Here is a 55378-nt window from a genome sequence, read left to right as displayed (position 1 = left end):
GGGGGGGGGGGGGGGGCCCTGTCTCCTGCTGCTGACCCACCCTCTCCACCCCTTTTCCTTTATGTCCTAGCCACCAAAGCCCTCTGCCTGGCCCAGGAGTGGGGCTTTGAGAAGAGGGGCCCAGTGTGAGTTTTTCCCCACCCCCTGGTGCCTGGCACACTGCAGCAGAGCTGGGCAGCCCTGGCTGGCAGTGCAGCACAGGAAGTGCTGAGTGATGCCTGCTCCCAGGGGGAGAGAACCTGGGGGTGTTTCTTGGGGGTGGGGCAGCTCTGCTAGGGGAACAGCCCCTGACCCCTCAGTGTGCTGCAGGGGTAGGTGTGGGGTGTTGTGGAGGAGGGGGACTGTAAGTAGCAATTTGGGTATGGGGGAGAGGTTGGTGCGGGCAGGGTTGGTGTGGGGATGGGGAGGGGAGGGGTCAGCACAGGTGGGGGTGGTGTGGTGGGAGGAAGCAGGCTGGGGAGGGATTGGTGTGGGTGGGGTTGGCGTCTCCGGCCTGGCCTGCCCCCTCTGCCCGATGCAGGCTCACTGGGTGACCTCAGGAAAGTCCCTAGGACTGACCCATAGCCGCCTGACTCCCATGGAAAGACCCCAGTGACCCTGCACAGGGCCCTCATGCCCAGCCCCCACTGGGCTGCCAGAAGAGGTGATGTCAGGGTGGGGGCAGGGAAGCCCCACGCCCCAGCTGAGCTGGTGCAATGGAGCCGGAGCAGCAGCACCCCAAGGCTCGGGGTGGGGGGGGGGAGGGTGTCCTAGCACCTGCTGGAGGGGCTGAGCTCATCTGGCTTGAGCTTGCTCCTCTGCCCGGGCTGGAAGGCGACAATTACACAGGAGCTGCTCTGCTGGCGGGAGCACACATGCTGGGTGACAAGGCACCAGCACAGCCCCAGCAGCTCCCTACATGCGTTAATGCCCTGGGCCCAACTCTCCCAGGTCCGCAGAGGGGGTTACTCTGCAAGGAAAGGGAGCCAGACATCCAGCTCCCACAGCAGGCTGCCCGGGACGGGCCTCTCCACAGGGCTGGACGCTGCTTGCCAGGGCCCTGCTCAGTTCTCTCCCCAGCCCAGCCGCTGCCTTGCGTGAAAGCAACCAGCAGCCACCAGCTTTGTTTAAAAATAGAGTGTATTAAAGAGAGAGAGTCAGGTACAGAGCCGAGCCCTCCTGCAAGCATTAGTGTTTCAATGCCCATAAACAGAGTAAAATAGCTCCTCTTTTAACAACGCTTGTGCCAGGTAGCTGGGGCCAGCTGCCCCGGGGGGCTCACTTCACAGCATTTCAGTGCCACACCAGCACCAGTGTTTGCAGACCCACCTGAAGCATGGGGGAGATTTTCCGAACAGCTGGGAACCTGCAGCCCCTCTGAAGATCGGGCCCCTCAGGTGGCTCCAGGTGGCTCCCACGAACATGGGCCCCAGATCAGCTGAGCCACTTTCGGCTCGGATACTACCTCCAGGGGCCTCTCTGAGGCTCAGGCCCCAGTTACAGAGCCTGGGATGAAGTGTTTCTAATTTCCAAAGAAATTTTCCAGTTTTTGTTGAGAAACTCACCCCAAAACTAAGTATTTTGATTCTGAAATGCAGTCGTGGTGCCTCATGCACCTGTTGTCCTCTATTGCCTGGGCTCCCTGGCAAGGCTAAGACCATAAGAATGGCCCTACTGGGTCAGACCAAAGGTCCATCTAGCCCAGTATCCCGTCTTCCGACAGTGGCCCATGCCAGGTGTCCCAGAGGGAATGAACAGAACAGGGAATCATCAAGTGATCCATCCCATCACCCATTTCCAGCATCTGGCAAACAGAGGCTAGGGCCACCATCCCTGCCCATCCAGGCTAATAGCCATTGATGGACCTATCCTCCATGAATTTATCTAGTTCTTTTTTGAACCCTGTTATCGTCTTGGCCTTCACAACATCGTCTGGCTAGGAGTTCCACAGGTTGACTGTGCGTTGTGTGAAGAAATGTTTCCTTTTGTTTGTTTTAAACCTGCTGCCTATTAATTTCATTGGGTGACCCCTAGTTCTTATTTTATGAGGAGTAAATAACACTTCCTCATTTACTTTTTCCACACCAGTCATGATTTTATAGACCTCTATCATATCCTCCCTTCATCGTCTCTTTTCCAAGCTGAACAGTCCCAGACTTTTTAATCTCTCAGATGGAAGCTGTTCCATGCCCCTACTCATTTTTGTTGCCCTTTTCTGTACCTTTTCCAACTGTAATATAGTTTTGAGACATTTCCCATCATGTCCCATGGTCTCTCCTCTTGGTGAGAGGAGGCCATGCATGATGGCAAATGCCAGGCCAGAACAAGTAATGGAGGCAGAATCCAATCAGGGAGCCTGGCACACACAGATTGGGAGTGTGAGGCACCCAAACTACAATTCTCATGAGGCACTGCTTCCCCTTTCCATGGTGCACCATGGGAGATGTAGTCTGACCAGGGCGCTTAACCTTTAGAGAACAATGGGGCACAAGACACCTGAACTACAACTCCCACAAGGCACTGCGGCAGCATTTCAGAATCAAACTATTTTGGATTTTGATTTTCCAGGGAAGCCCCGTTTCCTGGCCCGCTCCATCTATAACCACTAAACACGTAGGGAGGCAGCTGCCATATGAGATCAGGCGAGGCCAGCATGGTCCACACGCACAGAACAAGCTCAGTATTTCCCACTAATCCATCTAAAAAGCAAAGTAAAACTAACCAGGACCCTGCAAAGCGCCTTCACTCCAGAGGCTCAAAACTGGGGAGTTCAGGCTGCCAGCCTAGCAGGTGGCGGTCCTGAGTTCTCCTGTGTCCTCCAAGCTGGCATGTGCTGCTGATGGATGCCCGGGCACAGCAAGACAATGCCCCGCAGGCAGGTGAAGGGTCAGTCTGGTTCTGCCAGCATGAGGAGGATCGGGGTCTCGGTGGTGTCTGGTCCCAAACCGTTTTATCGCAGTCCAGTGTCAGGGCAGGAAGCCGAGTGAGGCAGGCCAGATGGACTTGGGGGTGTCAGACATCCATCAATGGGCGCAGATGGCCAGGGGGGAGGAAGATTAAAGACCAAAGCCCATGTGCTGGGACGACATGGATCCAGGTTTTCTAGAGAGCTCAACACCCACCATGCAGAGCCCTTCTGCAAACCTGGCTCAACTGGGGGTGCTGGGCCCTTAGCGCTGGGGGATCCTGGGCCAAAGCGATTTCTCAGGGAGCAGCCCCAGGCCTGCGGGGAGGACAAATGGCTGTAGGGTTAATCAACAAGACAGCCACTGACGGGCTGCAGAACACACAGGGCGAGACGGACAGCTTCTGCCACAGGAATCTTGCAGCGAGGTGGGTGCAACCTAGGCCTGGCCACAGGCAAGGACTCTGCTCTCACTGACGGGCAGCTTTGCTCCTGAAGTGTCCATGCAGTTATGTAGGAAGCCTGCAGGTGGCGCCAGCCCTGGGGCAAACCGCTCTCAGGAATTGCTCTGATCTGCAGCTCTGCTCTTGTACGGCTCACACCCCACACAGTGGGAGAGCTTTACCTCAGAGAGCTGGGCAAGGTCACCTTCCGGGGTGGCTGCAGCCTGCTGCCTGGAGGGGCTGCCCGCTGGGGGCCAGGGCCTGCGGGCAAAGGAAAAAGTCAGCAGGAAGCGCAGCCCAGCCCAGCTGGAACGTCTGACCCTCTAGGGCACAAGGATACAGGATGCTGCTGAGATCTCTCTCCAGCACCAGATGGCCCGGGCCACTGGGGCTCCTGGCCAGCAGCTCGGGGGCCTGGGCTAGGCTGGGGAATCGGTTCTGGCAAACCTGGCAGTAACCTGGGCAGCATCACTGCTTGGAGATGGAGATCCAGCTCCAGGTGCCACCAAGTGGCACCCTATAGGCATCAGGACATGAGCCGACCGCTTAGACCATTGTAACAATGCAGAGACACTTTCATGCTCCTGGGGGGAGGGTCAGCCCAGCTAGAGCTTGTGTGCCCACAAAGCTCCAGCCTGGGGCAGGATCCCAGGGGGCGGGGCGGGCCACACCCCGTTTACACTCTGCAAGCGGCTCCAGCTCTCAGCAGGACTAGGGGCCGTGGGGCTGCTCTGGGGGGCTGGGCGGGGCTGGCATGGGCACAGCCAGGCTGGCTCAGGGGTGGCGTCTATGGGGGAGGCACTAATTGCCCAGGGAAGGGCTGCCTTGGCCCCCTGCTAACGCAGAGTCTTGCCCCAGTCCTAGCCCAGCGCGAGCAGGACACGGGAGCTCCCCGCGGGTCTGCCCCAGCCCCCAATCCTGGGGCGAGTGACGTGCTCTGCTTGCCCCCCCCGGGGCTCTCACCTCTCTGTCCGGCTGCGCTCGGCAGCACCCTCCTGCCAGCTGAGCCATGGCCCATGGGCTGTGGTTGGCTGGGCCTCCCGGACACAGCAGCCCTGCTCAGGACGACACTGCGACTGGCTGGCTTGGGGATGCCGCTGGGCATCAGGCGGCGACTCGTGGGCACAGGGGCGGCCGTGCTCGTGGCCTGGGTCTGGTGGGCGTGTGCACTGTGGGTAGGCCCGGCGCTGGCTGGGAGCTGGGGAGCATCATCCCTGGAGGCCTTAGCCCGACCTGATGGGGCAGAAAGGAAAGCAGGAGCCATTAAGTCTGAATTCAGGCAGGTCCCAAGAGAGCCCCCCCATGCCCCCCTTTCCTTGGTTGGGGGGCACCCTTACTCCCACCCCCACTCGCAGTCCCTTGGGGGCTCTGCCATCCCCTCAACCCCCAGTCACTGGAGGGCCCTGCTGCTACCCACCACAGGAGCTCCACCATTACCCCTCCCCACCCTGCTCGCAGTCCCTTGGGGCTGACAATAGCCCCCCATCACCCAAGGCGCCACAGTTACTGCCCCTGCTCGCAGTCCCGGATGCCGACTGGCTTTTAAAGCCCGAGCCTGGCCCTGGACTCCCCCCACAGCCCCTGATCACTGAGTGTAGATCGCTGACCAAGGGGCCAGGGCTTGAACATGTTTGTCCTGATTCCGCGGCTGCGATCCCCATCTTCCCCTGCCCTCCCTCAGCTCCCACTTCAGGCAGCAGCCGATCTCGCCAGTGGCTGTAGGTGACAGTGACTGAGATCCAATTCTGCACCCCCTTTCCCTTCTGCAGCCACAGCACTTCGAGGCCTGGCGCCCGACAGATCCTCACACCAGGCTGTCTCAGAGCCACGAAATGTGGCTGCCAACAACTGCCGGCACAAAGCACAGTGGCTAACTCAAGACCTGGGTGACATCCGGGGCTGACTCTTTGGGCTACTGGAGGGACCTGATTTGATGGCTGGTTCTTGGGAAGCATGGGCTTGTCCCTGGCCCCGATGGCTCAGCAGAATGGGCTAGCAGCACTTCTCTGGAGCTGGTCCATGCTGGAGGCCAGCCCAGTCCCAGCCAGCCGATCCTGCTTGGCACATGACAATTATTTTCCAGGCATAAAAACCCATTTTGTTTTCTTCTCCCCACTGGAAGGAGGCCCCTCCCAGAGCAGGGCACTAGGGGGCGCTGGCTCCCTGCTGGATGAGAAGGGCGTGCGAGGGTGGGAGTGGATTCCCAGGGACCTCATGCGAGACACCCTGAGGCCGGCTCTGGCAGGGGCAGCAATAGGGACCTGCAAACACACGGCCATTCGGGGACACATCCTGCCTGCGACGTCTATACCCTGGGATCCCGAATCCTCCCCACAAAGGCAGAGGGGCAGCGCAGCCGATCTGCTACTGATGAACCTGGGAGGCATCAGCCTCTCCCCCTCTGCATAGGCCCATGCTGCCCCCAGTGCCCACTACGTGCTAGACGGTGCAGGGCCCGGTTCGGTGGCACACAGGGGTGCAGACCCCCCAATCCCATGCTGCCGCTGCACGGCATGCCCCGCACAGAGGGCAAAGCGAGCAGGAGCAGCCCCCCACCCCCGTGCTCAGCAGTCTGCTCGGAAGCCTAGTTACCTGCACTTGCTTCCTGAAGTGGTTGTGCTCTCCTGCGGGGCGGCGAGGGCTCCTGTGCAGGGCGGGGCCGGGCGGGGGACGACCTGGGGCTCATCAGTTCTCTCCGCCCCGCTGTGGGCGACGCACGGCTGTGGGGCGGGTCCTGGAGGCTCAGCTAATGCGGCAAGAGGGATAAAGCGAGGTGAAGCGGTGATCAGACACCTGCCTCTCCCTAGCGACCGGAACCCCAAAGCACACTGCAGTCTTCAAACTGACATAGCAATAACCTCGGGGGTCAGGCAGTCACCTCTGGGGGGCGGGACAAGGCTCCACAGCAGCAGCAGAGGATTGGGTGGGTGGGGGTGGTGGGGGGGAGAGATACTGTCTCCAGCTGTAGCTCTGTGGGAGTTCAGGAGGCAGAACATGCTGGAGGTCGCACTCCTGTTGCCAGGGCATCTTTAAGACCCACAAGTGGCCAGGGCCTTGGTTTTAGATTCCATCTGAACGACTGCCCCGGGTAGCAGCACAGGGCCCCCCTTAGAGCCGCACTGGGGCATAGGAGACAGCAACCCCCACTGGGCCCCCACCCCTCCCTGCAGCCCCTCGGTGCTCCTGAGAGGTCCCCCACCCCTGTGCTGACCTGGCCCAGCTCCACTCAACTTGGGAATCCCGACAGCCCAGCAGCAATGTGAGCTCAGGGACTGGGCACCCTTAAGTTACATGAGAGAGCCCACACCCGATGCCCCACACGGGTTCCTACACGTTAGCACCTGCTGCCTGCACACCCGCAGGCTCGGTTCATTCAAAAACAGTTCTCCCAGAGGCACTGCCACAAGCCCAGCTCCTGCTCTGGCTGCCACATGGGATGCCCCAGTTCAGCTCACTGCCCTGGTTTTTCAGCCCCAGGGCCAGCAGGAGGCATCCCAATCTCCTGAGGACACCAAGAGGTGAATGTTTCATGCCAAGGGACTGGCTCCACTTTACAGGAGGGAAAACTGATAAATACTTTGCTCTTGGACAGCACTTTGCATGGCGGGAAAGTCATGGCTTGCTATGGACAAACAGGAGGCCTCCGTCAGGGAAGGGCTGGATCAAAGCCAGTTGTTTAGGCAGAATTTAAAGTTTTCGCTTGTTGAACTAGAGTTCCTTGATTGTATGCTTGGGAGGCCAAACCTCCCTCACTTGACCTGGGTGCAGCGCTGCCTGCCTGAGTCTGCAGACAGACTGGGCCGGTGCCGCTGGTGCTGCTCAAAGCTCTTCGCAGGTGCCTGCAGTTTGAAAGTAGACACCTGTGGTCAGTTTCATGGCTGCTACTGGGAACTGTGGGCAGTAGAGAAATTTACAAGCATTGGGTCCTGGCATGAGCGTTGTGCAGCGCCAGGAAGGCACCGGGACTCAGACACGGAGCAGCAGATCAGGAGGTTCGCGGTGGATGGGAGAGAACGCTCCTTCACCCTTCTGGCAGGAAGGGGGGGGAGGGGGGTTGAGTTCCAGACTAACCCCTCACCTGCCAGAGCTGGCCATGAAGGACAGAGCCCCGCGCAGGCCCCCAGCACCTCCCCCTCTCAGCAGCCCATCTACCTTCTTGCTGCTCTGAGGTCTCTTTGTGGGCGACAGAGCAGGGCCCTTGCTGGAGGTGGATTTCTTACGGAGCCGTTCGCTGCCAGCGGAGCAGCTGCCCAGTTTGTGTCGGAGGCGGGGGGGAGTCAGCGCTGCTCTAGCACATGGCGAGGGGCTTTTCCCCATGGGGAGGGGCGTTCCTGGCTCCACGGTGGGCAGCAGCGCCCTGACAGGGCTGTTCTTCACCACGAAGGTCTCGCGCCGGGGGCTCCGGGGGCTTGCCCGCTCCTTGTGCAGGAGCCGCGCGGGCATAAGGGGCTCCCCGGCTGGACCCAGCGCCCCGGAGCTGGCGTTCTCCTTCTCCTGCAGGCTGCATCTCTCCAGCTGCACGGCCAGCCGGTTGGCCTCTTTCACGATCTCCTCCAGCTTCTCGGGACTCAGCGGGCTCCATCGGGCCAGGCACTCTCTGGCGCCCTCCCTCTGCTGCACGTTCAGGTCGAGCCTTTGTGCCACACCCCTGTCAACGTGCCGGAGCTCCTCCTCCTCGACACGCTCCTCCTCCTGGCTGTGGGGGCAAAGCCACGGTTACCAGAGCCCGGATGGAGCAGAGACTACCCAGCTCCGCATGGCTCAGGCTATAGCCGGAGGCAGGGAAGTATTTCCTCTTTCCAGCTGCACCTTGGTTACTAACTGGAACCAGTCAGAACCTGGCTGACCCGCCTGGGTGGGACTTGCCCTGCCCTTCATATGTGTCTGACTTGGCAGCTTTACGGCTTTGCAGCGGCTGATCAGATTTATCACTCGAGGGCCTTACCCTGCGCGTGCATCAGTAACTGTCCGCCCACGACTGGTCCCAGCAAAGGCAGGAGGTCTGCTTCCATGTTGCTAGGGTCAGACCCCAGGAGAGCAGCTGGCCCAGAGGGATGCTTGTGGCTGAATCCCACCATGTTTGTCAAGGATACGAGGGGCCAGGCATAGCTTTTTTGTCAAGTTAAGGCCGAAGCACCGCAAGCCCAGTTTTCTTACTCCTCCTGTGGCAGGTTCCCAGAGCCACAAGGCCCGACATCCTGCCAGCGTGGAGTGAGGCGGGAGGGACATGGACAGAGCTCTGCCCTCCTAGCAGGCTTTCTACTCAGCGCCATCGGCGTGATCAGAAACCTGGGAGGGCCCTTCAGTGCACAGAGACACAAAATGTTAAGGGGAATGGATAGTAGTAATTACTGGTGTAATTCAGCTGTTGGCTTCACTGACAGATTGACTGACACCAGCCGAGGTTCTGGCCCTTCAATCTTACCTGTCTGAAGGAGAAGACAGACCAAAGTCAAACTTCTCATCGGTGATAAATTTTATATCTGGAGAGAAATATTGATCCATTGTTAATTGGTTGAAACTACAGCAAAGAGCTGAATTATCAGACACAGAGATGAACACAATATGTTGGGGGGTGGAGGGGGGAAAGAGTCAACGTGGCTTTTGTAAAGGGAAATCATGCCTCACCAATGTACTAAATTCTTTGAGAGGGTCAAACAAACATGTGGACAAGGGGGATCCAGTGGATATAGGGTACTTGGATTTTCAGAAAGCCTTTGACAAGATCCCTCACCAAAGGCTCTTACACAAAGTAAGCTGTCAGGGGATAAGAGGGAAGGTTCTCTCATGGATTGGTAACTGGTTAAAAGATAGGAAACAAAGGGTAGGAATAAATGGTCAGTTTTCAGAATGGAGAGAGGTAAATAGTGGTGTCCCCCAGGCAGGGGTCTGTACTGGGACCAGCCCTATTCAACATATTCATAAATGATCTGGAAAAAGGGGCAAACAGTGAGGTGGCAAAATTTGCAGATGATACAAAATTGCTAGTTTAAAGCTGACTGGGAAGAGTTACAAAGGGTTCTCACCAGTGTTCCCTCTAATTTTTCCCCACACATCACTGCCATATTGGTGCACATAACAAAATTCATGTGGCAGGGGTGGGGCCAAGGGGTTCAGAGTGTGGGAGGGGGCTCAGGGCTCGGGCAGAGGGTTGGGGTGCAGGGGGAGGAGGGCTCCAGCTGGGGATGAGGGTTCTGGGGTGGGACCAGGGATGAGGGGCTCAGGGCTGGGGTGCAGGGAGATGAGGGCTCTGGCTGGGGGTGCAGGGTTTGGGGTGCAGGCTGTCCTGGGGCTACGGCAGGGAGAGAGGACTCCCACCCCACTCTCTCTCCCAGTGGCAGCACCTGGGCTGGGGGGGGAGAGGCGCCTCTTCCTGCGGCAGTAGCTCCAGGGCTGGGGCTGCAGGATAGGCGCCTCTCACCCCGCCGCTGCAGGTCCGGGCCGGGGTTGGGCTGGGAGAGGGGCGCCTCTCACCCGGCTGCCGCAGGTCTGGGCCGGGCTGGGTTGGGGCATCTCTCCCTGCTGCAGCCTGAGCTGCGCTTAATAGGCTGCTACGGAGCTGCGCAGCTTAGAGCAGGGGTTCTCAAACTGGGAGTCGGGACCCCTCAGGGGGTCGTAAGGTTATTACCTGGGGGGTCGTGAGCTGTCAGCCTCCACCCCAAACCCCGCTTTGCCTCCACAATTGATAATGGTGTTAAATATATTAAAAAAGTGTTTTTAATTTATTAGGGGTGGGGGGTGTTGCACTCAGCGGCTTGCTGTGTGAAAGGGACCACCAGTACAAAAGTTTGAGAACCACTGGCTTAGAGGGAATTTAGGTTTTCACTAAACTGGATGGCTGGAAAACAAAATGGCAGATGAAATTCAATGTTGATAAATACAAAGTAATGCAGATTGGAAAACAGAATCCCAGCTATACATACAAAACAATGGGGCCTAAACTAGCTGTTAGCGCTCAAGAAAGATCTTGGAGTCACTGTGGATGACAGAGAGAGGGGCAGCCACCGCTCACCGGCCATCCAGCTCTGAAGACAGTGCAAAGCAAGGGTAGCAGTATTGCAACCCCCCTACAATAACCTTGTGACGCCCCCGACCCTTCCCTCCCACAACTCCTTTTTGGGTCAGGACCCCTACAATTACACCACCATGAACATTCAGATGTAAATAGCTGAAATTGTGACATTTATGATTTTTGAAATCCTATAACCATGAAATGGACTGTGAATTTGGTAGAGCAACAAAAAGAGTTTGGGGCATAGAACAACTTCTGTATGAGGAGAGGTTAATAAGACTGGGACTTTTCAGCTTGGAAAAGTGACGACTAAGGGGGGGGATATGATTGAGGTCTATAAAATCATGACTGGTGTAGAGAAAGTAAATAAGGAAGTGTTATTTGTCCCTTCTTGTAACACAAGAACTAGGGGTCACCAAATGAAATGAATAGGCAGCAGGTTTAAAACAAACAAAAGGAATTTTTCTTCACACAACGCACAGTCAACCTGTGGAACTCCTTGCTAGGGGATGTTGTGAAGACCAAAATCATAAACTTGGTTCACAAAAGAGATGGACCTATTATCTAGGAACTGATCTATCAATGGCTATTAGCCAGAATGGGCAGGGACACAACCTCATACTCTGGTGTCCCTAAAACTTTGACTGCCCAAAGCTGGGACTGCACAACAGGGGACGGATCGCTCAATAAATACCTTGTGAAGTACCTGGCATTGGCCACTGTCAGAAGACAGGATACTGGGCTGGGTGACCCATGGGTCTGACCCAGTATAGCCATTCTTGTGTAATCAAGAGAACTTATCTGGCGTCCAACGACTTGGTATCAAAGTTCACATGGGAACACTAGCTAGGAGTAAGGCAAAGAGTTTCAGGGCCTGGGGCAGACTGAAGCAGCACCACTGACTTCAGTGGAATTACATCAATCTACGCCACTGTGCACCTGATTCTCAGAGGTGCTGAGCCCCCACAGCCATCGCGGAAGTCGCTGAGTGGCAGACCTCCACCTCCAGAGCTCCAGCCCTAGGTGACTTGTCAAGGTCCCACAAAGTCTGTGCAGAGCCAGGAACTGAATCCCACTTTCACCAGGACCCTGATTCTGCTGCCACTTGCACTGGTGTAAATCAGGAGCAATGGCATCGAAGGCAATAGCATTCCACTGAGGAAAGACCAGGATCAAGCCCAGAATCATGACACCTGGGCTTGTAGAGCTGCACAATGATCCCAGGGCCAGTCGCCATGAGGGGACCCTCGCACACCTGGACGTTTTAATCAAAGCAGCCCATCAATCGGATTTCCCAGTAGTACATTCTCTCAGTTTGGTGCTGCTCATGTTTGTCCTGAGTCTCTCAGGCAGCCCCAAACCGCCCCTCGGTCAGGTTACTGGGCCCCGCCCCTTTCTGGGTACAAGGACAGCCGTGATGAGATTGCACAGACACGCTTGCAGCTGGAGAGAGTCGTGTTATGGGGCTAGCAGGGGGGATCAAGCAAACGGATCACCTCCAGATCTACCAACACACTAAAAGCTCCTTCCAATGGAGCAGTCGCCTGGCGAAGTGCAGCAGGAATAAGTTACCCGAGTTTCTCTGTACAGCAACAAACCTAAAACCAGGCCAAACCCACTTTGTCAGTCATGTTCCAGCCCCTACCTTCTTCTGCCATCTCCATTTTTCCAGGGAGCATCAAGGTAGTCCAGGGACTATCTGAAAGAGAAACATGCAAAAGGGTGAATTAGATCTACCCCGCACTATGCAAACCGCAAGGGGCTGTGACGTTACACCCCATATTCTTCATAGAAATATGGTTATGGAGTGAATATGCAAGATGGGTCTTGTAAGGTCTCATTGGAAAGGTTCTGATTTCCTGAATGCGATTATCCAATTTGTGTGCCTGGATCATTTCTGAATCTAAAGTTGACTCTGAAGTTCTGAATCTACATATTGACATATTGACTATGGAACAATTACAACTGGGTGTGTATTTGGGAGACACCCACCAGACAACAGGCCATCAGCCTTGATGGGCCATTAGGAAGAAACAATAAGACTTTGAAGATACTTATTTCTCTCCTTACTGAGGGCTTGTCTACACTGGCAAGTTTTGTGGCCAAAAACTGCCTTTTGGCAACAACAAAAAGAGCATATACATGACAATGGGACAAAAAAATTCCATCCCTACGAGAGAGAGAGAGAGAGAGAGAGAGAGAGAGAGAGAGAGAGAGAGCACGCACGCACGCTCGCGTGCACCAGTGTAGACACTGCTGATTGTTTTGTGGACAGAGCTGGCTTTCCCCCAGTATCCCACAATGCCTGCCCTGATCACTCTGCTCAGTGTTTAGATCTCTGCTGCCCTGCAGGCATGCGCCCTCCCCTTTCAAAGCTCCAGGAAGTATCTGTGTGCTGCTCCCTTTGGGGAACAAACAAAGAGCAAATCACTGGACTGCTCCTGTGGTCGCAGCAGAGCACGGCAGGCCAGAGCTCTCCCAGTTTTTTCACACCCCGAGCGAGAAAGTTACAGAGCTGTAAAGTGCCAGTGTAGACAAGCCCTTAGACTATGTCTACACTGGCAATTGAGCAACAAAAGTTTTGTCATTCAGAGGTACTAAATCCCCCCCCTCCCCAAAAGACAAAAGTTTGTGCGATTTCTAACTGGGGGGTGGGGGTGAGGGGGGAAGAAGTTGTGCATCTCTCTTCACATTGAGGGAGAAGGCGAATTTTTATGAGCTCGCGCTGTGCAGATCTTTCTATACAGCACAAGACAATATGATCTTGGCTGTATTTTCCAGAGCGAAGCTGCACTTGAGTGCTGGGCAATTTCCTAGCTGAACCGTCTCATAACGAGCGAGTGCTCCCTACCTGTGTGTGCTGCTAGAGAGCCTGATTCAGCAAAACAGGGAGAAGGAGCCCAGGCTCGTGGAGCAGGCGGGCTCAGTGAAATCCCAGTACCTCAGGTGGCATCCCATAATGGGGGTTTAACTCATCACAGGGGCATCTGTATTGCAACCACAGGCTAGTCATTTTGGATGAGCAGTAACAACTTTTAAGCCATTACACGTATCCACATGAAAACTCACAGCCCGTGGACAGAGATACAGCAAGATCCTGGGAGGTGCTGTGGTCAAACAAACACTCTCAAATGAACAATCACTTCCATCGGAAACATTCCTCACCTGTCATTGTGGCAAGAGGACCCCTTACTAGGAAGCTTAAACATAACAATTGTCTCTGTTTTTTCCAGCCTGGGCATTTGCCAGCCCTGCATGTATATCATCGTTCCCCACACTTGCATCTGAAGAAGTGAGGTTCTTACCCACGAAAGCTTATGCTCCCAATACTTCTGTTAGTCTGAAAGGTGCCACAGGACCCTCTGTTGCTTTTTACAGATTCAGACTAACACGGCTACCCCTCTGATACTTCACACGACCAATGTGTATGTGGGGGCAGGGGTTTAATCAGTTTCCCCTGCGGTTGTGGGTGCTGTCAAACAGCAACAGAGGAGAGAAAAATCACTTAGACTCATAGACTTTAAGGTCAGAAGGGACCATTATGATCATCTGGTCTGACCCCCTGCATGCTGCAGGCCACAAAACCGTCCCTACCCCTTCCCTGGACTCTGCTGTTGAAGTCCCCAATCCTGTTTTAGGTGGCTTCAATCGGCAGAAACCCTCCTGCTAGAGATCCTACTTTGTAAAGCCACAAAAATAAGCAGGGGCAACTCCCTCTCCCAGAAGAGATCAGCCCTTCCCAACAGCATCTGATTCCCACGTTTGCCGACAAGCCCCACACACACTGGAAGCTGAGCTCTTTAGGTGCTAGTTCATCCTCAGCCCACTCCCACCTGCTCATTTGTTCCCACTCACTCATGTCAGGCTGGCAGCACCGATTTCCTGTAAGTAAATCAGGCAGAGCATCGGAGCATTGATTTAGAACACCCACAATGCTCCTGGCCTCGGCAAACAGACACAGGCTGGGCAAACTGGGACTTTTTCCCTCCGCTGACACTTAACACCTCGACAACCCTTCCTTTTACCTCGTCAGTATCTACCAGCCCCCAGCCTCTGAGCACCTTACAGTCACAACACATTGCCCCTTGTAACGCCCCCGGGAGGCAGGGCAGGGCTGGTAGCCCCATTGCACAGAGGCCCACAGAGACTAAAGGAATTGCCCCAGGTCCCGTAGGGAGTCTGTTGCAGGGCAGGGAATTGGATGCAGATGCCCCAAGTCCAGGGGAGCACCCTAACCACTGGGCAATCCTGCCTCTGGCTGCACAGGTTCACAGCCCTGGACAAACAGCGACTAACCCTTGCAGCCCATCAGGTCGGCTTGTGGGGGAGCGATTTTCCCAAGGCTAAACAGCGAGTCAGTGGCAGAGCTGGGAACTGAACCCAGAACATCCCACCCTGTGCTCAGACACCTATTGCCACAGGAGTAAATCTGGAAGCCAGAGATCATTAAGAAACGTAGGGGGAGGTCCCCTAGTGAGGAGTAGGTACAGCTCACCCGTTCTCTCCAGGGTGCTGAACACTGCTTCTTCTCTACCAGCGTCTGAGTAGGACCCTGGTACATCTGCAGCCTCCCTCGCACCCTCTGGCTGCTGGATGGAAGAAGTGAAAGTGACTTGATCCTTGTCACTGTCCCCAGGCTCACAGGGCTCTGAGTAGCAGCCATGAAACTGACCAGAGACATGTTCATTTTACATTCATGCTTGGGAAAGCTTTGAGCAGCTGCGGAGACACAGGAGAGGCTGCAGACTCAAGCCATTTCTGCACTACAAAGTGACAGACGCAAGTCTCATCAGCATACAGCTGCCGAAGCTTGTACATGGCTTGGACACACAGATACTCGGCTGCTTGCGTTGGCGCTGTATGCTCGCCAGGAGTGCTTGCGTCGATGCAAAGTGCAGTGGACTGTGGATATGTGCCATGCGCTGCTGTCTGGTGTGAGGCCTCTGGGGAATTATCACAATGTGTTGTGGGATAGAAATGACTCGCCATGGGATCATTGGGAGCTCAGGGTCAAGTTCCCAGCATGCAACTTTCTCTAGCCCCATATGCCATCCATAGCCCATACATTTTCACTTTTTTTAAACCCCACGCAGCACTTTTTGGTGTCTGCAATCTCTGACAGAAGCATGGAGCCCACCCAGCTCTGCACCATTCTCATGGACACTGCAAACACAGGACGCACAATACTTGTGTTTAACAGGCAACATGAGGATTTCTCTGAGGACAGTTTGCTGAGGTATATAATGAAAATCAATCCAAGGTTGTTGGTGGCATTCACGGAGCAGCTGCAGATAGTGGAGTGCCGCTTCTGGGCCTGAGAAGCAGGCACCAACTGATGGCATTGAATTGTAATGCACGCTTGCGACGATGAGCAGTGCCTGCAGAACTTTCAGATGCACCAGGCCCCATTCCTGGATCTATGCACTGCCAGATTGCTATTAGTCAGTAAGAAATCATTGGGAGGTAGAAAATCCACAGTGGGGGTTGTTGTCAGACAAGTGTGCAGGGCCATTAATGGTCTCCTGCTATGCAGGACAGTGACTGCTGGCAACATTCAGGCCATGGTGGGAACTTCATTGCTGCAAATCCATCCAAACTTCAGTGGGGTAATAGGTGGCTCACAGTATGTCAACAGAAAGGGCTACTTTCTATGGTCACGCGAGCTGGGTGGATCACCATGAACACTTCTGACAGCTCTGAGGGTTGGTCAGGGACGGTGCATGACATTTGCATCTGTAAGAACACACGACTGTTCAGAAAGCTGCATGTAGGGACTTTCTTTCCAGACCAACGGATTACCACTGGTGGTACTGAAATGCCAATAGTGACTCTGGGGAACCCAGTCTACCCCCTGCTTATATGAAGCTGCACACTAGCCACCTCAACAGCACCAAGGAAAGATTCAACTACCAGCTCAGCTGGTGCAGAAGGACTGGTAGGCGGAAGGGCTGCTGGCGGTTTACACTCACTATGGGAGATCTCAGTGACAAAAATTTCTCAGTGGTTCTAGCTGCCTGTTGGGTCCTGCATAATATCTGTGAGGCAGAGGGGGAAAGCTGCTGCCAGGGCTGTCTGCTGACTCTGAACAGTCAGACATAAGGACCATTGCAAGTGCCCAGCGTGGAGCTGAAAGAGCACTTTAACAGCCAGTCACGGTAGTGGTCTGTGCTCGGTGTGTGCTGGTGGAACGGTGTACCGCGTGCTTGGAGCACCACAAGGCAGTCTGCTGTGAACTAAAAGAATTTTATTCTCTAAAAATAGCAATTTGAGTGGCAAAAAACAATGTGCATCAAAAAATAGCAGGAAAGCAATACAAACGTTAAACAAAGTAACAGGACGGGACTCTGCAACTGGAAAGTCGGCAAACATTTCTGTCCGCTTCAGTGCTCAGATGTAGTCCATTGTGGCTACATGTACACCAGCTGTGGTTCTCACAGGTCAGTGCATGTGGAGCTGTGGTTTTCCTTGATGTCCCATGGCATGGCAGGGGCAGGACTGCAGCCTGGGATGCCATGGGATGTGTTGGGGATGTAGGGAACCGCTACCGTGGAGTGCTCAGAGGACTGCAAAGGGTGGCAAGTCGGAATTTTGGACCTGCAGGTCAACCAGGGTCAGCTGCATTTGGGTTTGCTGCCTGTGAAGACCCATTATGCCCCAGTGAACCTCCCTCTCCTGTCTCCTTTTTCCTTCTCCAGGCCAGCTGCCAGGTTTGCCCTCCAGGCCCTTTGGTCTCAGGACAATGCAGCACTGGCTTGCAGGATCTTGCACAATGTGTCCCCCCAGTCCTCTTTCTGCTCATCAGAGTCATGGGATCTGTGGGTGTGGATGGGGCACTCCTCAAGGCTGCAATAGCAGCAGCTGCGGATAAAAAAAAAAAAAAAAAAATCACCGGATTTACAGTGACACCAGAAAGGGAAAGACAAGTTTCATAACTCCTGTCCCTCATTCTTATCAACACTTGGAGAGCCTTGGCACAGCCCCGCTCTCCAGCCCCAGCCATAGGGAGTGTTGCCCAGCAGGGTGAGGGGGAAGGAATTGTAGTTCCGATTTCACGGGCGTGAGTTTCAGGCAATGGCGCTAACATTGGCACTATTTCCCACAAATGCTGGTGGTTTTAGCTGATAACTCACTACTGAGGGTTGTTGGTGGTGCTGCAGGCTTGTTAGGGCTGCTAGTCCTGCAGTCCTTGGAGCGCCGGTGTGAGCTGCACAAGCAGAGAATGCAGCTCGCTGACTCAGCAGACCTCAATGTTATTCATAAAGAAAGACCACAGACTCGAGTCCGCAGCAAAGACGCTCGGGCAGGTTTATGGTCGACAAAGCACGATACTAATTCACCTGCATGCCACTAGCCTGTTTACTGCATGGTGCCAGCTGATTGCATTGGAGATTGGCATGGCAAAGTGTCCTAATGCAGAGGGAGGCCGCCATCCCTAGAAACCTTTGGGAGAGCATTGTGGAGTCTCTCCGTGCAAGTTTCATCAAGGTCTCTCTGGAGGATATAGGGACAGTCCTATGCACATCAAGTGCTCTGCACAGCGCTGCCCTGGGGCCTGGTCACAAAGTTCTCTCTGCTATCAGAAGGGATAGAAGCTTAGAGGTTTCTTTAAAAAAAAAAGAAAAAAAGTTAAATCCCATACAAATCAATGACCCCTTGGCATCTCTAACCCTCAGCTTACCAAGGCCAGATGTCTAGTCACCACCGCAGATTGGATTTTGCAAGCCCTACCTGAGCTCACTCCTCAAGCCCAGCCACAGCGGTTTGAGGTGCAGTCACACTCAAGCACCAGCTCCAGTAATTGAACGGCTTTCACGGGTAGGGCATGATGCCGAGTGGTTCAAAATACCAGCGACTCCCATCAACGTCCAAGGGAACTGAGGGATGGTGTTGAGCACTTCCTAGGATCAGACCTTTATAATCTCCCACCACTGACATCACATGGAGTTGACAGCCTCAGATGATGACCAGCAGTGCAAATGTCACCAAGGCTCTGACAATCAGTCTATTTGCTTTCTGTCTCATTCACCACAATCAATAAAGATCCTGCCTTGGGGACTTAGGCCCAGCTCCACAAATGTGTCAAGGTATTTAGGCACCTATCTCCCATTGATTTCTAACCATTAGCAAGCTCTGATCTCAAAGCAGAACTGTGTTAGAGCTACAGTTTGAAGACGGTGGGGTAAATTATGGTTTAGCCTATCCTGACATGGTACAGTGTTTGCACAATATGCTTTAAGACACAAATCTGAAGCAATTATAATTTACGGAGAGTTATTTCCCTTCTGGCTGCCAGCACTAGTGTATCTATTTCTCAAAAGCTTGTGTGCTGTGGGAACGGCATCTCTCCACACAATCATTCCCGTCCGCGCGTTTGAGCAGAAAGACACTCCGATATCCCCCATCATTTCAACGCTCAATATTTCCACCTAAGGAACCATGAAAAACAGCTATTCCCCTAGCAGGCTCTCTGTTCTTTCATGCCCCTTCTCCTTCTTGATACAAATCTCTCTCTTTGCAAGTCAGCTTAAGCCTTTGACAAGTGAGGGATTCCCTTTCTAAGAAGGGATAAAACATTTATTCCTCCCTCGGGCACGACGTGCCAGCTTCACTCACACATTAATCCCTGCTCCATCATTTGCTGCATCTTACTACATTGGATTTCCAGTGCTCCTCTGGGTTAGCCTGTTTCCAACAGCCTCCCAAGCAGCTCCTGGCTAGCTGCTATTGGGCAGGAGGAGCAGATGCCCTCTGGACAGGCAGCATAAGACACACCTGATTTGTGTGATTCAGAATGAGAAGCCTGGATTTTATGTTCAGAGTGGATAGTTGGGAAGTGACCCCATTTAGCATCTGCAAACAATCCTTCAAATAAGGGGAAAAAATAGGGCTTCTTGATTTTTTTTTTAATTGCCAAAAAAATGTCACTGATCCAGTTAAATATAGAGTTAAAAAAAAAGTCTTCCTGTTTCTGCAGCTGACTCCATGTTTGACCCTGGGAAGATCATGTCACTGCTTGGTGCCACAGTTTCCCCATGTGTAAAACAGGGATAATAATATGCAACTGTTGATGGGGTGTGATGAGGCTAACTTCATTAAAGGTTGTAGAGAAATCCTTGGCTAGAAGATGATATAGAATATTTAAAAAATAAACGATACAGAAAATTTGAAGCGTCAGTTATTGGTCATTGAGGGTAACATACAGAGTATAGGGGTATGTTGGTGTTTTGGGGTTGGGCAGCACACATAGTATATACAGACTGCAATGTCCCCAATGAGGGGTGGGTAACCGGTGGGCGGGATCAGGAAACAGTCGATAAGCAGTGAGGGTCTATCACCCATACAGGAAGTAGAGACAGTCATGGGTATAAGTAAGCGGGCTGGGTAATGGGGATGGGGTGACCCTCACGTGGTGGGATTCAGTTAGGTTTGGTGGGTTCAGGGCTCAGTGGATAGAGTCCAGCAGGGGGGGTCTGTGAGTGCACGAGGTCTCCCCGGCTCGCTCTCGGTATTGGCGGTGGCCGGTGATGTGCTCGATGTAGATGTCCCGGGACCAATGGTAGTAACAGTAACACCTAGCTCTTATCTAGCACTTTTCATCAGCAGATCACAAAGCACTTTACCAGGGTGATCAGTATCACTATCCCAATTTTACAGATGAGAAAACTGAGGCACGGAGATGGGAAGTGTCTTGCCCAAGGTCACCCAGCAGGGCAGTGGTTGAACTGGGAATAGACCCCAGGTCTCCTGAGTCCCAGCCCAGTGCTCTAGCCCCTAAAGTCAGAGTCCATATTTTGTCCAATCAAGTGCCATCTTCTCAGGAGATCAATGCCTGTACCTACTCAGCTTTTTGACTGCTACTTTATACAAACAGAAAGTTGGGAATCATTAACAAAGGGATAGATAAGACAGAAAATATCATATTGGCTCTATATAAATCCATGGTACACCCACATCTTGAATACTGCATGCAGATGGGGTCGCCCCCTCTCAGAAAAGATATATTGGAATTGGAAAAGGTTCAGAAAAGGGCAACAAAAAATATTAGGGGTATGGAACAGCCTCAATATGAGGAGAGATTAATAAGACTGGGATTTTTCAGCATGGAAAAAGAGACGACTATGGGGGAATATGATCAATGTCTATAAAATCATGACTGGTGTGGAGAAAGTAAATAAGGAAGTGTTGTTTACTCCTCATAACACAAGAACTAGGGGTCACCAAATGAAATGAAGCAGCATCAGGTTTAAAACAAACAAAAGGAAGTATTTCTTCACACAACACACAGTCAACCTGTGGAACTCCTTGCCAGAGGATGTTGTGAAGGCCAAGACTATAAAAGGGTTCAAAAAAGAACTAGATAAATTCATGGAGGATAGGTTCATCAATGGTTATTAGCCAGGATGGGCAGGAATGTTGTCCCTAGCCTCTCTTTGCCAGAAGCTGGGAATGGGCAACAGGAGATGGATCACTTGATGATTCCCTGTCCTGTTCATTCCTCTGAAGCACGTGGCATTGGCCACTGTCGGAAGACAGGCTACTGGGCTAGATGAACCTTTGGTCTGACCCAGTCTGGCCGTTCTTATGTAGAGTTGCAATCTACATTGACACTGAGTGCGTCCTGTGGAGGCTACAAGTTGGTCCAAGAGGTGACTATATAGCAACCATAACGTACTTAAATTTAACATCCTTGCAGTGGGAAATGTGCTAAAGAAACCCAGAGTAGCATTTGACTTCAAAAAGAGGAACTACACAAAAATAAAGAAGCTAGTTAAACAGAAATTAAAAGGAACAGGCACTAGGGTGAAATGCCTGCAAGCAGCATGGAGACTATTTAAAAACACCTTAATGGAGGCTCAAACTAAATGTATACGACAAGCAAACAAACAAACTAGTAAGAGGACCAAAAAAATGTCACCATGGCTAAACAAGAAAGTAAAATAGGTGGTTAGGGACAAAAAGGCATCCTTTAAAAATTGGAAGTCAAATCCTACTGAGGAAAATAGAAAGGAGTATAAACTGTGTCAAGTGTAAAAGTATACTTAGGCAGGCCAAAAAAGAATTTGAAGATCAACTAGCAAAAGACTCAAAAACTAACAGCAATTCTTTTTTTAAAGTACATCAAAGCAGGGAGCCTGCCAACAATGAGTGGGGCCACTGAACACTCAAGGTGCTAAAGGAGCAGTCAAGGAAGACAAGGCCATTGCAGAGAAGCAAAATGAATTTTTTGCATCCGTTGTCACAGCTGAGGATGAGAGGGAGATTCCACACCCGAGCCATCCTTTTTAGGTGACAAATGTCAGGAATTGTCCCAGACTGAAGCGACAATAGAGGGGGGCTTGGAACAAATTGATAAATTAAATAGACTCACAGCCTTACTTATTACTGTCATGGAGCCGGAGGTCACGGATTCTGTGACTTTCCGGGACCTCTGTGACTTGTGCAGTGGCCGGTGCGACTGACCCCAGGACTGCCAGAGGGGCTTGGGCAGTCTCAGGGCCAGCCACTCTGGCCGCTGCTAGGGCAGTCTTGGGCCCCCCCTGCCTGCCCAATAGCAGCAGCAGTCTTGGGGCTGCCCTGCTCCCACCTGCCCCACAAGCACCAGCAGCAGTCCTGGGACCGACCCCCTCCTGTGGTGGGGGCAGCCCGGGACCACCACCCTCCATCCCCTGGCGCCCGCAGTGGTCTCCGAGGCATCACCCTCCCACCATGGAGCACCCACGGCCTCCTCCTGCCCCAGAGCACCCGTGGCGGTCCCCGAGGCATCACCCTGCCCACGAGCACCCAAGATTTAGTCAAGGGTATATAGTACAAGTCACGGACAGGTCACAAGCCATGAATTTTTGTTTACTGCCCATGACTTCTACTAAAAATACCCATGACTAAAATGTAGCCTTAGTAATGTCAGTCACCAGGATCAGATGGGATTCACCCAAGAGTTCTGAAGGGACTCAGATATGAAACTGCAGACTTACTAACTGTGGTACATTTCTGATCGCTTAAATTAGCCTCTCTATCAGATGACTGGAGGACAGCTAAGGTGATCCTGGCAATTACAGGCCGATAAGCCTAACTCCAGTACCAGGAAAATTGCTTGAAACCATAGTAAAGAACAGACTTGTGAGACCTATAGATGAACAAGATTTGTTGGGGGAAGAATCAGCATGGCTTTTGTAGAGGGAAATCATGCCTCACCAATCTATTAGGATACTTTTGGGGGCATCAACAAGCATGTATGTGAACAAGGGTGATCCAGAGGCTATAGTGTACTTAGACTTTCTGAAAGCCTTTGACAAGGTCCCTCACCACAGGCTCTTAAGCAAATTGAGCAGTCATTGGATAAGAGGGAAGTTCCTCCCATGGATCAGTAGTAATTGGTTAAAAGATAGGAAACACAAGGTAGGAAACAAAAGGATCTCACAAAAGTTCTTGCCTCCGACAAGCATTCCTCCATCCACCTAGCTGTATCTACACCCGGGGTTAGGTCACCGTAAGTATGATGCTCAGGGGCATGGATTTTTCACACCCTTGAGCACTGTAGCTATGTCGACCTAAGTGTTTACCATTAGCCAGGTCTAGGACACAGCTAAGCTGGGCCTAGGGGTCGCTGCTGTCTGCAAAGGGATTACGCTCTCACAGGAGCAACTGTGCAACCCCATTGTCTGCTAATACTACTCTCTGTCATGCCCCACTGCTTCTAAAGCATCTGCACAGAGGACAATTGGTAGCAGGGTGACTGAAAAGCAGGAATAAGGTCCAACTATGGCACTCTGTACCTCAAAACAGCACCCTGGAACCCCATATTCACCACTGTCATATAACTGATATATTTCATACAAAGCACATCAAGTAGGATATTGTATGAAAGGTCATGATCTGCTGAAACCCATTGTTCTATCAAAATACATATATTGTTTTGCGTATCAAGTTCTGAGATTTTGCTAGATGGTTGTTACTGAAATATGCTGTAAGTTTGCTAGTGGTATACAAAGGAGGTGATCCCCCACCAGAGGAAGGTCTTCAACAACCATTAATCAGCAGGGGAATTGTAACCAGGGGATTTACAATTCAGTGACAGTTGCACAAGACCACACCAGGGGGACTGCTTAACCCTGTAACTCAGCAAAGCCCACCAGGACATATCTGGGCTAGTAGTATTTTCCAGGCACATGGACTGGCCTTTCTCCTCCCCCACCTACGCTGGAAGCAACAAGAACACTGAGAAGACAAAGACTTCATCTGAGGAGACTGGCGCAGGCTTAAGGGAGCGGCCTGTGTATTAAGAACTGTAACATCCAGTGGGGTGAGAAAACTGCTTGATATAAATACTGCCTAGTGCAATAAGGGTTAAGATTTAGATCGTGCACTTATCTTTTATTTCCTTAAGGTAACTATCTCTGACCTTTTATGCCTCCCACTTATAATCACTTACAATCGATCTTTCTATAGTTAATAAATCTGTTTTATATTTTACCGAAAACAGTGTGTTTTGATTGAAGTGCTTGGGAAATCTCAGCTCAGGTTACAAAGGCTGGTGCATGTCCTCACCACATTGAGGGTGGGGCAGACTGGGTAATAAACTTACACTAGCCAGGGTTGTGACCTGGGCAAGACGGTACAGCTCTGGGATGTAAGGCTGGGGAGCAGGGGGATTGGCTGATGCCTTTTTTTTGTGTGATTTGAGAGTGGCTCAGGGAGCTTTCATGCAATCTGTCTGGGTGTGGGGCTCTATGTGCTATTGTACTGAGTGATCACAGCGCCTGGAGGGGTTTGCTGATTGTCACTGAATTGCAGACACTACAGGGAGGGTTGGACTAGATGACCTCCTGAGGTCCCTTCCAACCCTGATATTCTATGACTAGCAAAGCATTGAGAGAGACAGCCCAGGCTCTGCCATCTCTGCCCATCTCCAACAAGTTCCAGCGTCCAAAGCGAGGAGTGAGCTACTGCTGAACCTAGGGCAAGGGTTCTCAAACTGGGGGTCAGGACCCCTCAGGAGGTCACAAGGGGGGGAATCACAAGCTGTCAGTCTCCACCCCAAACCCCACTTGGCCTCCAGCATTAATAATGGTGTTAAATATATAAAAAAGTGTTTTTAATGTGTGTGGGGGGGTCGTCACACTCAGCAGCTTGCTGTATGAAAGGGGTCACCAGTACAAAAGTCTGAGAACCCCTGGCCTAGGGGCCTGACCTCCCACTGATGCAACATGGCCCCCACGTAACAGAATAAACCAAACACAAGTTAACTGAGTAACAACAGCCCCTCCCTCGCGAGAGTCGGCTCCGCTCCTCTGCGGGCATCACCCTGCAAAGTTAAAGGGCCCACAAGGAGGCCAAGGCCCTTGGCTGGGTTTTAACTTGGACCCCTGGTGAGTCTCATAGAATAGAATCATAGTCTCGCCCACTACTGGTGGATGTTGAGAGTGACGCCAGTCCGTGCCCCTAATCCCCACTCCAGCCCTCCCGCACCCCCACCCCACCTCGCCCCTGCCCCCCAGCACCACCCAATCCTCCCTACCACCCAACTCCCCTGCTCCCCCTCCAGCCCCACCCTGCGTCCCTGAGGCTCCGCGGGAGGCGGCACTGCCCCCATCGCTCACCCACTCCGTCCGGCCCCGGCGTGTCCCTTCTTCTCTTCGCACAGAGTCGCGGCATGGAAGGGGCGTGGCTGAATTCGAATTCTCCCTCCTGGACGTCACAATAACCAAGTTACCGCCCAGCGCGCTGATAGGTAGCTTCCACCCCCGGCCTGTGTCAGACCCGAGCGTTCATTGGCCGCTCGGCCCCCAGCAGGTCCCGCCCCCGGCGTACCCGCCGGCGTCTCAAGAGAGGAGGGAGGGGATTGGCTGTGACACCTGAAGTGCGCACACGCTGCTCTTTCCCCAAGCGGAGTGTTTCCGGCGTGGGAGCAGCATGGCCGCGGTGCCCCCCGACTCCTGGCAGCCGCCCGCCGTCTCCATGGAGACCACGTAAGGGGCCGCTGGGAGCCTCCATCCTCCCTGTTTGGGGGGCCACCTGGGTCGCTTTGCTCGGACCAGCGGACGGGTCTCGGGTCTCGCGCCCCGGGGCGGTTTGCAGGCTGGCAGCGGGAGGGGCACGTCCGGGGGTCACAGCACGGCCTGCCCCAGGCAGCGGCTCTGGCCTGGGCAGCGGCGGGGTGTCCCGCGTGGGGAGCCCCCCCATACCCCCCAGAGCCCGGCGGCTGGCTCGTGTCCGCCCGGGGCGGAAGTGACCTGCCGGGTCAGGGCGCGGGGCGAGCCCCCGAGAGCCCGGACTCTGAACCAGCACGATACTGGCCCCTCGCACCGCAGACCCCGCAGGGTCTGTCTGTCTGTGGGTCTGATCGCCGCAGCCCCCCTCCCAGGCGCTGGGGAGCCCTGAGCCCTTTCGGTCTGTCTTCCCCCTGTAGCATGGGCACCATTCTCCTGGAGCTGTACTGGAAACACGCGCCCAAAACCTGTAAGAACTTCGCTGAATTAGCCAGACGGGGTTATTACAATGGCACGAAGTTCCACAGGATCATTAAAGACTTCATGATCCAAGGGGGAGATCCGACGGGAACAGGTAAGGCCCAAAGCGAAAATGGGTGCGCTGGGTACACAACTGGCAGCTTTGTCTGCTCTTCGTGGGCACAGGGGGTTAGTGTGTCCGTGGGAGCTAAATCTCCCTGTTAGGACCCGAGCAGACCTTAAGGAAGCATATATGCGGTGACATTTCCTGCTCCAGTGTATGCCCTCGCAGGCGTCCCAACGGCTGTCCATCCCAGGGAGGCCAGAGGACTGAAGGAGGTGGAAAGTAAAGCAGAAGGATGGCCCAGTGTTTAGGACACTAATATGGGACTGGGGAAACGCAGGTTCAATTCCCTGCGCCCATAAAGATTTCTTGTATGACCTCGACCAAGCCACGTAGGGTACGTCTAGGCTGCCTGTAGAGTACAGATACAGCACGTCTAGCTAGCCTGGGTATAAACAGCAGTGTAGATGGTGAGGCAGAGCTTAGTGTGTTTTACATGCCTGAACCCTTAGGGCATAAACCCTCCATGCTGTCTAAACACCCAAGCAGTGCCTCCGACCTTGACACTGGTATTTCCTGCTGCCGCGTCCCGCTGCCAGAGTCTTTCCCCATTGCAGTGAAAGATTCCAGCAGTGGAGAAAAGGCTCTGTCGGGGGGAGGCAGTGTGGAAAAGGGGAACCTTTCAGTGTGGTATGGAACTATATGTGTAATGCCTATGCTCTACATGCTGCCATTAGCGTAGATGTAGCCTTAGTTGTTCTGGGCCTCAGTTCCCCATCTGTAAAATGGAACTAATAGTACGGCCCTACCTCACAGGGGTGTGTGAGGTTAAATACATTACAGATTGTGAGATGCTTTGATTCTATGGCAATGGGAGCCCTATTAGATTGCATTATCTGGAAGCAGAGTAAGTGCCCAGTGGCAATGTGAAAGCGGCAGTGGCCCCTAACCCCCATGGTTCCAGCTTCTAGACTTGCAGGTTCCTACAACGTGAGTACTACTCTGTTCTTATTAAGACAGTAAATATCATAATGCCACAATATAAATCCATGGTACACCCAGTCCTTGAACACTGTGATGCAGTTCTTGTCGCCCCATCTTAAAAAAGGTATATTAGAATTGGGAAAGGTACAGAGAAAGGCAACAAAAATGATTAGGGGGTATGGAACAGCTTCCATATGAAGAGATTAAAAAGACTGGGACTGTTCTGCTTGGAAAAGAGACAGCTAAGGGGGACTATGATAGAGGTCTATTAAAATCATGACTGGTGTGGAGAAAGTGATTAGGGAAGTGTTATTTACCCCTTCACATGACATAAGAACCAGGGCTCACCCAATGAAATTCATAGGCAGCAGGTTTAACACAAACAAAAGTAAGTATTTCTTCACACAGTGCAGTCAACCAGTGGAACTTGGTGCCAGGGGATGTTGTGAAGGCAAAAAGTATAACAGGATTCAAAAAAGAATTGGATCAGTTCATGGAGGATAGGTTCTTCAAGATGGGCAGGGATCAGCCCCATGCTTTTGGTATCTCTAAACCTCTGACGGCCAGAAATGGGGACTGGATGATGGGATGTGACAGGTTTTTTTGTTTGTTTTTTGCTCCAGATCCCTAAATGGCCCCCTCAAGGATTGAGCTCACAACCTTGGGTTTAGCAGGCTAATGCTCAAACCACCGAGCTATCCCTCCTGTGCTGGCTGGTAATTTATACATGTCTGTCTCCCTAGTTTTTATTGCTCAGTATCACACGTTACCAATAGAACTGAGCAAACCACATTTCCTAGACTGTTGGCTGGCACTTGTATGACAGTGAGAGTGGTCCTGAATGTGTAAGATGGCTTTCTGAATTGGCATATCTGCTTTTCTCTGCTGGGCAGGCAGAGGGGGTGCATCCATTTATGGAAAGCAGTTTGAAGATGAACTTCATCCAGAACTAAAATTTACAGGTAAGTGCCATTTGAGGGACTTATGTGGGTGTTTTGTTAACCTTGCAACTTGGGCATAGCACCAATTTAGGGCTCAGTCCCACTTCTTTATGCAGGAGTCATTGGAAGTCTGGGTGGAGTGAGGGCTACAGGCTTGGTAGCTCTTAACGACAAGTGAAGCATTAAAGAGACACTTGGCAGCAAATGAAAAAGTAACAACTAACTAGGGTCGCCATGCGGACAAATAAACAATAACATGGTACCCTCTCCTCCTTAAACGAATGGAAACGAGGAGCTATGACCCCTAAGCCTGCAGAGTTAATGCTACAGCTGTCCTGTTTTCAGCTAAGTAGTCTCTTCCTGAGGATAGTTAATCAGTGGTCTAACACCAGCAGAACTCTTTGTGCTAAATCACAAATCCCAAGGGCTGAATGATATGTTTGCCTCCTTAAAATTATTTCTGTGAATTAAGGTAAAGGTCGGCTGGGTTATTACAAACACAATGTTCGAACTCAGCCGGGAGTGCAGTGTGGCAATAGGCTTCCTGTGTAATACAACTAAACTGTTCTTACATTATAATTCAGTTCATAAAGACCTCAACTGCGAGGGCTCCCGGGTCGCCTTCTGCTGTTTACACAGGAGTTACAATGCACTGGCGTCCTTATGGAAACAAATTATAGTGCGTGAGTCTCACTTAATCAGAATTACCCTAGCTGAGCACACAAAGGATGTTTAACAGGAGTAGAGAATAACTGTAAGAAGCTTTTCGCTGTATGCTTGATCCTGGTAATTAAGCCATATGACTGGATCCTTAGTTGCTACCAGAAGTAATTGGCTTAGGAAGAGACTGATCTGTTTTTTTGGGTTTGGTTTGGTTTGAACTGAAACGGCTTCAGATCTTCAGTCTAAGGGCAGGTTACTAACTTGTACCCTTTCTTTCAAAGGTGCAGGAATCCTTGCCATGGCTAATGCCGGCCCAGACACGAATGGCAGTCAGTTCTTTATAACCTTGGCACCAACCCAGTGGCTCGATGGGAAGCACACTATCTTTGGCCGTGTTTGCCAAGGGATCGGGATGGTGAACAGAGTGGGCATGGTGGAGACAAATGCCCAAGATCGCCCAGTAGATGATGTGAAGATTCTGAAGGCTTACCCATCGGGTTAGACCAGGGTCCTCTGCAGTTAATCTGTTGGCATTGCGGTGTGTTAAATCCTGTATCCCCCATGGGATTGTCCTGTCATTCCAGGGAATGCGAGCCAGTGGTTTAGGCCCAACGTTTACCTACTTTACAATCTATTTGAGGCAGAGATTTTTTTTTTTTTTTTTCTTTTTAAGTAAAGTGGATTTAAAAATATCTACAATTAGTTTGCTTAGGAACTAAAGTGAACCAGGTTCTTTTCGAGAGTGCTGGCAGTGCTGTTTCTCCTGAGCTGCCTCCTGCCACGCTGGGGAAAGGGTCTCTTGTCAAAGTTTTGTGGTCTGAAATTACCCCTGCTGAACCCTGTTTTGGTTGGTATGCCCAGGGTGCAAGTACCCACCATGCCCCCCCCATGCTCTCTGTTCTGTTCTGAGTGGTAAGGGAACTGTCTCATGCCAAGGCCACACAGAGCATCTGGCTGGCATGCCATGCATACTCACAACTGCGCTGCAATCCAGTGTGCAGGATGGCTGTTGGGTCTCAGCAGCAAAGGTTGCAGCACCCTCTCCTTTGAGGGTGAGGGAGTTGACATGTCGAGATAAGGAAGATTCTAATCAGGAGAGTCTGACAGCCTGCACCCTCATTTATTGGTAAACATTGGGCCTAGCCAATTTGACAGCATTTCCTTTAACACGCTCTCCAAACTGGGCAATCAGTGACTTTCTTATTTTTCTCAAAGGCAACCAAAAGGTCATGTTAATCTATAGGATCATTTGAACCAAGAGTACAGTGGAACATGATTAATGTCAAATTGGACTAGGAGAACAGGCAGTGGGAACTTTTTCCCCAGCACCCAAGAACCTATTCCAGCAGGTGGGGCTACCTTAAATGTCATTCATTTTTAGAATGGACTTGTAAGGAGAATCCACAGCTTCCTGGAGAAGAGCAGAATCTTCTTGCCTCTAGGATGTGGATACTGAATCTCCCTCTCTCAGAGAACTGAGTTTCTGTGAAATCTAATTCAGCCCCCCCTTAAAGTTCCTTGTCACAGGAGACTTGTTGCAGGAAGACAGATGTGTGTGTGCATGTAAGACCAGTGTGCTCTTGTATACTCTTTGTAATACATGGATTTTCTTAAAATAAAGCTCTGAAATGCATTCTGTAGAGAACGTTGTTGCTGATGTGGGGCAGGACTCAACAGTGTCAATGGGCCTGCAACTCCATTGCTTTAATACAACTTCTTTTAAAGTGGAAGAACATTCCCACTGAAATAATGCTTTCAGAGTCTGCCTCAAATGCCACTGAAAGCATCTCCCACTGTGTGCTTATCTGCTGGCGAAACTTAATAACTTCCAGGGCCTCTGATTGAAGAGCTTCTCTACTGGGGGACAGCAGTCTCCTGAAGAGAGACAGGTAAGCAAACAATGACTGGTTTGTTTGAAGGGGACCGCTCTTGCAATAGCTGCAATAGGCTGAGGCAAGTTCACTGCTGCTATGATCTCTGTCCCTGGAAATACTAACTAGGTAAAGAGGTGTCTGGTTTTACTGGGTGTGCAAAGATGACTCCTGTAGGGAGCTGGTTGCTCAGAAGAAATCTCTCCACTCACCTATGGTACCCTGCAAATGCATGAGACTCCTTGAAGGGGCCTTTGAATTTTAGAGGGGACTGCTCTTCAGCTGTCCTGTCTCTATTCACCTGCCTTCAAAGCACCATACGTTTGGCAGGAAGAGAATCATATCTCCTGCTCACTGCAGTCCTAATGCAATAGAGCTTGTCAGAGCAGCTGTTGCACTGAACTTTCCCTCGGGTGGCTGGTTGGTTTGGTTCTGCTCGCTGGCCACCTGCAGTTCTGTGACCTGGAGAGTTAATGAGCTCTTTACAGTGGAGTGGATCTGTCTGTGCAGGTGTGTAAGGAGGCAACTGAACAAGGAGCTGATCCTTTCTTGGGGGGAAAAGGGTGGGATGCAGGCAGTCAGGTGCAGCACAACTAGTCTGCTGTTGTCACAGCTATCCATTGATCTCAGGGTGAATGGCTGGGCACCTTTCCCTTAACAGTGAAATGTGAAACTTGACTAATGCATCATTAGGGCTGCACACTAAGCACTGAAGTCCCCACTGGACCCATTCAACCTCCACTTCCTTATTGGCTGAAGGTGGAAGGCCTTGCACTCAACTCAGTGGCATTTCAGGACTTCAGAAAAGCAGAGTTTGACTCCCTCAGGGAACTGATGGGCAGGATCCCCTGGGAGGCTTATATAAGGGGGAAAGGAGTCCAGGAGAGCTGGCTGTATTTTAAAGAAGCCTTATTGAGGGTGCAGGAACAAACCATCCTGATGTGCAGAAAGAATAGCAAATATGGTAGGTGACCAGCTTGGCTTAACAGAAATCTTCGGTGAGCTTAAACATAAAAAGGAAGCTTACAAGAAGTGGAAGCTTGGACAGATGACTCGGGAGGAGTATAAAATTGCTTGAGAATGCAGGGGTGTAATCAGGAAGGCCAAGGCACAATTGGAGTTGGAGCTAGCAAGGGATGTGAAGGATAACAAGAAGGGTTTCTACAAGTATGTTAGCAACAAGAAGAAGGTCAGGGAAAGTATGGGACCCTTACTGAATGGGGGAGGCAACCTAGTGCCATGATATGGAAAAAGCTGAAGTACTCGATGCTTTTTTTTTTTTTAACCTCGGTCTTCACAGACAAGGTCAGATCCCAGACTGCTGCACTGGGCAGCACAGTATGGGCAGGAGGTGAGCAGCCCTCAGTGGTGAAAGAACAGGTTAAGGACTATTTAGAAAAGCTGGACATGCACAAGTCCATGGGGCTGGATGCAATGCATCCAAGGGTGCTGAGGGAGTTGGCTGATGTGATTGCAGAGCGATTGGCCATTATCTTTGAAGACTCATGGCGATCGGGGGAGGTCCTGGACGGATGGAAAAAGACAAATATGGTGCCCATCTTTAAAAAAGGGAAAAAGGAGAATCCAGGGAACTATAGGCCAGTCAGCTTCCCCTCAATCCCTGGAAAAATCATGGAGCAGGAATCCATTTTGAAGCACTTGGAGGAGAGGAAGGTGATCAGGAACAGTCAACATGGATTCACCAAGGGCAAGTCATGCCTGACCAACCTGATTGCCTTCTATGATGAGATAACTGTCTCTGTGGATATGGGAAAAGCAGTGGATGTGATATATCTTGACTTTAGTGAAGCTTTTGATACGGTCTCCCACAGTTTTCTTTCCAGCAAGTTATAGAATTATGGGTTGGATGAATGGACTATAAGGTGGATAGAAAGCTGGCTAGATCGTCGGGCTCAGCAGGTAGTGATCAACAACTCAATGTCTAGTTGGCAGCCGATATCAAGCAGATTGCCCCAGGGGTCTGTCTTGGGGTCAGTTTTGTTCAATATCTTCATTAATGATCCGGATGATGGGATGAATTGCACCCTCAGCAAGTTTGCAGATGACACTAAGCTGGGAGGAGAGGGAGATATGCTGGAGGGTAGAGATAGGGGTCCAGAGTGACCTAAGCAAATTGGAGGATTGGGCCAAAAGAAATCTGAGATTCAACAAGGACAACTGCAGAGTCCTGCACTTAGGACAGAAGAATCCCATGCACTGCTACAGGCTGGGGACCGACTGGTTAAGCAGCAGTGCTGCAGAAAAGGACCTGGGGATTACAGTGGATGAGAAACTGGATATGAGTCAACCGTGTGCCCTTGGTGCCAAGAAGGCTAATGGCATATTGGGCTGCATTAAAGGGAAGTGATTATTCCCCTCTATTTGGCACTGGTGAGGCCACATCTGGAGTATTGGGAACATCTGGAGACATTCCAGAAGACTAAAAATGGGCAAATATAGTGCCCATCTATAAAAAGGGAAAGCAGCTTAACTTCTGTACCTGGAAAAATAATGGAGTAAATAATTAAGAAATCAATTTGCAAACACCTTGAAGATAATGAGGTGATAAGTAACAGCGTGGTTTTGTCAAGAACATATCATGTCAAACCAACCTGATAGCTTTCTTTGAAAGGGTAACAGGCCTTGTGCCCCTGGGGGAGAAGTGGTAGATGTGATATATATTGATTTTAGTAAGGCTTTTGATACTGTCTCGCATGACCATCTCATAAAAAACTAAGGAAATACAACTTAGATGGAGCTACTACAAGGTGGGTACATAACTGGTTGGAAAATCGTTCCCAGAAAGTAATCATCAGTGGTTCACAGTCTTGCTGATTCTATGATTCCATCTAGCCCAGCATCCTGTCTACCGACAGGGGCCAATGCCTGGTGCCCCAGAGTGAGTGGACCAACAGGCAATGATCAAGTGATCTCTCTCCTGCCATCCATCTCCATCCTCTGACAAACAGAGGCTAGGGACACCATACCTTACCCATCCTGGCTAATAGCCATTAATGGACTTAACCACCATGAATTTATCCAGTTCTCTTTTAAACGCTGTTATAGTCCTAGCCTTCACAACCTCCTCAGGTAACAAAGAGTTCATTCCTCCCAACTGGTTCCCAGGCCTTTGAGTTAAAGTGATGTTAACAACGGATCTTCGGCTTGTGTAAATGGTCTTGACTTCAACAGAGGAATGCTGATTTATGCTAGCTGAGGATCGGGCATAAACTGACTCTCTTGACTTAGGGAAGTGTCTCTCCCTTGGTCCCTATAAACGTTGACTAATTATTATCAATAATTATTGTGCTAGCACCTGGAGATCTCAGTCTGGATCAGGGCCCTGCTTTGCAGGGCGCTGCACAAACAGACAGATAATCCCAGTCCCAGTGATATAATCCTATTAGGTCTCCAGGCACCCATAGAAAAACGGAGTTAACAAAACTGATTTCTAATGTAAAAGGAAGCAGAATTCCCCTTGCCTGGAACCCATTCTATGTAAACAGTAAAACCTTTCAGGCCACCCATAGAGAGGTAAAAGAGGAAACTTTTCCCCTTTTGCAGGTCAGAATCATAGAACATTAGGGTTGGAAGGGACCTCAGGAGGTCATCTAGTCCAACCCCCTGCTCAAAGCAGGAGCAATTCCCAACTAAATCATACCAGCCAGGGCTTCATCAAGCATGACCTTAAAAACCTCTAAGGAAGGAGATTCCACCACCTCCCTAGGTAACCCATTCCAGTGCTTCACCACCCTCCTAGTAAAAAAGTTTTTCCTAATATCCAACCTAATCCTCCCCCACTGCAACTTGAGACCATTACTCCTTGTACTGTCATCTGCCACCACTGAGAACAGTCTAGATCCATCCTCTTTGAAACCCCCTTTCAGGTAATTGAAAGCAGATATCAAATCCCCCCTCATTTTTCTCTTCTGCAGACTAAACAATCCCAGTTCCCTCAGCCTCTCCTCATAAGTCATGTGCTCCTGCCCCCTAATCATTTTTCTAGGTCACCTCTAGCAGTACTACAAGTCAGGATCTGTTTTATATCTCCATAAAGCAGTAGCAGCACAGCGCCCCCTTGCACCAGGCCAGGGCATTGGGACTCAGGATTCCTGGAGTCTCTTCCTGTTTCTGGCAGGGGGTACTATCTAATATTTAGGAGACAGAGATAGTGTTTAGGGTGGGGAGATCTGGCTGGGAAGCTGAATTTCAGTTCCACAAACATTTTGTAGTTTTGGACATTTTTCCATCCTGCCTCTGAACCCAGCCTCGGACCTTCATCGATACCAAACCATTTCCACAAGTTCAACAAATCAGCACGTTCCAATAAAAAAATGTTTTGGCTGAACTTTTCCATTGAGCTCTCCTTCAGGGTTCTGTATCCAGCCTTGAGAGGGGAGTGGGGTGTAGCAGTTAGCAGAGGGAACCAGTGTTCTCTTTCCTGCTCCATCACTGACTCAGGGAACTTTGCTCAAGTCACCGCCCCTCTCAGTGCCTCAGTTTCCCTATCTGTAATATGGGGTTAATAAGACCAAGCTCTCTCCCCAGGTATTAGTGAACCTGAATTCACTTATAAAGGGTTTTGAGATCCCTTGAGAGGTTCAATAGAAATGTCAGTTATTACATCCCTGCCTGGAGACCTTCGTCTCATGACAGTCAGGGCATCTTTAAATACCAGCTTAAAAAAAAAAAGATGCCAAATTTTACTATGCAGAAGAAAAATTAAACTCCTGGCTCTGCTCACCTCTGCAAAAGGAAGGAAACTCTGAGCTAGGGATAATAAGGATTGTGATAATGACTTACCTTTATATTTATCCAGAAGGCTCTGAAAACGCTTTCCTACTTTACTGACTAAATATAGAAATTGCTTCACCCATCACTGAAATGCAGCTGCCTCTGGGGGAACACAGCAGTTGTTTTGATGGCACACAGACACTCTGCACAGTGATGCAAGGCTAGCTGAGGCTGGCAGGGGGAATTTAAAAGTCAGATCCAAACTCCCTGCTTTAGACCCAGGCTATAGTGTAAACCCAGATGCACAATGTAAATTCAGAGTGAAGCATCACCACAGATTTCAGCTTGATCTCAGCACTCTCATGGGTTGGCAGGTTGAACTGCAGTTTTAACATGCTCCTTTACAGGAAATTTTCCCAGGTGAACACCAACTGGGCCATGGGAGTGAGGATCCAATCCAAATTTGGGTGAGGCCAAGGCTTGAGGGTGAGGGTTTGTGTGTGGAAGGGTCAAGCACTGATATCTCCCAAGCTGTCCCAGCCACACTGCCACCATCTTGGGCCGAGAATGGCTGGTCTCATGGCATTTTGGCAATAGCCAAAACAGAGCCTGAAAACTGGTTTCTTCCGGTGTTGAATCTAACCCAACTTCAGGGTTTGGTTTCAGGGGGAGCAGAATGTGACCCAAACCTCCCCAGCCTCATGGGATTCAAAGTGGCTCAGGTTCAAAGTCCTGCTGTTGGCTCCACTTTCATACTTGTAGGTGACCACCCCCTGTGTAGAGGTGCAGAGCTGCTCTGCTGACTCACCCTGGCAACCAGACCAGATGGCTCTCATTAGCTCCAACTCATGAGTATAAAAGGTTGACAGTCTTGCTACTACACTGGAGAGCTGAAGTAGGCAGGGCCATGTCCCATCCCATACCTAGGGTTACCATTCGTCCGGATTCCCCCGGACATGTCCGGCTTTTTTCAGTTAAAAATAGCATCTGGGGGGAATTTGTCAATGTCCAGATTTCCCCCCCATGCAGAGCGTGCGCAGCTTACAGGGCAGCCGGCCGGATTGTGCCACTCGCACGGGGCTCCGGCAGCCTGAGCCCTTCTTCCACTTCCCCCTCCTCTCCCCTGCAACTTGACACCACTCCCCTCCTCTCTCTCCCTCCCTCCCCCCCTCCCTGCATTCGCAGATCGCGGGCCGGCTGTTCCTCGGGCCTCCGGCAGTCTGGAGCTCCGACCCTGCTCCCCTCCCCCGCTGTCAAGCGCGCCGCTCTGCAGCACAGTAAGGGGGCCAGGGGGTCAGAGAAGCGGCAGGGAGGTTCGGGGGGGGGGTAGTCAAGAGACAGGGAGCAGGGAGAGGGTTGGATGGGTCAGGAGTTGGGGGGGGTCTGTCTGGGGGTTGGGGGTGTAAGGTTTTGGGCAGTCAGAGTATAGGTGGGGGGGTCTCAGGAGGGGGCAGTTAGGGGACAAGGCACAGGGAGGCTTAGGTAGGGGATGGGGTTCTGGAGGGCAGTTAGGAGCAGGGTCCCAGGAGGGGGCAGTCAGGGGACAGGGAGCAGAGGGGTTTAGATGGGTCAGGAGTTCTGGGGGGGGCTGTCAGGGGGTGAGGGTGTGGATAAGGGTTGGGGCAGTCAGGGGACAGGTAGGGGGTAGGGTCCTAGGGGGCCAGTTAGGATGTGGGGAAGGTCTCAGGAGGGGGCAGTCAGGGGACAAGGAGCAGGGAGGCTTAGGTAGGGGGTGGAGTCTTGGGGGGCAGTTAGGGGCAGGGGTCCCAGGAGGGGGCAGTCAGGGGACAAGGCGTGGGGGGGAGGGTTGGGAGTTCTGAGGGGGCAGAAAGTGGGAGGGAGTGGAAGGGGCAGGGGCGGGGCTAGGGTGGGGCTCCTCCTGTCCTCTTTTTTGATTGTTGAAATATGGTAACCCTACCCATACCTGGATGTCATCTCATCTATTGAGCAGTCGGCACAGGATCATTCCCAGTAGCGTATTCTCCATTCCACCTTTGCGAGGGTGGCCGATTTCCCCCTCCTCCTAGGCTGAATGTCAGCTCTTGCTATTGGATGTGATATTCAGTCCAAATGTTCTTGTTCTTTATTCACCCCAGTGCTCCCAGTTAGTTCCAGCTTCTTGTGCCACCCTAAACAATTCTCCTCCCCACTCCAGCAGAGACCTGCAGCAAGTTAATCATCCTAGAGACAAAGCCTGGGAGAATAAAAGCTTTTGGTAAACAGAACAGCCATTAGCTGGAGTAATTGTTGGAGTTATTTTAGGCATTGGTTCAATTAAATAATAGGAAAAACACAAGCAAAGGACTTCAAATGCCACATCTGGCTGGGCACTGGAGTCTGCATATAGCTGATTCCTCATGTGGGGAATTTGGGAGGTGGTAATGAGCCAGGCTGACCCCTGAGTGCAGAACAGCCATGCCGGGCGGAGAGCTGCGAAGTGCAGGGGGAGCTGCTCAGCCGGGGCGCCAGGCCGCCAGTCAGTCACTGCGAGTTCGCCAGCCTGATTGGTTGCGCTGCTGCCCCTGAGCTTGGTCACAGTTAAGGGTTACTTAGTGCTAATTCAAGGTATGGCCTGAAAAAGGGCTCTGGGCCTGATGCCCATCTCCCTGACCCTGGTGTAAATCAGGAGTAACCCTGCTGGGCCCGATGCCCATCTCCCTGACCCTGGTGTAAATCAGGAGTAACCCCGCTGGGCCCGATGCTCATCTCCCTGACCCTGGTGTAAATCAGGAGTAACCCCGCTGGGCCCGATGCTCATCTCCCTGACCCTGGTGTAAATCAGGAGTGACTCCTCTGAAGTCAGGGAGTTACATTGCTGTAAAGCTGGTTTGACAGGCGACCCAGGCCGGGTGTGTTGGGATCACCTGGTGATGTGGCAGGGATGGGAGGGGTCTCAGCCAGCGGGTGGGGCATGTCCGAAATGGGGCACCATGGGGCAGGTCACCAGGGACACACTTCAGGCTAGTTGCCAGGAGGCGGCCTGAGCTCTCCCGCAGGGTGTCCAGCAGGAAGATCAGGGTGTGTTTAGGGAGGCCTCACTGATGGCAAAATTCCCCACTTGCCGGCTCGTGGCTGCCCCACCCCAACCTCAGCCTGCCTGACCTGGCCTGGCCACACTCAGCCACTGGCCAGGCCCCGCCCCCACAGTCTGCCCTGTGTCTCAGGGTTGGGCTGTCTGCGGGTGGCTCTGAGGGCCTGCCATGAATCCTGCCCGGGTCAGCCTCTCCCCAGTGCAGAGCCAGCTGAGCGGGTTTCCCTCTCCCAAGGCTCATGCCCTGATGCTGGCCTGTTCCCTGCGCAAGCCGAGGAGAGCAGATGCTGACAGCCAGTGGGTGTAAGTCTCTTGCACCATTGTTAGAATGCAAACTCCATTCCGCCACTAACCGGTGTCAGTCCCCCTGAGCAGTAGGTCAGGGCAAGGTTCCCTGGGCCAGATCCCCAGCGGGTGTAAATGGGTGCAACTCCATTGTCTTCCCTGGAGCTCTGCAGACGTTCAGCAGCTGAGAGTTGGGGTCGCTCCAGCACATCAAGTCCTCCATCGAACTCATTGCGGTCGAGCTGGTTTCTCTGCGTGCCGGTGCACGGCCATGCTGCGGCTGGAACTACTGCTCGCCGGTTACGGACCAGCTCCTCAGCAGGTACAAACCCGCACAGGTCCACTCCTCTGGATTTACATCCACCAAGGAGCTGGTCCTTCTGCCCACAACGGTAAGGTCTGGAGGGCTCTGGTTTGTAATACACATATGAGCATGCCAGAGCCAGAGCCTGAGCGTTTTCATTTCATCCAGTGAATAATGCATGAGACGGCCGACACCGCAATACTTCTCCTTACACAGCAGAGCCAGCTCCACCAGCCGATCTGCATACGCAGAACATATCAATAATGGCACGCGGCAACGTGTGTGAGACTGTCCCTGGGCAACCCTGGCGCTGGCGTTCACTCTACTGGTGCATCCAGCCGACCTTCACTCCGCGCCAGCTGGCTTCTAACTAGGGAGGGCTCATGTAATTGCAGATGAAAAATAATTAATACCTAGGGACTATTTTTCATAGAGGAAGGATACACACATACCCACACCAGAAGGATACACACATTGCCCCAAAACCAGAGACTGCATTCCACAGGGGAGGGATCAACCCATGGCCACAAACCCACGTCCTGTATTTCATAGTGGAAGGACACAATGCCCACAGAATTAGGGACTAGTATTTATTATTCGGTTACTGTAGCGGCCAGGGGTCCAACTCAAGGATCGGGCCCCAGTGAGCCAGCTCTGGCTGTGTACACGGATGTACTGGACAGAGGCTGCCTGTCCCAGAGAGCTCATAGGTCTTGGTAGAAATAAGGTTGGTCACAGACAGGGAGGGAGAAGGGCCCTGTTCTGCTTGCCGGCCCCACTGGACTGCTCCGAGGAAGGGCCCAGACTGTTTCAGCCCCAATGACTCCAGTGCAATGACACCCATTTGCAGCTGCCCACCTCTGGCCAGGACCTATAGAGAGGAATTCACCGGAGTGACCATAAAGCCTGGGCTACGCAGAGCCGCAGGGCAGCACATTAGTGAGAAAGATCCATTATACTCAGAGGAGAAATCCTCCCCCTCCCATCCCCCGGGGAGCTGGGGGGTCTTTTTGACCCCATCGCACTTCTTAGTGCTTTTGTGGCACTTCTGTCATCCTCAGCTGTAAAGACCAGAAGCGGGGCCCCCGGAGAGAGTGGAAACAATCAGAGCACGAACCCTGCCACTTTGAGGGGTGCAGCGGCCCACGAGACCAGCCAGGGCAGGTTTGCTTGCCCCGCACATAGCTGGTGAGAGAAGGGGCTTCACCCAGCCCAGCCCCCAGGCTGCCCCTACTGCCAGTCCTGGCACAACCCCCCTGTTTGGGCTCCTGTTTGGGCCCAGAGTGAGACTGGAACCGGGATCTCCAGTACTGAACGTATGCGCTGCTACTGCCTGAGTGCTAGAGTCACCAAAGGGGCTTGGCCTTGCACTGCCCAACTCCTAGGGGCTCGGCTGCCCCGTCAGATCCACAGCCCCCAGTCAGGCCTGCAGGCGCCATGCGCACTGCATGGGGAGAGCCAGGCACCCCAGAATGGGCACCAGAACGCCAGCGTGCTGAGCCGGCCAGGGGTGACAGGCAGAGGGAGGGGATGGGGCTCAGGGCCCAAATCCACAAAGAGATGCAGACAGGCAGGAAGGAGGTGCCAGTCTCTGCTCGGCCTTCTCAGCCGCGAACTGTCCTGGAGTCAGCTACCTCCACCAGGCCAACCCTTTCTGTGAACAGCCAGGGCCTAGGGCCCGGACAGCGGGCACCAAGCCACTGGGCACCCAGACAGCGGGTGCCCAGCTGGGTTCAAAGTCCTGCTGTGCCTGATCCAGAGCAGGGACTGGTCTCTCACCCAGGGCCGGCTCCAGGCACCAGCTTAACAAGCAGGTGCTTGGGGCAGCCAAGGGAGAGGGGCGGCATCTGCAGCAATTCGGGGGCGGCAGGTCCCTCACTCCCTCTAGGAGCGAAGGACCTGCCGCTGAACTGCCGTCGCCAATCGCGGCTTTTTTTTTTTTTGGCTTGGGGCGGCAGAAATGCTGGAGCCGGCCCTGCTCTCACCTCCCAGGAGAGGGCCCTGCCTGCTGGGCTGGAAGCGTCTCTCCAGGACTCCTGCTGAAGCTGTTCCGCTTTCTATAACGAGTTACATGTTCATTGGGCCAGTGGCTCTGCAGTCGGGTGGCACAGGCACCCCCCGGCAATGGGGGCATGTCAGGTGCAAGTCCCTGGAGGTAGGGTGTCCCTGGCTAAGACAGGCAGAGCAGGGATCTAAGCCTGGGTCTCCCACATAGTGTGGGGGAGTGCCCCAACGCTGTCCCCCACCCCAATCTGTCCTTGTGTAACACCCACACAAGGTCGTCGGTGGGCGGGATTGAACCTGGGGCCTCTGGAGCTTAGGTCATGAGCCTCTACTGCATGAGCTAAAAGCCAATGGGCTCTTAACTACGGCTGTAGAGCAGATTTATTAATCTCTTTCTCTCCGTGGGCTCGGTGCCACTAGATGAGACAGAGCACCACACCCAGGAAGTGTGTGGGTTACACTTGGCCAAGCTCCGAGCACACCTGCTGGATAGGGGGCCACTGATGGATCCCTACAATACAGGACTTCTGGAACCATGTGACCCCACCCCCGGCAGGCTGGTTTCACACATATGGGGGGAACAGAGAAGTGCACGCTGACCAATGGGGCCCTCAGTGCATCCCCAGTGATACTGGCCAAAGCCATGTTGGGTTTTAGATCAGTACCGGACAAGGACAAATCTTAGGAAACCGGGGCTGTCCGGCTTCACACCGGCCACAGGGCCTGGGCCTGCTTCCGGCTGGACCCCCATCCCCCTGGTGAGACAGGTGGGCAATGTCTGGCGTAAGAATCCTATGGGCCGCACCTAGGCATGAGCCAGGCTGCCAAGGAGCTCACTGCTGGGGGGCAGTGTCAGGACTTAGGCAGTTCTGCCCGGCCTCTGGTGGACGCTGTGCACCCACGGGTCAGGCAGCAGCTGTCGGGGTTGTGAGGATGTCTGTGGTGCCACAGGTCAGACGTAGGCACCTCAGGAGGCCATGGGCAGAGTCCAGAGTCCAGTGGCCTGTGTTCAATAATGGCCAATGTTAGATGCATCAGAGTGAAGCATAGCTACTACTCCCACACCCTCTCCCGTAACACACCTGGTTGGGCACACGATCCCCGGGCAAGGGCATCTCCTGCTCCTCTTCCTTGGCACGGGCCGGTGCCCTGGGCCTAGCTGGGGAGGGAAGGACCCACTTCTGTGGAGGAGCTGCTCTGTGGGCACAGAAGCAGCAGCGGGGGGAGGAGATGGTGCCACCCCGAGGGTCCTGGCCCTGGTGTGGCTGCAGGTCACCTTCAGGCTCTCTTTGCCTTCCTGTCCTGGTGCCTCGCCCGCTCCACGTCTCCACCGTGCTCTGTCCTGGGCAGAAGGGCATAGGAGAGCAGTGCAGCGATGCAATACACCAGCATGCCAGTGTAGCCTCCCATGGCCAGGCAGATGGGCTGGACAATGGCAAAGAGGCAGAAGACATTGAAGGAAGCCCTGGAGTCCAAGACCAGCCGGTCACGCTGGCTCCCCCGGGATACCTGATAGAAATAGCACAGGACAACGGCGGGGTAAAGAATAATGCCCACCATTGAGGCTCTGCTTCCTCCGCCTGGGAGCCGGGGAGCTTCTTCCTCACAGGATCAGTGGTTAATGATGGGGGCTGGGCCCGCTGCAGGTGCAAATCGACACTGCCGCGTTGAATCAACACAGCCACCCCGGTTTGCTCCAGCTGAGGATCTGCCCTGGAAGCTGGCGGTGCAAAGGGCTCTGTGCAGAGGAGACTGCAGCCTGCAATTGCCTGTGCAGGAGGGAAGCAGGCCCTGGGTTAATTCTCTTATCTGGACGGACTCTGGTCCCCGGAGGCTGGTGCTGCACTGCGCTGAGTGCTTCCTGCTGGGGACCAGCCCAGCTTCACAAGGCCAATAGCAATGCCCACCCTCTGGCACACAGGGCACTTCTCAGCCCCGGGCTCGCCAGGCAGAGGTAGGCACCTACACCAGGGATTCTCAGACGCCAGTGGGCTGAGTGGGCAGTGAGCTGCCTACGCCAGCTACTAGGAGACGCCACAGAGAGGGGTGGAGCTTGGGCTGGATCCTCACAGGTATGTAGGCACCGAACTCCCATTGATCTGGGCCTCAGGTGTCTGACCAGAGCCAGCTGCCTCTCTGCCGCTGGGATTCTCAGCCCTGACCCCTCTCCTCAAGTTCAACTGGCAGCCCCTTCTCACGACAGGCACCGGCGAGAGCCCCAGAACACCAGGGTCCAGTGGCTATGCTGTTGCTCTGGCTCATGGAGTCCTCTGGGGACTCGAACCCAGGTCTCCTACATCCAGGTGAGTGGGCTCCCCCCGCCCAGCTTCCCAGCCTGCGTGCCCCCTGGCTGTATTCTGCGGGGGGCTGTGTGCCCCTCACCCCCCTTCAGTGGTCTGCCTCCAGTCTGCCTGCTGTGGGGCTGAAAGATACAGGGTGTAGGTGGGCACTAAGCAGGACTGAGCCCCATGGGGGAGCTGCACATCCCCACACCTAGCCTGAGCATCCCGCTGTGGGGGCAGCTGGTGCTAGGGCTCGGAGCAGCTCATTCACTGGGGGCAGCTCTGCGAGCGCTGCCTGGCGGGGGCTCAGCCCCTGGGGGTTTTGGGGGCAGCCAGGCTGGGTCACTGGCCCTATGGAAGCAGTTGGGGCCTGAGGCTCTCTGTGAGCCGTCAGTGGGGACGCAGGCGCCAAGTCAACCAATGGGCAACCAGGCAGGTCATGTCCTCATGGGGCTCACTGGGGCTTCCATAACTGGGATGTTCCCCCAGGTCAGAGGCAGAGCCAGGATGAGGATGCCAGGCTCCCAGTCCCCTGCTCAGACACCAGGCCACGCTCTTCCCTACGCCAGGAACAGAACCGAGTCCTGGCTCCCCGATTCCCTGCTCTGACCACTAGACAAAGTCCCCAGAGAATGCACTCCCACTGCCAGTTCTTCCTCCATCCCTAGGTCAGGATCTCTGACCCATTTTCCACTGTCACCGCCACTTTACCCTGCAGCTCACACTCCTGCCTGGGCTTGCATTAACCAGCCGCCCACTCACCATGGCAGAGGGGAAGCTGCAATCAGCACAGCAGCCCTTTAGATCCCCCTCACTGAACACAGTGGAGATGGCTTCAGGTTAGCAATTCCACTGTGGCAGCCGCTCATCGCAGAGATCCAGGTGGGTAGTGCAGAGTTCCCCACATGGCTAGTTCAGAGCTGGCTGCCAGTCAGATGGCTGGGGCCAGCTGGGGCTGTTTAAGTCTCCCCTTCCTTCCTGTCTATCTATCCCCATCCATTCACCTACCTGAGCCGCTCTGCCTCATCCAGCACGGGGAGGTTTATAACTAGGGTCCGACAAATTCACGGTCGGGAAAAACACACCATGGACCGTTAAATCTGGTCTTTTGTGACCAAAGGCGGGGAGGGGGCTCTCCATATTGCCACCATTACTTCTGCTCTGCCTTCCGAGCTGGGAGGCTGGAGAGCGGAGGCTGCTGGCCAGGCGCCCAGTCCTGAAGGCAGCCCTGCCACCAGCTGCGGTGCAGAAGTAAGGGTGGCATGGCATGGTATTGCTCCCCTGACTTCTGTGCTGCTGCTGGTGGTGGCACTGCCTTCAGAGCTGGGCATCCAGACAGCTGCTTTCTGGTCACCCAGCTCAGAAGGCAGTGCAGAAGCAAGAGTGGCAGTATTGCCACCCCCCCTACAATAGCCTTGCAACCCCCTCTTGGGTCGGGACCCCCAGTTTGAGAAATGCTGACTTAAGGGCTTCACATGTTTATATTTTGCTGGTTTAAAATACATAGTCATGCTTTGTTACAACCTGTGAAATTTAAGATGTAAATATCTGAAACCATGAAATTCAAGATTGTTAAGATGCTAGGACTGTGAAATTTACAAAAATGGATTGTGAATTTGGTGGGGCCTTATTTATAACAATATGGGAAGGGCAGGGAGGTCATGATCCCTGATAGTTGGTCATGACCCCCAGCTTGAGAAGCCCTGCCCTTGCTTGCTTTGACAATCTCAGCCTGTGCTGGTAGTGGGGATGTGGTCACTGCTCTGAGACCCCCCCAAACTCTGGGCATGCAGGCAGCTCGAAAAGCCACCAGAGGGCAACAGCATCCCTCACATCGCCAGCAACCTGGCCCAGAACCGAACCTAGGTCTGGAAAGCCCTCGCTCCCCTGCGCCAGCTAGTCGCTTTATTCAGTGGAAATGAAGTGCAATATTTCTCCTTGCTCAGTGACGCTGGTGCAACCAGGGTCTTTCTAATACATTGCAACAGCCTTCAAATTGCTCTGTAACGATGTGAAAATTACCATGTAATTACCTCTTATTGGCTTAAGCTGTTACAGTGTCTTATAGAAAATGTAATTATTTTTCTGTGAGCTTCCAGTTGCAGATTATCCCCAGAAACTAACTACAGTGCAGTGGAGCACCTGCTACATCCAGAGACCTTAGTGCCTTCCTCTGATCAGGACCCATTGTCCCAAAACACAGCTCTAGGAAAATCAAATCCAGCTGCCCCCACTCTAGACAAGTGGAAAACAAGCTGGAGGCTCCACACACGCCACCAGAGAGCAATTCAGTACAAGGGCCTCTGCTGCACTGCAAAGCAGGAGATCTGCTGCAGTGGCTGCAGACCCTGCTCTGGCAATTCCTGCGTTGCAGCTGGGGGCTTGTCAACGCTTCACAGCGCTTCACCGTGCACACGACATACGTGGATGGGAGGATTAATCTGCCTCCCCGAGAGGTAGGGTAACCATATTTCCCAAAGGGAAAACGGGACACCTGCGTGGGGCTAGCCCAAGCTCTTCTCCCCCTCCCCCCCCCCCCCCCACATGGGGCTGGTGTCGCTGCTCACCCCAGCCCTGCCTGCCCCCTCCCGGGCCCTGCCTCCCACCCCATGCGGGGCTGGCATTGCCGCTCGTCCCCCCGCACATTCCTCCACTCCCCACTTTTTTGACAAAACAATGTGTTTGTCCCGTTTGCTCTGACCCACTGATCAAGCTGGCAAGAGCAAATGGGACAAATGCCCACTTTTGCCAAAAAAGTCGGGCCGGCCGGGACAGGGCTTAAAAAAGGGACTGTCCCGGCCAAACTGGGACGTATGGTCACCCTACTGAGAGGTGGTAGTGAGGTCGGCAGAACTCTTCCATCGGCCTAGCGCTGCCTGCACAGGGACTTGGGTGGGTTTAATACTCTGGTCAGGGAGGGATGTGGATTGTTCACACCCCTGAGCGACAAGGTGAAGCTGACTAGTGTAGAGTGACATGAAGCTTTCTGATAACCTAGGCCTGGGGCCTAGCGAGACGGCCAGTGACGCTGAGGTAAATCAGGATGTGATGCTGAGATACACACTGCAGGGCTAGCAAGAGGGAAGGGGGTCCGGTGCTTAGGGAACGGTCCTAGGGCTTGACAGCGCTGGGTGTGAATCTCTGTTCTCCCCCAGCCTTTCTGTACGCCTTAGGGCTGGATCCAGAAAGGAGCGTGGGTGTCGCAGTGACTAACTCCTAGGTGCCCTGCTCTGGGGCGTTCAGGCCCGAGATGGGCACCTAACGGCCCCTGCAGGGACCTAAGTCACAAATTCAGCTCTTGAGCCTCCCCTGCCCCCCCATGGTCACTGCCTTGCCCTGCAGGCGTCTGCTTTCCTCAGGCCTATGGCCAGCGTCTAACTCACCTCCAAGCCAGCAGCACTCACACGCTAGGCGCTCCCCGGCCATCTTGCCTGACCTCATAGACTCATAGACTTTAAGGTCAGAAGGGACCATTATGATCATCTGGTCTGACCCCCTGCATGCTGCAGGCCGCAAGACCCTTCCCTGGACTCTGCCGTTGAAGTCCCCAATCCTGTGTTTTAGTGACTTCAATCGGCTGAGCCCTCCTGCTAGTGATCCCTGCCCCATGCTGCGGAGGAAGGCGAAAAACCTCCAGAGGCTGAGACAATCTACCCTGGAGGAAAATTCCTTCCCGACCCCAAATATGGCGATCAGTAATACCCCGAGCATGTAGGCAAGAGTCTCTAGCCTGACCCTTGTTGGCCATTATGCTATTTACGTACCATTGCTTGGTTTTCCTTGGCTACTATGTTTTACATAGTACATGTTTTAAACCATTCCCTCCATAAACTTATCTAACTTAATCTTAAAACCAGACAGGTCCGTCGCCCCTACCGTTTCCCTCGGAAGGCCGTTCCAATATTTCACCCCTCTGACGGTCAGAAACCTTTGTCTAATTTCAAGCCTGAACTTCCCCACGGCCAGTTTATATCCGTTTGTTCTCGTGTCCACATTAGTACTAAGCTGGAATAATTCCTCTCCCTCCCTTGTATTTACCCCTCTGATATATTTAAAGATAGCAATCATATCCCCCCTCAGCCTTCGCTTTGTCAGACTAAACAACCCAAGCTCCTCTAATCTCTTTTCATATGACAGGTTTTCCATTCCTCTGATCATCTTAGTCGCCCTTCTCTGCACCCGTTCCAGTTTGAGTTCATCTTTTTTAAACATGGGAGACCAGAACTGCACACAGTACTCCAAATGAGGTCTCACCAGCGCCTTATACAACGGAAGCAGGACCTCCTTATCCCTACTAGATATACCTCGCCTAATACATCCCAAGACCGCATTGGCTTTTTTCACCGCCACGTCACATTGTCGACTCATAGTCATCCTGCGGTCCACAAGGACCCCTAGGTCCTTCTCCTCTTCCGTTACTTCTAACCAATGCGTCCCCATCTTGTAACTAAAACTGTTATTAGTCATCCCCAAGTGCATCACCTTACACTTTTCACTATTAAATTTCATCCTATTTCTGATACTCCAATTCACAAGCTCATTCAAGTCTCCCTGCAGAATATCCCTATCCTCCTCCGAATTTGCAACTCCTCCCACCTTCGTATCATCCGCAAACTTTATCAGCCCACTCTTGCAATTGGTTCCGAGGTCAGTTATAAATAGATTAAATAAAATGGGTCCCAAAACCGAACCTTGAGGCACTCCACTAGTAACCTCCCTCCAACCCGACAGTTCACCCTTTAATACGACCCGCTGCATTCTCCCCATTAACCAATTCCTTATCCACCTCTGGATTTTCATGTTGATCCCCATGTTTTCCAGTTTAACCAATAATTCCTCATGGGGTACAGTATCAAACGCTTTACTGAAATCCAGGTATATTAGGTCCACCGCATTTCCCTTATCTAATAAGTCCGTTACTTTCTCAAAGAAGGAGATCAGATTCGTTTGGCACGATCTGCCCTTTGTAAAACCATGCTGTAATTTATCGCAATTGCCATTAACCTCAAGGTCCTCAACTAGTTTCTCTTTCAGAATCTTCTCCAGCACCTTGCACACTACAGATGTTAAACTAACAGGCCTGTAGTTACCCGGATCACTTTTTTTCCCTTTCTTGAAAATAGGAACCACGTTGGCTATTCTCCAGTCTAATGGGACCACCCCCGAGTTTACAGATTCTTTAAATATAATCGCTAATGGGCCTGCTATTTCCCGTGCCAATTCCTTCAATATTCTCGGATGAAGATCGTCCGGTCCTCCCGACTTAGTCCCATTAAGGCGTTCAAGTTTTGTTTCTACCTCGGATGCGGTAATCCCCCATCCTGTATGCCCCTCTGTAATGGTGCTAGTATCCCTAATACCTTCATTGGCCTCATTAAACACCGATGCAAAATATTCATTGAGATATTGCGCCATGCCTAGATTATCTTTAATCTCCTCTCCGGCTATAGTCTTCAGCGGTCCCACTTCTTCTTTCTTTGCTTTCTTCCTATTTATATGGCTGTAAAACCTTTTACTATTGCTTTTAATTCCCTTCGCTAGGTCCAACTCTACACAGCCTTTGGCCTTTCTCACTCTATCTCTACATTCTCTGACTTCACTAAGGTAAGTTTCCTTACTGATCCCTCCCCTCTTCCACTCTTTGTACGCTTTCTGTTTTTTCCTAATTGCCCCTTTGAGTCGGTCGCTCATCCAGCTTGGTCTAAATCTCTTGCTTAGTAATCTTTTCCTCTTTTTGGGGATACAGGCCTCTGACAGCTCATGCATCTTTAACTTAAAGTAATCCCAGGCTTCTTCTGCCTTTAGATCCCTTAATACGTTTGCCCAATCCACTTCCCTTACCAGTCCCCTTAATTTGTTAAAATTGGCCTTTTTAAAATTATAAGCCCTAGTCTTTGACTTAATTCTGGTACTCCTTCCATTTAGTTTAAACCGAATTAGCTCATGATCACTGGAGCCCAAGTTGTCCCCCACTACCACTTCCTCAACGAGGTCCTCACTACTTACCAGGATCAAATCTAAAATGGCCTCCGCCCTCGTCGGCTCAGCTACCACTTGATAAAGGAATTGATCAGCAAGCACATCTAGGAACATCTGAGCCCTATTATTGCTACTAGCGTTTGTTCCCCAGTCTATATCTGGGAAGTTAAAGTCCCCCATAATTACACAGTTTCTATTAGTATTTACTTCCCTTAATACATTAAATAGTTCCTTATCCATATCCTGGGTCGATCCCGGCGGTCTATAGCACACCCCAAGCACTATCCCCGTAGAGGCACTAGTAGTCCTTTTACCCAGCGTGAGTATCGCCCAGACGGACTCCGTGTTATCTATTCCACCCACTATTATTTCTTTACAGCTTATTTCACTATTGACATACAATGCCACCCCCCCACCTTTACCTTTATCCCGGTCTTTCCTAAACAGCACATACCCCTCCATACCTGCGTTCCAGTCGTGACTGCCATTCCACCACGTTTCAGTTATTCCTACGATATCCGGTTTCAATTCTCGGACCAAGAGCTCCAATTCCTCCATTTTATTACCTAGGCTTCTCGCATTGGTGTACAAACACCCTAATGTATGTCATTTAGCCTGTCTCCCATTAGTAGCACTGTATGTTGCGGGCCTCTTTGTGTCCGTCCCCCCTGTCCTTCCTACGTCCAATCTCATCTCCCCGGCTATGTCTCCTCTTATTACACTCAGCTTTTCAATACTGGAATCTGGCGTGGAGATTAACTGTGCATCTCCCAACCTTCTCCCCAAACTTCCTAGTTTAAAGCTCTTTTGATAAGATGAGCCAGCCTCCCTCCCAGAAGTCTATTTCCTTCCCTACTCAGGTGAAGCCCATCCCGCGAGAACAGGTGTCTGTCCCCGAAAGCCTCCCAGTGGCCATACATCCCAAAGCCCTCCTTATAGCACCACTCCCTTAGCCAACTATTTATCCTCACAATCCTATCAGCCCTTTGCTGCCATTCCCTCGGAACAGGCAGAATCCCACTAAAGATAATCTGAGCCTCTATCTCCTTGAGAGTCTTCCCCAGCCTGGCATAATCTCCCTTGATTCTCTCTAACGAGAACCTAGCCGTGTCATTTGTTCTCTGCCCACAGCACCTGGGGAAACAGAGCACACACCGCCCCACGCCCTCCTACCTCCCCCTTTACCTCCCTCTCAAACTCCCGTTAGCCGCCCTGTTTGCTGCCTCCAGTGCCGCTGCTCGCAGCTGTGCCGCTGCCTGGCTGGGCGGCCGCTTTTATGGGCCCCCTACTCACCTGGAGGTGGGGCTCAGCGGATTGGGTCCTACACGAAACAGAGCTCCCCTACTGTCCACGGATTAGCGCAGGCACCTAGCAGGTCAGAGACCCAGGTTCAAAGCCCCTCTGCCTGATCTGGTCCAGGGCCATGAACCCAGGTCTCTTACATCCCAGGCGAGTGCCCCAACCCCTGGGCTCGCTCTGTCTCCTGTTGAGGCTGTTCCATGTTGTGTGACTATTTTTGCGGCGCAGGGCCTGAGCCCGACTCCCCCATGCCCAGGGGAAGTGCCAGGACCTCGGGGCACAGAGTCATTCGCTCTTGCTGGCCCAGGGAATATCTCCCTGCTGTGACCTGGCCCAGGTGCTGACTCCAGGAGATGGGTGGAGCTGTGAGTCCCATCATGGTGCAACAGCCCCCTGGACCTCCCTGGACTTTGGCCCCTTTAAGGGGTGTGGCTTAGCCATCCCCTCTCTCTGAATTTCCTCTTGGCTGGCTCAAGTCGGCTCCCTGCTCAGCGGGCTGGCATCTGTGAATCCCACTCTCAGGCTCCGCCTCTCCCCGGGCATTGTGCAGGGAGCCGGGGTGCCTGGCTCAGGGTGGAGGTTCCACAATCCACAGGACACCGAACGTTCAGCTTTGCGCCACTGAGTCAATGTTTATTTGGAGACCCAGCCCTTACAGCCCCCAGCCTGCCGCTGCAATGTGCTGCATGCACTCACCCACAGCTTTGTGAACTTTGCTGGGACTCCGTGTGGGCTCAGGAGTCTGCCCTTACACCTCACGTTGCAGGGTGGGGGCCTGTGGTCCCAGTCCTGCCATTGGATCTGCAGGGGGCTGCTTATGCTTGTGAGAAGCCCTGTCAGTGGGGCAAACACCTGCTCATGTGGCTCCAGCTGCAGGATCTGGGCCTGGGGGTTAAATGACAAGGGAGGGGGAAGCAGAGGGGTTGGGATTTCCAAGTGCCTAAGTGATTTAGAATCATGAGCCAATGGTACTTGCCCTCCCATGCAGTGCTGGCAGCTTGCCCCTTCTTATGGCAGCATTTGGGGTTTTTCTGAAGGCTCAGCTCCTGGAGTCAGGTGACTGCGGAGACTCAGGTTTTATTTTAACAAAAAAAGTCAGTTTCTAACCCTGGTGGTTTTGGAGGAAAGCTTGAGAATGGGACCCTGACTGGGGCCTCCATGCGCCCCCATAAAACCATGAGTAAATAACAGTGACCCCTGAGACAGACGGGTGTGAGCACTGCGCTTAGCCACCAAGACGGGGGATGCAGGGAGCCCCTCCCTAGCAGGCAGCTGTTTGCTATGTATAGACATGGGAGCCTAGACAGACACTTGCTGGGTGAAACCCTGGCCTTGCCATTGGCTTCAATGGGACTATGATCTCGCCCGGTGCAGACAGAGATTGTTGGTAGATACTAGGAATATGCTCTCCTGCTCACATACAGTGCCAGCTCCTGGTGTCTACCAAAATGCTATAGGCAAAGTATCCCAAGTGGCAAATCATACACTTTCATCCACCGATTCCTTCAGTTGCAGGCATCATGTTAGTTTTCCCTTGACCCAGCAATGCAGAACGACAGGGGGCTGAGCAGCTTTTGTGCACAGGCAGTGTTTTATCCGTCAGTGGATTCATTTCAAATATATTTGCTCAGGGAGTTTCATGGAATTAGCTTGGGGGATACAATCACACAGAACACACCGATTCCAGCAATGGCTTAGCAGGGCACAGCACCACTATTTGATCAGTTTGTAATGCAAGATCTTTATGGGCATCGCAGTGCCCTTGGCTGGCATCCTTGGGGGGTTGGTGATGGTGAAAGGATAAGGGGGGGGATGGAGCATGAAATGGGAATGGACAGAGACACGCTGAGGTGTTTGCAGGAGTGTCTGGGTTCACACAGGATTGTTAGTAATGTTGCAGGTTGGGTGACATGTCAGTGAAGCGGTGGGTCTAACTGCCGCCCCAGTAAGAAACAACGAAGCTCTTTTATGAAACAACAGCAGCCTCCACCCCAAACACAGGCACAGGTGGGCCATGGAGGTAGGGCCGGCTCCAGGCACCAGCGCAGGAAGCAGGTGCTTGGGGCAGCCAATGAAAAGGGGCGGCACGTCTGGGTCTTCGGCGGCAAAGAAGGAAATATCGGGACTGTCCTGATAAAATCGGGACGTCTGGTCACCCTAGTGCCACCAATTGCGGCTTTTTTTTTCTCTCTTCGCTGCTTGGGGCGGCAAAAAAGCTGGACCCTGACCTGTGTGGGAGAGGGGCCCGGCTGGGTATTGTCTTGAGCAGAAGGGGGTGTGTGTGGGAGACAAGGGAAAAGATACACGCCAGAGACGCTGAGAGAGAAAGCAGCAAGGAAGCGCCAGACACAGCCTGACCCGGCATGGAGTGTGTGGTCCTGGATAAAGTACAGAGAGAGCTTTTGGGCTGGGTGCTGGTTGAAAGAGGGCTCGGAGCTGGGGACAAGCCCCTGCTCCACAAAGGGACTTAGGCATTGCAACATTGAGTGTCGTGACACCTAACTTTCCGGAGCCTAGAAAATCACAGAACGACAAAGCGGCCCACAAACTGAGTCAGGCGCCTGGCAGCACGCTCGGTGGGGAGCCGCCTAAGTGAGCCCGTGGGAGAATCAGTGCCATGGGTGTGAGCTGAGCCTGTCCCCCTCTAAGAGATACGCCCCTAGCTCTGCCTAGCGATCCAGGAACAGGAACCCGCCACCTGGACTCCACGGCTCAGGGGTCTCAGGCATTTCTTGTGGAAGCGAGTTAGGCACCTGCCTCATCCCATTCAAAAGAGCTGGAGGAGAAGCAGCTGCCCACCTGATGAGAGACCCAGGGTTTGGTGCCCCGCTCCAATCCCTCTTTCGTTAGCTATCCACAGTGCAATGGCTTCAGCAGGAGAGATTGAGGCCACCCCACATCAGACTGTCCCCTCGATCAGTGGTTAGAGCACACTGCTGAGAACTCCCAGTTCAACTCCTGTCTTCCCATTTGGCAGAGAGGTGAATTGAACCTGGGGTGCCCATATCCCAGGTGAGGGCTCGAACCACTGGGCTAAAAGTGATCAGGTGGGTGGGCACCACTGCCTCCCGAGGGCTGCATTTTGAATGGGCTGCTGAGCGCCCCTACTGGATCAGGGCTCCTCACGTGCCGTAGGAGGACAAATGCCTGTCTTCTCCCAGACTGTGAACCATTCTGGGGCTTAGATAGAATCGTAGAAATGGGGGGCTGGAAGGGCCCTCGAGAGGCCAGCTAGTCCAGCCCCCTGCACTGAGGCAAGGCCAGGTAACCCTAGACCAAGGGTGGACAAACTATGGCCTGTGGGCCGGATCTGGCCCGCGGGATTGCCACCCCCGTGGCGCTGTGGGCCCTGCACCGCTCCCGGAAGCGGCCGGCACCATGTCCCTGTGGCTCCTAGGGGAGCAGGGGTCAGAGGGCTCTGCGCACTGCTCTTGCCCCCCGCAGCTCCTATTGGCTGGGAACGGGGAAGCATGGCCAATGGGAGCTTCGGGGGAGGTGCCCGCAGGCGAGGGCAGCACACGAAGCCCTCTGCCCTCCCTCCCCCAGGGGCTGCAGGGACATGGTGCTTCCGGGAGCGACGCAGGGCCAAGGCAGGCAGGCAGGGAGCCTGTTTTAGCCCTGCTGCACGCCGCTGCCACCCTGGAGCCGCTCAAGGTAAGCGGCACCGGGCTGGAGCCTGCACCCCAAACCCCTCCTGCACCTCACACCCCAACCCCTGCTCTGAGCCCCCTGCCACACCCCGCACCCTCCTGCACCCCAACCCTTGCCCTGAGCCTTCTACCACATCCCGCATCCCTCCTGCACCCCAACTCCCTGCCCGGAGCCCCCTGCTGCACCTGCACCCCTCCTACACCCCAGCTCCCTGCCCTGAGCCCCCTGCTGCACCCTGCACCCCTCCTGCACCCCAACCCCTGCCCTGAGCTCCCTCCCTCACCCCTTCTGCACCCCAAGCCCTTGCCCTGAGCCCCCTGCCACACCCCACACTGCTTCTGCACCCCAACCCCCTGCTCTGAGCCCCCGCCACACCCTGCAACCCTCCTGCACCCCAACCCCCTGCCCTGAGCTCCCTGCTGCACCCGCACTCCTCCTGCACCCCAACCCCCTGCCCTGAACCCCCTGCCGCATGCCTCACCCCTCCTGCACCCCAATCCCTTGCCCTAGGCCCCTTCCAGCACACCGCACTCCCTCCCGCACCCCAACCCCCTGCCCCAGCCCTACATTCATGGCCCTGCATGCAATTTCCCATCCCAGATGTGGCCCTCGGGCCAGAAAGTTTGCCCACCCCTGCCCTAGACCATCCCTGGCAGGAGTTTGTCCAACCTGCTCTTAAAAACCTTCAGTGACGGGGATTCCACAGCCTCCCTTGGGAGTCTGGTCCAGAGCTTAGCTGTCCTTAGAGTTAGAGAGTGATTCCTAATATCTAACCTGGATCTCCCTGGCTGCAGATGAAGCCCATCACTTCTCATCCTACCTCCAGTAGTCATGGAGAACAGTTGGTCACTGTCCTGTGTAACAGCTTGTGATGGGGTTTGCTCCCCACACAGGCCGGAGAGAGTGAATCAGGCCAAGTGGCCCCAAGCGGCCAATTAAGCAGCACAGGAAGGAGATTTAGGCTGTGTAGAGGGCACTAATTAGAAGGAAGCTCACCTGTGGCAGACTAGCATGGGGGTGGCAGGGAGAGAGGGGCCTGAGGAAGGCTGATAGAGGGGAAGCTTAAAGAAGCATGGCAGGCAGGAGAGCAGTAAAGTTGGGGTAGCTGCAGATCTCGGGCCCTGTCTGGAGCCCTGAGGAGAGGGTGACCTGGGCCTGCCCTGCACTGCAGAGGGGGGCTGCTTGGGGCAGTGACCGGGAAGGCTGCCTGAGTCACAGGGAGTGACACAATCATGTGGTGGGCGTGAGGACTGCCTGACGCTGCTTGGAAAGGCTCCCCCAGAAGGGGAATCATAGTGTGTAGGGTTACCATTTGTCCGGATTTACCCGGACATGTCCTCCTTTTGTGTGCTAAAAATAGCGTCCGGGGGGAATTTGTAAAGCACTCACAATGTCCGGGATTTCCCCCTCCCCGGGCAGAGCAGAGCGAGCGGCTGGGAGGGCTGCAGGAAAGTCCCGGGCTGGACTCCGGAGCAGCTTCCTCCTCCCACCCCCCCCCCCC

The 55378-nt window shown here is 53.0% G+C and overlaps 2 protein-coding genes across 2 annotated transcripts; one reads left to right on the top strand and one right to left on the bottom strand.

Moving 5' to 3' along the window:
- Positions 1-2185: 2185 nt before the first annotated feature.
- PSRC1 (proline and serine rich coiled-coil 1) lies at positions 2186-24998 on the bottom strand. The gene is made up of 7 exons (XM_034767807.1): positions 24937-24998; positions 11985-12038; positions 8753-8810; positions 7480-8023; positions 5920-6073; positions 4291-4560; positions 2186-3588 (listed from the first exon to the last, which is right to left on the bottom strand). Exons 1-7 carry the CDS (start codon positions 24989-24991, stop codon positions 3506-3508), a joined length of 1218 nt encoding a protein of 405 aa, XP_034623698.1. The 5' UTR covers positions 24992-24998; the 3' UTR covers positions 2186-3505.
- A 160-nt stretch (positions 24999-25158) lies between these two features.
- PPIL1 (peptidylprolyl isomerase like 1) lies at positions 25159-30077 on the top strand. The gene is made up of 4 exons (XM_034767803.1): positions 25159-25305; positions 25746-25900; positions 27727-27795; positions 28719-30077. Exons 1-4 carry the CDS (start codon positions 25250-25252, stop codon positions 28937-28939), a joined length of 501 nt encoding a protein of 166 aa, XP_034623694.1. The 5' UTR covers positions 25159-25249; the 3' UTR covers positions 28940-30077.
- Positions 30078-55378: the final 25301 nt, after the last annotated feature.

Source organism: Trachemys scripta, chromosome 4, assembly GCF_013100865.1.
Source record: "Trachemys scripta elegans isolate TJP31775 chromosome 4, CAS_Tse_1.0, whole genome shotgun sequence".
In the NCBI taxonomy this organism is placed as follows: domain Eukaryota; kingdom Metazoa; phylum Chordata; order Testudines; family Emydidae; genus Trachemys; species Trachemys scripta.
Note: the sequence above shows the minus strand (reverse complement) of the source record. Positions and strands in the feature narration are given on the sequence as shown.

Bases quoted from the DNA above. Each gene is read 5' to 3' on its own strand.
- PSRC1 (XM_034767807.1), bottom strand. From the start codon at position 24,991: ATGCCGCGACTCTGTGCGAAGAGAAGAAGGGACACGCCGGGGCCGGAC. The intron at 8,811-11,984 runs GTAGGGGCTGGA...ATTTCTCTCCAG, and splicing joins AATGGAGATGGCAGAAGAAG to ATATAAAATTTATCACCGAT. The intron at 8,024-8,752 runs GTAAGATTGAAG...TTGCCCCCACAG, and splicing joins CTGTCTTCTCCTTCAGACAG to CCAGGAGGAGGAGCGTGTCG.
- PPIL1 (XM_034767803.1), top strand. From the start codon at position 25,250: ATGGCCGCGGTGCCCCCCGACTCCTGGCAGCCGCCCGCCGTCTCCATG. The intron at 25,306-25,745 runs GTAAGGGGCCGC...TTCCCCCTGTAG, and splicing joins GCCGTCTCCATGGAGACCAC to CATGGGCACCATTCTCCTGG. The intron at 27,796-28,718 runs GTAAGTGCCATT...TTTCTTTCAAAG, and splicing joins TCCAGAACTAAAATTTACAG to GTGCAGGAATCCTTGCCATG.